Source organism: Coenobita brevimanus, chromosome 21, assembly GCF_032717465.1.
Source record: "Coenobita brevimanus isolate Jiangsu-jjx chromosome 21, ASM3271746v2, whole genome shotgun sequence".
In the NCBI taxonomy this organism is placed as follows: domain Eukaryota; kingdom Metazoa; phylum Arthropoda; class Malacostraca; order Decapoda; family Coenobitidae; genus Coenobita; species Coenobita brevimanus.
In genome coordinates this window covers 35,583,996-35,648,995 of record NC_136974.1, presented here as the reverse complement: position 1 = coordinate 35,648,995, position 65,000 = coordinate 35,583,996, and the positions used below count along the sequence as shown (strand labels likewise).

The following is a 65,000-nucleotide window of genomic DNA, read 5'->3' as shown; positions in this document are numbered from 1 at the left end:
GAAGATGGCCAGTGCTGTACCTGGGTCGGAGGGCTGTTTCCCGTGGTCTTAGGAGGCTCTTACTGTACCTACCAGTTTACAGCTTGTTTTTGTACTCCTATATGGCAAGATGTGTTATTCTTTTCTATTATTTTATTCGGAATGGAAATGCAGGAGTGGTGTTGCAAGAGCTTCAACTTGTTAGAGAGGAACAGCATGGTCGGATGTGGAATTAGAATGAACAATGGAAAAGTAATGAGTGGATATAAGAGAGGAGTTTCCATTAAGGGAAGCGATAATAATCATAAATCAAGAAGTGAGTAAGGAATCAATAAAAACTGGTCAGTGAAGAAATTGGAAGAAATAGGAATGCACACATTTTTCTGTAACCACATGGGCGGCTAAATATAGTGTTTGTCCCTAACTGTGTCACTCACACACTCCTACACTTACTCACTGAGTTACTGTATTTTCTTGAAGAATGGGGTTCAGGCCATGTGCGAGGAGTTTTAGGAAAATGAAATTTTCCTCAATGATAAACCTTCCCCCGGGCCAGGCTTTAGGCAAGGTGAGACCCCCATGGGCCGTCCACAGCGAGGACAGAAGCTCCGGCATCTCCCACAAAGGCCGTTAGGCAAGCCCCCATCCCCCTTTTTAAAATCTAAGAATACTGTTTTTGCACAATGGTATTGCGTCACTAGCATCACGTTATAAAGATGGTGGAACCCCTAAGGGCCTCCCCCTGGCCCCCAGTGGTCCTGGTCAAAGTCGTTATGCGCGGTCGAAATTGCTAACCGAAGCACATGAAATCTTGCATATTGATAGATGTTCACACCGCCCACGTTTTGGGAAAGATGGAAACACGGATGGTAGCCCCCCTCGGGGGAGGGGGCGGGTCCCGGCAAAGCTATAATGCACGGCCATAGTTTTTATCTTAGGAACACGATATTTTGCAGATTGGTAGACGTTTACCCAGGCCACGTTTTGGACATTGTGGAACCCCCGATGATCACCCCTCACTGGTGGGGAGGATGGCCCCTAAGGGGACAATGCCATAGTTTTTACCTAATATAACGAGATGTTGCACAATGGTAGATCTTTACTGGGACCACGTTTTAAGATGTGTCAAACCTCCGAAGGTTACCCCACGGGGCAGCTGCGGGGGCCCTGGTCAAACCTGTTGTGAAAGGCCATGGTTTTTAACCTTGGTATACGAAATTTTGCACACTGGTAGACGTTCAAACCGGCTACATTGTCAGCATGGTGACAAGCCCGATGGCCACCCTCAAGGGAACTACCCCAGAATGATGAATGCATAATTTTTACGTTCACACGAAATTTTGCTCCGTAGTAGACCTTCGCCCAGACCAGAGTTTATAGAAGCTGGGACCCCCTAGGCTCTTCCTTCCACCTTCCCCTAAACAATTATTTCTTCTCCGTTGCAATATTGCAGGGGTGGGTGTGACCATCAAAGGTGTTCTATGTCTAGCTTGAAAATAGGAAACTGTTCTGAAGAGAGCTGTGCACATGGGCAACAAGCGCAGGGAGAAATGTGAGGGTCAGTGTCCCCTCAACATTCAGCAGCTTTACCACCACATACAGCACCTATAGCTCGCTCCACAGCACACAAATACAAACACTGTCAAAAAACCATATGTATTTAGTATTTACCTTGTCGTACGTTTTTCTAGCTCCATAAAACTCACAGATACCTTGCAGTCCTTTTCACAAGCTGCCTTCGCTATCTGTCTCATTGTGAATATACGATCTACACATCCCCTACCACTCCTAATGCCTCTCTGTTAATTACACAGCAGACCTTCTGATATGCTCCATACTTCCACCATGATAATTTTCCCATATATGTTTCTTACTGCACTCAACAGATTTACACCACGATAATTTCTGCAGTTACTTCGATTGCCTTTATTTTTGTACAAGGGCACAATCACAGCCTTCTTCCTATCTGCAGGTACAGTTCCACTCGTCCAAGCTTTTTACATTCCCATATTCTCCGCTGCTCTTGATCATCTCAGCACATGCCTCATAAACACCTAATGCCTTCCCATTTTTCAGCCGTTTCCCAGTATTTTTCACGTCTGGAGAAAAAGGGACAATGATGATGACTGAGAAGAAGATGATGATGATGATGATGATGAAGAAGAAGAAAAGGATGATGATGATGATGATGATGAAGAAGAAGAAGAGGATGATGATGATGATGATGATGATGATGATGATGAAGACGATGATGATGATGATGATGATGATGATGATGATGATTCAGTGACCCGATATACACAGTTTTAAACTTCATGGTACCTTAGATGACCTGTGTAGCTCTGAGAGTCACTGTATATTTCCAGTTTATATTTGACTGAATAAGGGTTGACCACAGTCCATGGCATGGCGCTGGTCCCGAGGCTAATGTTAAATCAAGAATCCACCTGTATACGCTGAGTGACGAGCACGGGTTCCCAGAGTGGCAGGGACTTTTAACATGAAATACTGTAAGACGCACAGGGAGGAGGCATGCAAGATAATTTAGGCCTAAATGGACTGGGGAAAAAACTAATGGTGGAGTGAACAGTGGGGATGATTTAGAGTGTTATGTTTGTATGGTGCTGAAGAAAAATGCTGAGTTTTATCAAGAGTTTTTATGATGTAACGAAGTGCCTATGACAGCAGATAGGTGTTTGAGTGAGAAATTGATTATCAGCACAGGACTGAATGTAGAATGTAATTTCCTAATACTTATCCGTTATATACGTGGAGGGGATTCTGAGAGACGCAAAGGCAAGAGCTGCAACTCTCCGACACAAATTCTTCTCTCTGCTTCCGGTACCATCCCTAAAACCTGTCTAACAACTTTACTTCATCATCCTACCCTCCTGTTTTCTGCTCCGATGGGCCTGTAACTATTTCATCCACTGTAACAGCAGAACTCTTTTAAAAGGAGATGACATTCAGGGGTGGGTTGGTTACGTTGCCTTTTGTAGACCTTCTCGTTGTGGACAGCATTAGAACAAGCGTGATTAGACTTTTTTTTTTTAATTCGTTACAGGATAAGAAAGAGAATTTATGTCTCCATGCCCGAGTCACGTTGGCATCTAAAACACATTCGGTCAAGGAATAGTGATGCCTCTCCCACATAGAAGAAATGTATCTGGAGCTAGCATGAATAAAAAAAAAGAAATTACGCTATCGGAATAGGAGGACCAAAGTACTTAAAATCTGTTTGTATTTCTTCTTAGTTTACCAGTTGTCTCCTGTTTACAGTATTGATCAACACAGCGCATTTCAGGGAGAGCTTAAGTTATCCTTTTAACAAATGGTTTTCTTTGATCCCTTGACTTAAGAAAAAACGGATCAGAAAGGGTAAACTTCTCTCATCCGTAAGTACCCTAAGATACCGATTTTGTTTTCCTCATGCACCCCTCCCTGCTTGGCCTTCATAGACAGTGCTCCCCAGAGTGTTGGAGCTTGTACTGCATGTTAAACAAAGTACCTAAATAAAATAATAAAAAATCCCGTCCCATGCTACCAATGTATAATATCATAGTAACAAAACATGAGTGAAGATGGTTTTTCTAACGTAACCAGAAGAAATTATCTAAAAATTATCATTCGGAACTATACTAAAGTCTACCAGAAAAAGCTTATGCATTTCGTTAGCCATATTTTATCGGCGGAACAAACTTAAACACGTAAGACATACCCAGAAAACTTAACAGTACTACTTGTCACTCGGTAAATTAGTCTCTAGTGTTGCTTGTTTATATATTTTTTCACTATTGTAAAACGCTCGCAAATAGACTTAAAATCATCTCCATCTCGCAATTCCAATTTATCTGTGCAGAAAAAAAAAGAGAAATAGGAAGAATTAATACTCTCCTCTCCTATGTTAGTGGAAAGAGAGAGAGAGAGAGAGAGAGAGAGAGAGAGAGAGAGAGAGAGAGAGAGAGAGGGAGAGAATGAGGAAGAGAGGAGATGGAAAAGAATTATCTCTAACGGGGTGGAGGCAAATAGTCAAGAAGGAAGGATGAATTAACAAGGAGTATGAATAACAGAGGGACTGAAGGACAAAGACTTGGTAATACATCTCTCTCTCTCTCTCTCTCTCTCTCTCTCTCTCGGGCTATTCTTATTTCTTTCCTCTCCTTTCTTGTCCCTCCTTCCCTCCTTACCTCTCCCTCCCTTCAGTAATGTGTGTGTGTGTGTGTGTGTGTGTGTGTGTGTGTGTGTGTGTGTGTGTGTTTTATGGGTCAATCAGTCCTCTAATTTTCGCTATGGCATGCATGTGTGAATTTTCACACATTTTATTGCATTATCGATCATGTACTTATTAATATCCTTACAGTGTACGTCCGCATGCGTGTGTGTGTATGTAGGTCCTTATTTTTTATGGACGTGACGTGTGTGTGTGTGTGTGTGTGTGTGTGTGTGTGTGTGTGTGTGTGTGTGTATCCCAGAGCTCCCTGTGTTAAGGTGTGGAGCTCAACTAGTGTGGCCTTCATGTGTCACTCTCAAACAGCTCTACGTGAGGTGTAAGTTAGGAGAAGAGAGAGAGAGAGAGAGAGAGAGAGAGAGAGAGAGAGAGAGGTATTTACATATCACTATCTTAAACTGCTATCAGAGTTCTTATACCTACCTTCTTACATAACTTAACAGCCACAAAAAATCTTACAAGCACGTCCCGTCAGTCTGTCTATGAAATTCTTAAAAGTTTGGGAATTCTCTTGAAATACAAGGTGTTAGGGGTGTGTGAAAGGCATAACTACACCCGAAGCACCTCTCACTCTGTCACACTTCACACTGTCACACCACAAAAGTTTCTTAAGCACACCTCACACTACCACATTTCATACTGCCTTACCTCAAACCCATCTCACACTTCCACACTTCACCCTGCAGCACCTTAAGCGCGCCTCACACTGCCACACTTCGCACTGCTACACCTCAAATACATCTCACTGCCACATTTCACACTGTCACACCTCAAACACACCTCACACATCACAGCCTCACGTCACATTACTACACCTCACCTTGTCCCACATCTCTTACACGTCACACTGCCACACATCACTCACACCTCACACTATAATACCTCACACACAACCACAACTACTACATCAAACATCACCACACCACACATAAAGTTTTCTGCCTAATTTGGTGTAGTCAGATGTAGTCAGATAAGAACTTTACCAATTTAATTAAACTATAAATAAATAAATATATAAGTAAATAAGTAATTCGCGTGTTGGAAGATTTTACACCGTATAATTTCCGGTAAACTGCAAATAACAAATAACAAAATTAAAGTATTTCTGAGATATTCGTAAACTCCTTAAGGTGTTATACCCCCGGGCCCCTGTGCCTTATAAAATCTTTCTTTGTCAGTAACTCACACATAACATCTCATCCTGTAGAAATATTTTATATATCTATATCTATATCTATCTATCTATCTTTGATTTTACTGTTAAAGAAAGAGCTTTTTTATGGGAAGAATAAGAAGAGAAGAAGGAGGAGGAGGAGAAAGAGGAGGAGGGGGAGGAGGAGGAGAGGTTGAAGAGGAATAAGAGAGAAAGAAAATGAATGAACCAAGGACTAGAAATTGTACAAATCTGTTCCCTCCCAATAAAGATTTGAATATTAAGCTTCGTGTCCATTGCTCTTTAGTATTTCCTAGTTTACTGTATCTTCCCTACTTCTGATTTCTGCCTATCTCATGTACGGTAAAAATTAGGATGGGATGATAATGATGATGATGATGATGATGAGATGGAGGAGGAGGAGGAGGAGGAGGAAGATGAAAATAATGATAACTTATTAATTTGTTTGGCCTTCAGATGCATATGCTGACTATGCAAATTTTTCTAGCTTCAATATCCTGTCGTCATTTGTCACTGCATTCACCAGGACACTCGCTGTACCAAGTTACTTTGTCCTTCCTGGTTCCCCTTCATGCTTGTGGTAGTAAAGTTTTCCATTTAACTGCTTTCCCATTTAACTGTTTTCTCTTTAACTGTCCTCCATTTAATTGTTTTCTCTTTAACTGTTCTCTATTTAACTGTTTTCTCTTTAACCGTTCTCCATTTAACTGTGTCCCATTTAGCTGCTCTCTTTTTAACTGTTTTTCATTTAACTGCTTTCTCTTTAACTGCCTTCCATTTAACTGCTTTCCCTCTAACTGCCTTCCCTTTAACTGCTCTCCCTTTAACTGCTTTCCATTTAACTGCATTCCCTTTAACTGTTTCCATTTATCTGCTTTCCATTTAACTCCTTTCCCTTTAACTGCCTTCCATTTAACTGCTTTTCCTTTAACTGTTTTCGCTTAGGTGAGTCTTACTATGCTACGCAGAATACCGGCCTAATGTGACGCCATTATATACGTGAAAAGTGTCTCTCATGTGACCAAAACACAGGGTAGTCCACACATAGCGCTCCTCTAACCCTTTCTCGTATGATGTGGATACGTTTCAGTCAGCGTTATCAGTGTCTATCCAGCATGATTTATTTTTATTTCCACTGACACAACAACGCCCACACCAGTAGACTGAGCCGTCCACACAATTTGCAAGGTATCGCCAGGTGAGTTTCTAGCTGAGTGCGAATTGCGGGCCATGAAGTATATTGATATTAATCCCAAGAAAATATACAGGACATCATCATAATAAAGTTTTAGAGTCTCGTCCAAGGAATTTGTAAATATGTGGAGGTAAAAAGAAGATTACTCACACACACACACACACACACACACACACACACACACACACACACACACACAGGTGCATGGGGGTGAGGTGCTGGGGTCGAGAGGGTGAGTTTCCAAGGCCGGTCGACAGTCACCCCTACTCATCCTTTGCCTCACTCTTGCCTCACTCTTCTTGCTTCGTTTTCTTGCCTGAGTCTTCTTGTCCCTCCCTTTTGCCTCACCCTCTAGACTTCCTTCTGTGTGTGTGTGTGTGTGTGTGTGTGTGTGTGTGTGTGTGTGTGTGTGTGTGTGTGTGTGTGTCAGTAGGTCTAGATACCCGAGTTTGCCGAGCAGTAAACACCAGTGACACGTTTAGAGAGGATGGAGAGCGAGAGACTAACATGGAGAGTGTATGTGAGTGAAGTGGAGGGGGAGTAGAGGGAGGGGAAGACCAAGGATGAGATAGAGGGATGGAGTGGGGAGGTATAAGAGAGAGGGGTGTGTGAGCTGGGGGGAGGGCAGCGACATGGTGGGGGACAAGGCGACATGGAGGCGATTTTTTTTGTGGCCACCCCATACGGGATCAAGGCGTCTGACTATAGACAGATAGGGAGATAGACACAGAAGAAATAATAGATACCACACTGCGTCCAACAACAAATATAAACCTGACGTTAACAACTACGAACAGGTGGTCTAATTAACGTGGATTCAGGCCTGGTGTCTTAAAGGTGCTCAGAACTGACTCTGATGATGCCGTAATGAGTTATTTGTCGGAAATGCAATTAGAGTCCATTGAGAGTGTTATGAAAGCAATACTCCTACTCAGATGACCCCTTTCACTTTCGTAAAGTAATGATTATTAACAACTCCACATTCTGTGAAGTTCTTATTGATAGTGTTATATTTTGTGTGGGGGGGGGAGATCTAGAAGGCTGGCGTTCCAAGGCCGTTCGAGATAGAGACTTGAAATTTTCAGGAGTGATGTGTCTTAGTTGCAGGCTTCTTTTGGGAGAAAAGTTTTCCCCAAAAATTTTTTCCCAGAACTAGCGCCCTCTATGTTACTTTTTCAATTTTTGCTCTCCTGTGCAGCAAAAGCTACTGAATCGATTGCTTTGCGAATGTTCCAGTAGGAAGTCGTCAACATATACTAATGCACCTGGGTATTGATACTGAGTTCCAACAAATACCTTTTGAGATATTGAGGAAAATCAAAATGGCCGCCTCATGCCTGGGAGTGTTAAATCGGAGTGTATTTTGCCAGTTTTGACCAAACTCTGTGGAAATGCAGTGGGTCATGAGTGAACATGATCTGCATAGTATGAATGACCTTGACCTTGATCTCAAGGTCACAGGTCAAAATCCGTAAAAAATTTTGTGTCATACCGAAAGTCCCTTAATGATTGCATTGATAACAAAAGTATTTTCATCTGGAATGTGGAGTTCGTTGAATCAGCAGTTTTAGAAGTCTAGTTATGATTATTGTTATTATTATTATTATTGTTATTATTATTATTATTATTATTATTATTATTATTATTATTATTATTATTATTACTATTATTATTATTATTATTAGTATTATTATTATTATTATTATTATTGTGACTATGAACATTCTGAAGTAAAAAGACTCGTTAGACGTGATAAGAGGAGGCTATATGATGAAAAGGCAACAGAGACAAAAATTAAATTAAGTAAAAATGACGGTCAGAGCACAAGAGCAGCGTATCAGGCCATAAAGGAGTTAACTGGGACTGAAAAGAGAAGGAAGGAAATACCTGTACGAGATACAAATGGAAATTTGATGACTAAAGATTTGGATATAAAAGGAAGGTGGAAAGAGCACTTTGAATCTGTTCTAAATAGACCAATCCCAGCTGAAGAGGACATTTTGCCAGCCGAGAGAGATTTGCAGATAGAAACAGGAGATATAACCTTGGAAGAGGTAGCAAAATCTATAAAGGAGTTAAAGAATTTTAAGGCCCCAGGAGAGGATGGAATATTTCTTGAAATGCTTAAGGTGGAAAATGATGAGCTGATGAATGCGCTTTTGAAACTTTTTAATGTGGCTTGGGATAATGGTGGAATTCCAGAAGAGTGGAAAAATGGAGTGATTATAAAAATACTAAAAAAAGGAGATTTAAGTGTGTGTGGTAATTGGAGGGGGATAACTTTGACACCTGTAGTTGCAAAAGTCTTTTCCAAAATCTTGTTGAACAGAATAGGGCCAGTAACTGATAAAATTTAAAGGGAAGAACAAGCGGGTTTTAGAAAGGGTCGAGGTTGTAATGATTAGATTTTTATTGTAAGGCATCTAAGGCAACAAGCTAATGAGATGAAAATGTCACTTAGTATGTGTTTTGTGGATTTTGAAAGGAGTTTGATAGTGTTTCACGTGGAGCTATGCTGAAAATTATGAGATTCTATGGTATACCATAAAAGTTTGTAAATATTATTAGAAGCCTGCATGAAGGTACTTTTTGTAAGGTAATGGTGGGTGGTTCTTTGAGTGATCCATTTGAAGTTAGGTCAGGCGTGATTCAAGGAGTTCTTTCGCCATTGCTGTTTGTTTTGGTTATGGATAATGTTATCAGAAAGGTTGTAAGGAGAACAGGTGCGGGAATTAACTGGAACGAAAATAAGAAGCTGATGGATTTGGACTGTGCTGATGATATTGTACTGATTTGCGGAAGTATTTACGAGATGCAGAGGGTGCTTGATTGTCTGGTGGAGGAAGGAGAAAAAGTGGGATTAGTAATAAATTGTGGAAAGACTGAAATCATTAATATGAACTTGGAGAACCAAATCGATTGTGTAATTGGGAATAATGTGGTGAAGAATGTAGAAAACTTTAAATATCTGGGAACGATTGTATCATCTAATGGATCATTAAACAATGAAACTGAGGAGAGGATTAGACAGGCTTCGCGAGCTGCTGGAATGTTGAAATCTGTTTGGAATAATAATATGCTTTCGGTACATACTAAATTGAAAATTTACAAGTCCATGGTTAGACCAATTTTAATTTATGGGCATGAGTCATGGTACAGTACAATTGCAACAGATCAGAAAGTATTAGGATTTGAGAATAAAATACTGAGAAGGATTCTTGGGGTAAAGTGGCAAGACAGAGTTACAAATGAAAGATTAAGGGATATTACGAGTGGAAACAGTTAATGAATATGTGAGACTGTCTCGCTGGAAGTGGCTGGGGCACACATACAGTAAAGAAGGCAGCTTAATACAGGATGTGCCAGAGTGGACTGCTAGAGGAAGAAGAGGTAGAGATAGGCCGAGGGAAACCTGGTTGAGGACAATGAAAAAAGAAGCAGGAGAGGAGTGTTGGTTGGACCTGAAGGAGATGGCAAGAGACAGATATTGGTGGAGAGAGTTCATCGAGGCCCTATGCATCCCGTGGGGTGCCACAGGAAATGATTGATTGATGAACATAATATTATTATTATTATTATTATTATTATTATTATTTTTATTATTATTAATATTATTATGATGATGATGATGATAATGATGATATTGATGATTATAACTACTGCTATTACTGCAATTACTACTAATGGTGCTGCTGCTGCTATTACTGCTACTACTACTGTTACTGCCACTACTACCGCTGCTACTATTCCTTCTCCTCCCTTTCCTTCTCCTCCTCCTACTACTACTAGTACTACTACTACTACCACCACCACCACCACCCCCACACTACTTCCACATCATCAATTCCCAGGTGACTGAAAAGGTAGGTAGACGAGGTGATGGTGTTGGCTCCGGTTTATGGCATCAGTGCACCTGTGTCGTGTTTATGAGGTGGATATATTAAGCGGGTCGGGGCAGCCTGGGTCACCACTCCATCGCCTTCAGTACTTTCAGAAGCTTCCAAGAGCCGTGGACATGAAGCTGGCGTTGGTGAGTGGTGTGTGTGTGTGTGTGTGTGTGTGTGTGTGTGTGTGTGTGTGTGTGTGTGTGTGTGAGAGAGAGAGAGAGAGAGAGAGAATAAGTACTGAACACGACCTATGCTGTGTTCATTTCGAGAGAGAGAGAGAGAGAGAGAGAGAGAGAGAGAGAGAGAGAGAGAGAGAGAGAGAGAGAACAAGTACTGAACACGACCTATGCTGTGTTCATTTCGAGAGAGAGAGAGAGAGAGAGAGAGAGAGAGAGAACAAGTACTGAACACGACCTATGCTGTGTTCATTTCGAGAGAGAGAGAGAGAGAGAGAGAGAGAGAGAGAGAGAGAGAATAAGTACTGAACACGACCTATGCTGTGTTCATTTCGAGAGAGAGAGAGAGAGAGAGAGAGAAGAAAAACAACTGAATTAAGCTATTTTTCAACTGCATACAAGGGAAATTATGTACTTTTCTTTTTTTCTTTTTTTTTATATTTGAATAAACACGTAATCAAGAAGTGCCATTTTAAGCTTATAATAAAAATATAGATCCGTTCTTTAGGTACAGCACCGGAATGGAGTATGAGAGACTGACTAGAAGAGTATACAGTATGTGAGAGAGACTGAGGGGGAGAGAAGGAGAGGGAGACATGGATGAGGAAGTGACAGAGTGGAGAGATATATGAGAGAGGGTGTGTGTGAGCTGGAGTCAGGGCAGCAAGATGGCAGAGGATAGGGTGACGTGGAGGCGATTTGTTTGTGACCACCTCTTTCGGGATTAAGGCACCTGGAGATAGATTCACTGACCTGGGCTAGAGTTGTACTAAAGGATATGAATGGCCGCAGTATCTATCTGTCTATCTATCTCTCTATTGCCAGATGTCTTAATCCACAAAGGGGTGGCCACAAACAAATCGCCTCCAAGTTGCCCTGTCCTGTGTCATTTGGCTGCCCTTCCTCCAGCTTACATCCCCTTCTGTCATATATCTCTCCACTCCATCCCTTCATCACATCCTTCGTCTCAGTACTATTGTTGTATATTAAACTACAGTCTGTTCACTTTAACTAGGCGTAAAATTAACAGGAAGAATATGGTGATAGTCACGAAGAAGTGCCATGGAAAGAATGACGAACCGTAGTATTCTCTTATTCTGCCTATACTCTTTTTACTCTAACTTGGCCTAAAAGTACCATCTCTTCACACTGAACGCTGGGTTGTAACAATAAATCAACACTGGAGTATGATGATAGTCATGAAGAAGTGCTGTGGAAAGGATGTAAAGCCGTAGTTTGGTCTTGTTCCGTCCCTGGGCTTCGTGCAATAAGCTGCAAAAGGACGAAAATCCGAGCCAAATTGGAGTAAAAGAAAGTGTACTTAAAATTAATGGACTATAGAGACACATATAGTAGTAGAGTAGAATGTTGGCAATACTTCAGTGACAGGATGATGGTGTTATTTCTATTGGTGGCTTGCATGAGTAGTAAACAGTATCTATTTTCGTGTAATTTCCAACGTTCCTATAGAATGGCTTACCAGAAATTATTTTGCTCTCTCTCTCTCTCTCTCTCTCTCTCTCTCTCTCTCTCTCTCTCTCTCTCTCTCTCTCTCTCTCATTTTCTTACCTACTAATTTTTTTAAGCTAGGTAGAGAGGTGTGCATATAGAGAAAGAGCAATCATTTTTTTTTTTTTTGTAATATTCTTTAAGATTCATAATTTGGGATTAAGTCTTCCTTTTAACTATTAAGACCTGATTACGCCTTACACCCCGATAGATCTGTGTGGTCTCTGTATCCATGCAACTCTATGCAACATTTTCTCTCTCCCTGGACAGATTGCAGTGGGGCTGATCCTCGCACTGGCCTCAGTCGAAGGGTAATTATTTTCTTACCTTGTCACATATTCCACTAGTGTCATGTCAAAGTAACAAAACTAGCCTACATGTAACGTCTATTTCATTAAGGGAGTAGAATACGATAGAAAACGATATATCTATAACGAATACAACAATACCTCTCCTAACGAATGCCTTGAACACACGTCTCCTAACGAATACCTTGGAACCCCCTTCCTAATACACGCCTTTCAAAAACTTCCTAGGAAATGCTTTGAAAATATCTGCCCGAACGAATACATTCAGTGGTGTCAGTTATGAACCATTGCTATGACTAGAAATAATGCGATGATTCTTTGTAACCTTTCAACATGACTTCAATATATCATTTCTAAAAGTCCTGGATTGAAGTGGTAGGATTTTTGCAGTCCCTTGAGACCATGTTTACTTGAGGCAACAGTAGCAACAGTGAGGCAACAGTAACAACAATGAGGCAACAGTAGCAGCAGTAACTTACACTTTATATTCATCCTTGCCTCTTCTCCATTTTCCCAGTTCACAAAGTAGTTTTGTTGGCTTTTCATGAAAGAATATGATCACCATGTCTAAGTAATTCATTGGTTTATTTATGTATTCATTTATTTACATCCATAGCTCTTTTACACCTTCCTAAATCATTATATAATTGTTGCTGGTTATTCAAGAAACAATAACCACAATGCTCGATTTAAATGTTTGATTTTTTTTATTTATTCACTTTCTTATGCAGTTACCTATTATTTTATATTCGCTTTCTCTTTCAAAACCCATCCACCAGTACCACCGATACTTCCACCATCACCTCTCCAGCCTCCGCCACTGGTCCCACTGCCTCTGAATCCACTGCTCCTGTAACCACCACCACTGCTGCACCCACCACCACTGCTGCACCCACCACCACCACCCCTCCTCCTGTCTCGTGTGATCCACCTACATGCACTGCCGAAGGTGTGTTCGGCCACCAGTACTGCGACTGTCGGAAGCTCTACACCTGCAGCAAATCTGTTTTCAACGCAAACCGCTGGGAAATACGCCAGTACCGATGCACAGGGGGCAAAGTGTACGATAAGGATAACCAGAAGTGTACCAACGATAGGTCCGTGTGTGCCTACCTCAACGCCTAGTTCGTCTCACCGTCTGGCTTGGGTTAACTTCATTACAGTGTAGTTAACGCCCTGGAGATATTAGTGGAAGTACTTTCAGGCCTTCCGAGATCTTTTGAGGCTTATTATTTTTTGTTGTAATAATATGGCTTCTCTTTGGCACACAGTAAAAGCCAATATCCTCCCTGCTTTAGATATAGATCCTTGAGTTACCTGTTTACATACTGGTCTATAATAACTGATCATTAAGCTGGTTCGTAAAACTGGTATACAGTAATTCACCACACAGCCAAGGTCAGTAGCATACAGAGGTTTATATAGCTATCATTTATCATTTATCCCTTCAATGCTCAGGGCCATCTATAAGTTGAATGTAATTGTCTGTTAGCAGCAAGATTAAGCTAAAATGTACTCTACCTGGCTTCAAATGGTTAAGCATTTATTGGTCTTTTTTAACCTTTTATTTATACACGACCTTACTATCACATTCACTCGTACAAAAGACCTTACTCCCTCTGACACACAACAAGACATTGAACATTACTTAGGTTATAAACTGAAGGTCTCTTGTTGAATTGCAATGTTCGAGGAAATAATGCTTATATCTGGCACACAATGAGGTTCAAGAACACAGCTTTAGATATTCATGAGAGATCTTTTAAACCACGCTTTTTATGTTGAAGATATTTTGATGAATTACTAAGTTCATAGATATAAATTTGTTTTTATCTTTCAGACAGAAAAGACTGTTAACATCCTTTTTTATATGTACTTAGATGATCTTTCAGGACTTGATAATACTTGAATAATGTTTTTTTTTTTTTTAATCTTGTATTTGACACACAATAAAGATCCTTCACATCACAATGGTTATAAACTGAATATTTTTTAGTGACTCATTACGACTGGGGAAATAATTATGCTTGTGCCAGTATGTGACACACTATAAGCAGTAATACATCAGTTTAGATATTCACAGAAAATCACGTGAATTCTCAGTCACACTATTATATTTTTTAATGGCTTATTCATTTCCTTCTTAGCAGTATTACTTGGCACAAAGCAAAGACTAGTAACATCCCTTGAGACTTATGTACATCTTGTAAGAAAATAGTGGCATAGGATAAAGAAGAAATTTTGAATATATTTGACAGACAATGGCCACTAACATCACCTTAGTTACGGAGCGAAGATCCTTTTAATTATAAACCAAAGACCTTGTTGTGGGTTAATAAATAAATGCTAGAAACAGTAATATTAATTCCATATGACATTCCAAAAGACTATCATCAGTCCTATAGCCCTGCATAATTTTTCAAAGGTGTTATGATGTTTGAAGATTGATTTTTGACTGAGTTCATTCGTAAAATAGTGATGTTTAAAATTTTGTTTGAAGAATAAATGTCTTTGCAACACGACAAGGGCTACTGATAATCCCTTAGCAATATATGAGTTCTTATTATCTTTTCTGGGTAATTTTAGGTGAAGAATTAAGTTTTGTTTGTGTTTCGTGTACAGAATGAGACAATAATATTCCTTAAGTTATACGTGGTCCGTTTGTAAAAAGTAATAATGTATATTTTTGATTAGCACACAAAAAGGGTTATTCATATTCCTTTCTTTATACAGTACGTGAATGATCTTTTTCAGCAATATTATCTTTCAAGAGTTAATTTCTGTTTGTATTTGGCACACAGTAAGAATCATTGACATATCTTTAGCTATACGTGTGTGTGTGTGTGTGTGTGTGTGTGTGTGTGTGTGTGTGTGTGTGTTTAAGTTGTTAGTCCCTTGACCAGAGGAATTATTTTGCATTAGACTCTTGCTATCACCAGGCAATTATTTTTAGTCTGATTTTGAGTCTCTCCTAAACTGAATAAACATCGTCTTGAGATGGCGTGAATGGAGATACACAATAAGGAAAACGCAGACTTCTCACACTATCTGCCAATCTGAAAGTGATGAAAGATTCCATGACAGAACCTACTCAGCGTCTCAGAGCTTTGTGTGTGTGTGTGTGTGTGTGTGTGTGTGTGTGTGTGTGTGTGTGTGGCTCGTTCGGTATTGACGTCTTTTTCTATAGCAAGTGAAGAGAGAAGGAAAGTTATTTACAGACGAAAAATCACTCACAGAAGAAAAATATCAGTTATAGAGGAAAGTTAATTTACACTGACGAATATTAAAAACCCGAAGCCAAAATTCATCCCCATCTCCTGAGAGTGAGATTGTGAATTGAAACAGAAAATCAAAACACCACAGAAAACGCAGGCTTCCCACACTCCTTGCCAGTGTGGGAGGGGTGTGAGAGGAGGACCTGTCGGACAGAAGACGGGATGCAAGTCAGGTGGGACGGAAAATTGTTGACGGGGTGACGTTAGAATGAGGTACAACATGGGTGAAGAGCTGGGGGTGTTCAAGAGAGAGAGAGAGAGAGAGTGTGTGTGTGTGTGTGTGTGTGTGTGTGTGTGTGTGTGAAATGAGAGTGGCAGAACGGTACACCTGAGAGAGAGAGAGAGAGAGAGAGAGAGAGAGAGAGAGAGAGAGAGAGAGAGAGAGAGAGAGAGAGGGAGAGAGAGAGAGACAGACAGACAGACAGACAGATAGATAGATATACAGACAGAAAAAAAATATTCAGACAGGATGGTAAACACAGAAAGACTGACAGATAAACAGACAGACAGAAAGACAGAAAAAGACATAGAGAAATAGATGCAGACAGACGGACAGACAGACACAGACCGGAACTGCTGCTGTGTCGTCCAGTGTCTTCTTACAACAAGGGAAAAAATAAATGTCTTAAGAATTTATAATAATCTTTCAAAAAAAAAATCATCACCCCACACTCTCTCTCAGGAAATATCCGGCATTTCTTTAAGACGCTTTTCCGCCCTCAATATTTCGTTCATTGTTGGTGAAGTTATTATTATTATTATTATTATTATTATTATTATTATTATTATGACTACTATTGTTGCCGTTTTACTGTTACTACTACTACTATTACTACTACTACTACAACTACTACTACAGTACTACTATCATTACCACCATGATGATGTTGTTGATGATGATGATGATGATGGTTATTATTATCATTGTTATTATTATTATTATTATTATTATTATTATTATTATTATTATTGTACGGGACTATTTTTTGTGCTATCATTGCTAACTAAGTCGATATGAAGAGGATACGCAACATAAACAAACATCAAGGTCTACAAAACAAATATTTATCGTTCAGAAGACAAAACACGGCCACTAGGTCTGCCCGGATTCTCGTCAGTCAAGAAGGCACCCTAACACCTCTTCCTTAGCGATTTGTTTTGAGATATGGCTGGTTAATATCCTTCAGCACGTTATGTGTGTAAAGTGAGGCGATATGAGAAGAATTTACATAACACAGGGCAATAAGGTGTAATTAAGTAAAATAAATCGCTGAAGAGAAGGTGTTTAGGTCAGTTTGGCTACTGTCTTCGTTTATAATATTTGTACAAATCGCCTCAATACTGATAAAATCAATCATGTGTAAGCTAATAATAATAATAATAATAATAATAATAATAACAATAACGGAAGGAATACGCACTTTTTCTTTGATTTAACGAGGACGTCATAACAAAGAAAACGTTAAAAAATACGACTTATAAAGATGGCATTGTTTTTCTTTACAGTTCCCCTTGTTCAAAGTTGCTGATACTTAGCAAAAATATGTAAATATGGCAAAAACGAAAACTGCTGTGATAGAAATGCATCCCCTGTTTTTTGAAGTCATTTGGTGAAAGGGAAAAGAAATGGAGACGCAGCGGTTAGGAGAAATACATTTTAAAATCACGCGGTAATGAATGCTACGACCACCAAGGCGCCAAAACCGTCAGTGTCGCGGCAGTTTTGGCTGACGACGAGCGTGCGCTACTTTTTTCCATCAATTCTTCCAGTACTTCGCATGATTTCAACATAACAAGACTTAAAAACTGATATTAAGTGCATCTGGGAAATATTTAGCAAGAGAAAGCAGCGGCAAGTGCTACGAATGACTGAAAAATGGCGCGAAGTGAGCGACCGAACTGCGCGTTGCCAAATTCAAAAGGGGAATGTCATCAACTTGTCAACCACGAGTAAGTAAGCATATATTTTCTTTTTATTTATATTTCGTGCTGTTTTTACGTGCCATTTATCGCGCTGAGAGAATTATTAGTAAACACAGCGTAATTTTAATGTGTTCTTGCCGTGTTATTTTTATTACGTAAGATTAATCAGTTTTGAATTCAATGTAACAATTTAAATTCTGGTGTGAATATGTGAAAGGTAATTTTTATTGCTCATCTAAAATTAGGAACAACAACAATAACATTAATTACTACTATTACCCCTACTGCTGCTGCCACTACTACTACTGTTACTACTACTAGTGATGATGATGATGATGATGATGATGATAATAATAATAATAATAATAATAATAATAATAATAGGCTACTATATGAAAACTATGTAATTATAAGTCTATCATGCAAATAGTGGTAGTTGCAGTAGTAGTTGTAGTAGTAGTAGTAGTTGTTGTTGTAGCTGTTGTTGTTGTTGTTGTTGTTGTATGATCATCTGAAGCGTTGCCCCTCTCTAGCAGTCCACCAACCTCCTTTCGGGGGACAGGGAGGGAGTTGAGGGACATTTATTTAACAGGGCAGTGCATCCGACCGTCCATATTAGTGTCACCACGTGAAGGTGTCCCTCTCTAGCACTAAGATTGTGTTGTAAAGAAATTAGAACTGTATTTCCAGCCAAAAGCGCTTAATATTCCTCTTTTTGCTTTTCTATCTATCTATCCATCAGCCAATCGGTCTATCTGTCTACCTATCTATCTACCGTATATCTGTCTATCCATCTATCTATTAATCAGTCTATTTGTTTATCTATCTATCTAAATGTCAATCTATCTATCTATCTATCTATCTATCTACCTACCTACCTATCAGTCATCCAGTCAGTCAATCTAGCTATGTATTTATCTATCACTCAATAAATAATCAGTCAGTCTATCTATCTATCTATCTGTTCATATCTATCATAGGCAAGCATATAAAAATGAGTCCTTTCGTGATATACAGTATAATCTACAAGCATCACACATCGTAGCCAAAATATACTATGAATTATAACTTTAATATTAGGCACAAGATAAGAAAATATATGAAGGAGGGTGGTCTGGTGTGGGAGGAAGGATCGTTAATGAGTAGGGACAGATATACCAGGAGAAACCAATTATGTAGTCAATTAATACACGAGATACCATTTGAGGCGATAGGTAGGGTCTTAAAATATAGGTGTAATTATCAAAACTTTAGATATTTAGAGGGATTATTACCATCCACTCACACGATGCGGCGTCAGGCAATAAACACACACACACACACACACACACACACACACACACACACACACACACACATATATATATATATATATATATATATATATATATACAGGTATATATACTGTATATATGAGTGTTTATAAAAACAGGCTTTCTTTCTTTCTTTCTCGCTTTTTTTCTTTCCTTTTTTTTTTTTTTTTTTTTAGACCAAGCTCAGATCTCTAAAATTTATAAGAAAATGTGGTTCACCATTTGGCACGAACAGGACATAATTTGGTGTCCGCGGAGTGGTGACGAGGCAGCCAGTGTACATACCAGGGCGTCGGGAGGGTGGAAAGAAAAGTCATGGCGAGACATTTTTCCTTATTTTATTTCAGTTTTATTACACACAGTTTGGCGGCACACGACGCGGCCAAATATCACAGATTAGTACATGTTAGGCCAAGCTTGCCCGTGGGTGTACACGTGATAAAACTAACGGCGGTATTCTAGTTGGCATTGTAGGCTTCGTAGCACCGTTTTCTAAGCGATTTAATATGCTCATTAAACTTTGATGATCTCTTCTCTTTCATCTGTTTATTATTACAGCCAATATAGTTTGTCCCAGGAATCTCGAAATGGCGAATTTTGAATCAGGCTCTCTGTTCTTTTGTTTTTATTTTTCCTTTGAGGGAACATCTTGCCAGCTTCTGGCCTTTGGTTCCTTCTTCAGTGCATAAAAAGGTACAGGAGGATGAAAAAGGATAATATGCAAAATAAATCGCTAAGGAAGAGGTGTAGCGAATTCTCCAATGCCACTTATCACCTTTTACTAACACTAGGCTGGGCTATCGTGTCTTTGGCTTGCATCCGTCTGTACAGTCGACAAAAGTTTCGTTACTCATCAGGGCAGGATTTAGGCATAGGGTAAACAGGCTTCATCTGAGGGTCTTACAGTCTGAAGGGGCCTCTCGGAATCTTATTATATTTTTATTTGTTACATTTTTATTATGCTTTAGGTTTAAGTAAAGAGGTAGCCTAATTAACACACTCTAAACCCGGTTCTGTTACTCATACTTAGTATCAGGAAACAAGCGTAAAATTAAATGTGTGTTAGGCTACCATGAATCAGTTACAGGACGAAGGGCTTTAAGTATTTTGTTCGTCCTGTTTTAGTTATATTTTCTTTGCTATAATCATTCATTTAAGTACTATAGTAAGAAAAGAAAAAAACATTCCCTAATTTCCGAAAAGGTGTCTCTCTGGTATAGCTCCGTCGAACCTCTGGGTAGCGAAACGTCTTCTATCGACTGCACATTACATTACTAGCTAGTGAAGTTGTGTATAGATCATCATAGGCTTTACCATTACGTTTTGAAAGACGTAATGATGATTCTTAAAGGCATATCAGAAGAGAAAATTAACTGACATGGATTCTAATGATTTTGCATGAGGCACAGTAATGATTAATATAACAAAAATCGCAGCTACAGTGTTAGGTTTTGATTGTATGTGTAATGCATTATGTAGAATAAGGCACAATAATTATCAGTGAAAATTTGTCAGTGTATGTAGAAAAGGGCCATGCAAAAAGATAATAAAAGAAAAAAAGACAGTTAAAATTATCAAAGCATGCAAAATTAAGCACGGTAATAATATCAATGTATGGAGAATAAGACACGAAAATTATTAAACTAGAATAATTAGTGGACTCAAAATTATGGTGAAAGATTTTGATTGCTCGGTGTTAGGCCATGTATCAGAGTCAAAAAGCTTTCCATAATCTATAGTGATAATAACAGTGTAATCAAGGAATATATAGAGCTAAAAAGAAAGCATACAGTGCTGGCTACAGTTTGCTCAGTAATACAAAAAGATAATTAATATGTAAATGATCAGATGCGACAGATAATAATTATTTTGACTGAGTTCTTACGTGATTCTTCTGATTTGAGACTACGCTGGGAATACTAGGACAAGGAATGGGTTTAGTGTACATAAGGAAGAGGAGGTTCTCGTGGTAATTAACAGGTTTTTCTGTTTTTGAAGAGAGAGACAGAGAGACAGAGAGAGAGAGAAACCTAACAAAAATATAATCACTTTATTTTTATTTTTTTTTTGTATCAGATTTCGCGTTACATGAACCCAATTCGTTCGTGCGTGTAACCTCACCCACGCGTGTCATCTCCCTTCGTTTTGGTCACAGTTTTTTTCCTCCTTTTATTTTCTTTGTTTTCCTCATACACACACAGACACAATATAAGTCCTCTCCCTCTTTGGCAATGCGGTGAAAATGTACAGTCAGTTTCTAGTCTTTATTTAGAGCTATAATATTAGTTTTTATACACGGAGTTCCACAGGCATGAGTTAGTTTACTAGCGCCACTTTTTGCACTGGATAGATTTAGTGTGTATATAAGGAATAGATTTTTAGTAGGCTCGCTCATGTCTATTCCTTGCCATTTTTTTATTTTTATTTTTTTCATGACACACTGATATTCTCTTGTATTTTGTTTATTACAGTAGTGTCGATGATAAAAACTAATAATACAGTGTGGATGGTACTGGAGAGAGAGAGAGAGAGAGAGAGAGAGAGAGAGTGAGAGATAGAGAGAAATATCATCACGCTCTCCTGGTCATCATTATAAAGTCTTTAGAAAAATGACTCAATGAATTTTCAAAGTGGCGCTAGTAAACCAAATTCAGCACTTCCTTGCAAATATTCACTGAGGTACTATTCTTAAAAAAATCACGGAAGCCAAACAATCACATTAGTTATTTGTGTCAACCATGTAGTGAGGATAGTTGGAAAATATATCACACAGAAAATCGATCATGTAGTCCACGGAATCCTAGATACTTTGGTTTCTTTGGCACTCCAAGACGACAAAAACAAAAAGAAGAAAAGAAAAAAACTCAGTCCCTCGTCCACTGAACTTCGTAGAACAGGCAATGCAGTTTTGAAAATACTCTGCGGAATTTTTGGCTTACTATTTTTTTTTTCTATATTGTCACAGGAGGCGTGGAAGAAATCTTCAGATTACAGTATTATCTTATTTCGATTTTATTTTCCATTTTCGATATTCTAAAATGTTCCTGTAACGAGGAGATCAGCTTCGTTCCCAGATTTAGTTTTGGTTAGCATGGCACAGCACTGGTTTCATTCTCCCATGACATTATTTATCACAAGTACACTTGGAGTCGACATAGGTTGAAATTGGATGAGTTATACACGTACTTTTTCCTTTTTAAATTAGAGTACGTATTATAACTTCAATTCGCGTTAACTTGGCTAATTGTATCCTTTTCTTTTTATGTGGGTTTTCCTTCCCACGTCAGAATCCTTAACACAAATGCACTTCGTGTTGATTTGGCTGATTCTAACTTTTTCTCTTTACTGGCTTTTTTCCCCTAGATTTTTCTCTCTATATATTTTTCTTTTCACCTCAACACTGTATTTGGTTTGACGGATTCTTGCACATACCCTCTAGGGGGGGGGGGTCCTTCTCACGTCCTATACACTTAGAGTTGATTTGGGTGATTCTACTTTTTTCTTTCTAAAGGTTTTCTTGCTCCTGTCCAGTACCATCACACGTGCACTTAATCTAATTTGGTTGTCATTTATTTTCTCTCAACAGCCTTCTCTCCTCGCCCAAATTCTGTCGCAGATCCACTTCATATGATCTGTTTAGTTTATATTCTTACTATACCTTTTTTCTCATAATTGAACACTGTCTCTCTCACACCCACACACCCACCCACACACACACACACACACACACACACACACACTCACTTTCTTGGATTTGGTTGATCCTAGGGCTTGCGTTTTAGTCTGGGGAAAACGTTGAATGGGTAATTACTTTGTACAATTAGCCAAAAACAAGAGTAATACCGAAGCATCTTTCAAAATGAGCGTCACGCCTTCTCCTCTCAAAATGGTTGGTTGTGAGGCTGTATGGTGCATGATTATATTTCTTAATAGTATACGTTCCTGGTCCTTATGGTATTTTACAACTGAAATTTTAGACCTAATGCCAAGAAAAACTGTTGTGTCCTAATGTAACGCACTTAGAATGTCAGGATTTTTTTTTTAATGCTACCTGTTCTTTTGGAAATGCTTGTCACAGGTATATTACAACCTTATTTATTGCTAGACATGATTTGCTAGAAAAATGCATATGAGGCTTTGTCTTTTTTTTTTTTTTCTGCTACTACACTGAACTGCAGCTTGCTTTTTTTTTCTCTCTCTCTGTTATTTAGCTGCGTAAACTAATGATACGCTTGAATATATGGTTTAGTCGTATACCTAAAAAAATTAATGTCTAGAAAAGATGAGCACTTTGGGTCATAGATTATTGTAGTTTCGAGTGGCATATTAACTTTGAATGGATGTTTAGCTTGGAGTGGCACGTAGCTTAAAGTGGCACTTTAGCTGCAAGTGGCATTTTAGCTTCGTGATATTTTAGCTATGAGTGGCATATTAGCTAGTGGCACTTTAGCTTCGAGTGGCATTTTAGCTTCGAGTGTCATAGTAGCTTTGAGTGGCATTTTAGCTTGGAGTGGCTAGTGGTGATGAACAGGGGCGCAAAGTACTGAGGTCTGCGTTGTTTAAGTATTTGTACGTGACTATGGCGACAGGCTTAGGAAGTCAGACCTACTCCACCACACTCCTGATGGCGGCCTCTCACACCCACCCACCCGACCTCAGGCTCTCAATCGTGTGCACGTCGTTTAATTCGTTTATTCGTGTGACGCATTTTCATTCTTATTATTGCTACCAGACGATTTTATTCATCTTTGGAGTGACTTTTCAAATACGTGTTAGATGTAGCCTTCAATAATGTGTTCAGGTTAAGAGGCTTCCCCTTAGATGGATAAAGTCGAATGTAAGCTGGCAGGTCGTAGTGCTGAAGGGGTTAAGATGAGTGTAGTGTGGCATTGTGGGCGGCGAGGGCGTGGGTCCAGAGGGCGGTGAGGGTGGGGCGCCAGTCAGGGAGGGCGGGATCCAGGTGTACGAAAGTGTAGGGCGGGGGGGCTGTGGGGCGGGCACGGGCGACCCACGACACCATCTCCTCGTGGTCGAAGGAGTAGCGCAGGTTGAGGTAGTGTGGGCTGAGGCGGAGTGCGTCAGCCAGCAGCCCAGTCACCCACACGTCATCCACCCACACTCGAGGTGCAACTCCAGCCCGAGCCACTCCAACCAACTGACGGGCTAGGTGAGGTGTGGCTACGTAGGCTAGACCCGCGCAATATGAGGGGTATTCAGACCATGGGTAGTCTTTCTCATTCACGGCCCATTTCCCCTCCCGCTGCGGCTGCGTCCCCGCCGGTAGGAGATTGCAAGCCAGCGTATGACGAGGTGGCGGCACGCTGTACGTCCGCAGTAGCCGCGCCCGAAGCCCAAGCACGTCAATAAACGCGTCGTCATCCGCCTTGACTATGTAGGTGGCGTGTGGGCAGTGGTTGGCAGCCCAGGTGAGCGCCATGATGTGCTTGTAGGTGAGGTTGTGGTAGTGGTCGGTGAAGCTGCCCACCACCAAATCACCGTGCTTCACCGCCTCTTCTGCCACCCTGGCCTCCACACCGGCTCTATCCCTCACTTCCCCCTCCGTCCCTCCCCCTCCTGCACCCTCGCCAAGCATGAAGACGGTGACAGAAGACCATCCATCGCCAAGGTCCTTCAGGCCACCCCAGGTCGCCCTTATGGCCTCACGCTGGCGGAAATGGTCGGGGCGGGAGTGAACCAGAAACACGAAGAATAAATTGGAGGGGGAACACGCCCCCCTCGCCTCATGCAGGTAGTGGAAGTCGGGCAGGTCCAGAAGGGAGGATGAGCTGGGGTGCGGGAGGGTGTGTGGCGGGATGGAGGGTACGAGTGGCCGGGGTGGTGTGGTGAGGATAGGGGTGAGAGCTGCGATGATGACGTGTGTTGTGGCAGCGAGGAGTGCCAGTAGGAGTGCCACCTGTGCCACCCTCGCCACACACACACACCCGCACCACCGCCACCACCACCACCCACCACCTCCCTCACTCTCAGGGCACGGGCTGCTGCTCCTGCTGTTGCCCCTGCTACCGCTGCCTCTGCTGCTCTGTCCTCCCTGCCTCGCCTCCAGCAGCTCCGCCTGGGGAAGAAAAGCAAACAATTATACATAAGGAAGCAGACAGGAAAATAACACCGGAAAACGGCAAAGAAGAGTAAATGACCCTTTAATACCCTAACTCAAACAGGGGAAGGAAAAAAAGAAACAATAATGAACAAGGAAGCAGGGAGGCTAGCTGCAGTGAGTGGCTCTTTACTTACTATATATCATAAATCTCTCGAAAATGGGGAAGGGAAGCAAAACATTTAAAGACAAGGAAGCAGGTTAGGTGGAGTGTGACCCTTTATTACCTTAACCGGAAACTGGAAAAGGCAATAAATAACGAATGAGTAAATAGATAAATAAAAGATGCGTGGAAACAGGCAGGGTGGACTGGGTGACTCTATTAACCTAACTCAAATAAATGGGGAAGATAAACAAGACAATCGCACAAAGAAACAGGTTAGGGGGGAGTAGATTATCCAAATGTTTTAATCGGTAGGGTACAATGGCAGTAAAAAAATTACTTTATTCAGGAATGTCAAAACCTATTGTTAGTCTTGCTTGTGGCTGGATGAGTTTCTATATATCCAAAATTGTAAGTGAACCATTGGCTATGTATGTATAAAAATAAGTAAATAAATAATAACAAGTTTGCCTGTTAATTAAGGTGCATAAATGGTCGGGTCCTGTTTCCTAAAAATTTACCAAAACTTGTTCCCTGGATTTCGCCTTGGATCACTCGTTGAATTTTAGTTTATTATTTATCATTCATTATCCACACCGCCGGAATATTGCAAAAAAGGCAGAGCAGATCACAATTGACTCAAACAGCAGAGAAACAGCAGAGGAGAAAGGATGACAAGTGACTAAAACCCGACAAAATGAAAGATGAAGGAACATTTATGAGAAAAGTTCGGTTCAGTAGGCACGTTGAGGAGGCAGAAGAGTGACAAAAACTGACTGATTGATTTTAATGACGTATAAAATTTGGCAAGGTAATTTTTATAACTCTATCGGTCAGTCAACCAATCAGTTCCTCTCCACATCACTGATCTGACGGTACATTACGTGGAAGGCGCTGTGGTGTGTGCAGGGAGGGAAGTACAGTAACACGGGAGGGAGAGGAAAGTGATGCCGGTCACATGGCATGACACAGCAGAACAGGATGAGTTATGAGTGTTGCATAATGAGGGAACAGTTTCAAAAAGTTATGCTGGCGTAATAAAAACGGTATTATTATAGATTTCCAACTGCATTTAGTATTACTTTGAGAGTAATTTTTCCCATTGCGGTACAATATAATGCTGAGGTATGAAATTCAAGTTGCTCCTGTCATGGTCGTTCTTGAGAAAAACATTTTTCTCCAAGACTGCTTGTATTTTAGCTGACAGGAGCTTTGCATCATTATTGAAAATCATTCCTATTTAGTGAAGGACACCATGGTTTTTAGATTTTCGGATCATATAAACTTTTCCTTAGGACTTCCAAAACAAACTTCATAATCCACTACCGAAAATGGTGCTAAATAATGCTCTTATTTTTGATGTACCTTGTGGCCATTCCTTCTGTCATTATTTTTCCTGTTGGCACGGCAGCTAGTACGATGAGATAAAACTGCAGAGATAGAAATACATTGTTTATAGCTGCTACCCACGCACACAAACATCATTCCAAGGCACTTACGAACTGAATTATAAGCCTTTCCCAAACCCTCTTCCAGTCTACTTTCACGGCATTCCTTAGTCAGACTTCAAGATATTCCTAATCATAATGTAAATTCTTTGACTGGAATCTATCATCCTGTATATATAAGATTACTTCATACGGTCCGTTAATGAATCACTTACCCATTTTTAAGGGAATCTATACTCCTTTTCCTCTAACTTGCACAATTTTACCATCTCTTCATCTTCAGTCATGATCTGTAAAAATAGATTTGACACTAAAATATTGTGTCAGTTTAGATTACTCTACTGTGTTAGTCACGAGGAATTGCAGTGGGTTGGATGTGAAGCCTTAGCATTTTCTTAATCTCGTACTGGGCTACGGGAAAGAGGATGCAAATTGACGAAAATCTCAGCCAAGTTAAGGTGAATGGACTATATCTGATTACCAGGGTCTTACGAGGCTTTAACGCAGTTAAAGAGTGAAGAGGAATTGCTATGAACTGCTACCGGGTGTCGAGGGTTACAACACACCGATCTTTGCGAGAATCTTATAACTGAACACTACATCTCATACTGAACACTTAAGAACTGTTGTTCAGATATTCACGTTGGCATTAAGAGAAAGAGCCACATTTTTGTTTATATCTTTGAGTGGCCTTTGTGTTATGTTTCCTTGTAAGCTTAGTTCAGTACTTTGTCTTTGATCTTTTTTTTTTTTTTACTTAGTCTTCTCTCTCTCTCTCTCTCTCTCTCTCTCTCTCTCTCTCTTCTTATTCTCATTATTCTCAACCAGCTAACTCTAATCACACACTCAGGCTCCCCACAGCGTTTGTCGAGCGATTTAAGCATTCCCGCATGGCTAAACACACACACACACACACACACACACACACACACACACACACACACACACACACACACACACACACACACACGCACATCTCAAAACACAACTACTCGTTACACACCTCAAGCTCATAGGGTCATACTCTCATTCGCTTATTTTTCTCGTTACACACCTCAAGCTCATAGGGTCATACTCTCATTCGCTTATTTTTCTTAACACCCCTTCTATAGCGACTTATACTGTCTGTTGCCAGTTAACTTTTTCTTGTATGCTACAGAGGCACATTATTCCCATATTAAAATGCATATATAGCTTACAGGGTGGAATATGTAAAATAAGTCGCTTAGAAGAATGTGCTATGGTCTCCTTTACCTCTACAATTCTTTTATCTTAACATTACTCAGGTTTTCGTCCTTTTGCAGCTTTTTTCACGTGCCTCAGTAGCAGGAAAAAAAAAACATTACTGCGGCTCAATATTCTTTTCTTAGTGTGTGTGTGTGTGTGTGTGTGTGTGTGTGTGTGTGTGTGTGTGTGTGTGTGTGTGTTTGGTGACTGGTATCATATTCTACTACTGATTAACTGGTACAGATTAGCTTAAAAGATGGAGCAATGAAATTTTTGGCCAAGTTAAAGTGCGAAGAGTACAGAACACACACACACACACACACACACACACACACACACACACACACACACACACACACACACACACACACACACACACACACACACCACACCCCGACTGGACACTCAGAGATGGTCATCAGCAAAGTAGGAGGCAAGAGGCATGAAAAAGAGACGTGAGGTTTGGCTTGCAATTGGACGTCTTTGTGTGTAGTTGGGTGGGGGAGGGATTGCTTGAGGGTGATGACTGAAGGTACTGTGGCCGTAACTTTATGTGGAGAGAGAGAGAGAGAGAGAGAGAGAGAGAGAGAGAGAGAAAACACTGATATCGGCAGAGAGAGAATGAATATCAGGAATTACAGCTAAGAGTGCATGATACCGAAGCCTTAACCATGAGAGAAGCAGACATCAGTAAATCAGCAACGACCATGGCCATCATTTAATTACCCAAGCCCCGTAATTAAAGTAATGACCCTGTAGTAATAATGACGATACAGGGTCACGATAAACACAAGGATATGTAGTTAACGATACGACATTTTGCTCTCAGTGAACCGCTTTGTATTTTATTCTGGTTTACGTCAGACGGCTAGTTTTTATTTCTAGAGGAACATAGAGTACCTTTCCTGCTGCAAAAATAGATAACTAAATAGATAAATGGATGAATAAATAAACCTGCCTCTGTCAACATTGTGATCGAGGCTTCTGGACTATTTATTTCACCTCCGCTTACATATTTTTTTTAGAATTCCAGCTAGCATGAAAAATGATTATATTCATCACAGAGAAATCCCTAAGCAAGCACTGTAATTTAAGTAATGGCTCAGGGGTAACAATAGCCTGTGTTGGCGATACAGGGCCACGATAAACAGACATGCGGGTAGTTGGAGATACCACATTTTCTCTCAGTGTTCCGTTTGCCCGCGGGGAAAAAAAAGAAAATGCATTGTATTTGCCGACGTTGGACGATTACGTTCATCTGAAAATACTTACCAGATGTTATGACTGAAAATTTATATTGTATTTTACTGCAGCTAGGTAACACCAGTCGTGAATTTAAGACGTATAGTATTTTTGTAGCTAACACTAAGCGATTTTTGCTTTCATTACAGGAATACCCTACGCAGTAAATAGATTAATTTCAGTAATGATTCTACTGTATAGTAATAACCCACACTGGCTGTTCAAGGTCACGGAAAACAGAAATACCAATATACAGGCATGTGAAGTCTTATTGTCGTTAAGTCTTAGGCTTTTGTGTAATTTATTCCCGGTAACTTCGACGATTTTATTCAGTTCAAAGAAACTTACTACTGCAAAATGGTGAAAAGCAGTCCTGATTAAATTTGCCATCCAGAATTGATAATTCTGTAGTTTATTTCACTTAAAACTTAATCGAAAATTAGGGACTTTACATGGAGATGGAGGGATGGGGTGGTGAGGTATATTAGAGAAGGGGGTGTGAACCGGTGGGGAGAGCAGCTAAATGGCCGAGGAAAGGGCCACATGGAGGCTATTTGTTTGTGGCCACCCCTTACAGGATTACACATAGAAGGATAGAGAGACAAAATGAAGGATGGGTCTGTCTTGGGTAGGAATACAGATAAGGTTAGATAAGATGGGGTCAGTATATGAAAGAGCGGTTTGTGGCGAAAGGATGGGTCGTTCATGAGCAGGTACAAGGAAATGGAGAGAGAGAGAGAGAGAGAGAGAGAGAGAGAGCAGTTGCATTGGTCACTAACTGTTCCTTCGATTATTTCTGGTGGAGTGGAGCGTGAGAATTGGGAAGGGATGAGTCAACGGAGGTGTGGTGGCCCATTTTCCCTCAGAACCTTCATGATAATTTTCCTTCTTTTTTTAGTTTTTTTCCTTTTATTAATTCTCTGACGCACCGGCCACATTAATAACAGAGGGAAGAGGGTGATGATGCTGATGCTGATGATGATGATGATGGTCCATTTTCCCTCAGAACTTCCATTATAATTTTCCTTCTTTTGAGCTTTTGCATTTTTTTTTTATTCTGAATCCTAGCGCCCCTGTTAATAACTGAGGAATGATGACGATGATGACTGAACGGGGATGTGGCCTTTTTTTTCTTCGCTTTCTTGTGATAGTTCTCCAGCCATTGTATTTTCCTTTTCCCTGTATTCTTCTCAACCTCAGCTGCACTAGTTGGAGTATGAAGGTGATGTTGACATTCTCCTCCATTAGTAGGTTTCTGTTTCCTTGTTTCTAAATCCTGTCTGGCCCATTTTTAATAGTGGAAGACTGATTGAGGTTGCTGATGCTGATGTTGATTTCCTGCTGTTTGAATACTTTCTCCCATAACCCATCCCGAGCTGCAAAGGCAAACCCAAACTCCTTCCCATCCCTTCATAATACTGAAAATACGATGATGATGATGATGATGACGATGATGAAACTACTTTGATGTTGCTAGCACACTTCGTCACAATCGATCACCTCATCCCTCACTGCAGATGTCTACTTACTCCCTCATAGCAGTGGAAGTAAGATGCTCTATCTATCTATCTATCTATTGCCAGACGCCTCAATCCCGTTTGGGGTGGCCACAAACAAATCGCCTCCAAGTCGCCCTGTCCCCCGCCATTTCACTGCCCTGCTCCCAACTCACACCCTCCTCTCATATACCTCTCCACCCCATCCCTCCATCTCATCCTTGGCCTCCCCCTCCCTCTTCCCCCCTCCACCTCACTCACATACACTCTCTTCGTCAGTCTTTCACCCTCCATTCTCTCCACATGACCAAACCACCTCAGTGTGTTCCTCATAAGATGATGAAGATGATAACCTTACTACTACTTTCGTGTTCCTTGTACACTTTCCCGTAAGCCGCCACCACCTCTTCCCTCGCGCAGAAGTGATTTCGCTGAAGGCACCGTCACGCAGGTATGGCCACTTTCCCATGACGAGTGGTGCCCCTCCCGCTACCTGCCTCCTTTGATGAACGTCCCCACACATCCCCACAAAGACACGATGCTTTAACACTCGTACCGCAGTATAAAGCTCGATTCCACGTGTATATATTAGGACTGATGATTATAAAGCTCGACTTCACGTATATATTAAGACTGATAGTTATAAAGATCTGTTCCAAGTACGAATATGATACTGTGTTGTTGAGTGAAGACGAAGGGGAGCTGCAAGGCTTGGTGGTTGAGTTTGAGAGAGTGTGTAAGAAACGGAATCTAAAGGTGAATGTAGGGAAGAATAAAGTGATGGTCTTTGAGAGAGGTGAAGTTAGTGAATGTACAGCGAGGTTGGATGGTGAGGAATTGGAAAATGTGAGTACGTTTAAGTACTTGGGTAGTGTGATGAGTAAGGATGGAGGTTTGGAGGGTGAAGTGCTTGAAAGGGTACAGCAGGGAAGAAAGGTTGCTGGTTCTTTGAAAGCAGTGATAAGAAACAGGGAAGTGAGCATGGAAGTGAAAAAGTTACTACATGACAGTATTGTGATACCAACTCTAACGTACGGAAGTGAAGCTTGGACATTGTTGGAAGGACACAAGTCAAGAGTGAGAGCAGTGGAAATGAGTTATTTAAGAGGAGCCTGTGGAGTCACGTGGAGAGACAGGCTGACGAATGAGGATATAAAGGAGCGTTGTGGTGTGGATGTGGATGTGATAGGAAGCGTTATGAGGAACACACTGGGGTGGTTTGGCCATGTGGAGAGGATGGAGGGTGAAAGACTGACGAAGAGAGTGTATGTGAGTGAGGTGGAGGGGGGAAGAGGGAGGGGGAGGCCGAGGATGAGATGGAGGGATGGGGTGGAGAGGTATATGAGAGAGGGGGGTGTGAGCTGGGAGCAGGGCAGTGAAATGGCGGGGGACAGGGCGACTTGGAGGCGATTTGTTTGTGGCCACCCCAAACGGGATTGAGGCGTCTGGCAATAGATAGATAGATAGAAATAATAAGCTCCCCACACATCCCCACAAGACACGATGCTTTAACACTCGCAGCGCAGTATAAACTCTATTCCACGTATATATTGAGACTGATAATTATAAAGCTCTATTCCACGTACGTATATATGAGGACTGGTAAATGTAAAGCTCTATTCTACTTATAACATTAGGGCTGCTAATCATAAACCTCGATTCCACGTATATATTAGGACTGATAAAGCAGTATAAAGCTAAATGCTATTATGCCGAGTGTACTTTTCCTCATACAGCACAGTACTCAAGACCTACAACGCAATATAAAGCTAAAGAGTACATGCTGACAGTACGCGGCGACATTGTACATGTTTTTTACTCCAGTGTTAACGTAATTATCACTGTGGTTACGCAATATGGTACACATAAGGACACACAGAACACGATGCTTTACACTCGTAGCGCATTATAAATCAACAATGAACACGATCCTTCTCACTGGCAGCACAATAAAAAGCTCTTCTAATTGCTAGCAGTAAAAGGCAACGCTAAGGCTGAGAAAAACAGTGACTGACAATTAAAAAAAGGAAAAAGTACAGTGTAGAGAGGCAGCATATGCTAACTAAAGACTGACAACACGTTAGGGCAGTATTACAGACTGACTATGGAATCTGACATCAAGAATCTGACGCCAAAACTGACTACTGACAACACAAACTGACAACACTAAAGACTAAAATGAACAGCACAACCTGGGCCCTGAAATTTACAGCCACAGTTGATATTCACAATACTTGGACGGAAAATGACACTGGTACTTAACATTTACCATTGACCCCGTAGCCTAATTAGAGATGGCATTCAGCAACCAGTCAATAGGCACAGGGAATGAAAGGATGAGCTTAGATCCGGTAGTAGCGGTGGTGTGAGGAGGTGAACTAAATAGAGATTATTTTTATTAACACCAGAACGAAGCTTTTTTCTTTATTTTTTCCCTTGTCTATTATGAAATGAAAACAGATACAGGGAAAAGGAATATACTTAAAGCTAAATAAAAATGGTCTGGTAGTAGCAATAATAAACTGATATATTCGTCATCATACTGAAAAGGAAGTCAGGACTGTGAGTGGCTGAAGTAGCAAGTGACAGCACAACTACCAATCAGAGAGAGAGAAGTAACGGAAGTAGCCGGAACCCGTGGTGATGATTGATGATAGTGGTGATCACTGACTATCATATCCGATTACGAGTATATGATTATCCCCTTGTGATCGAGGACCTTTTTATATTATTGCTACAACCGGTACAAAAGTATAATTTGCTATGAGGAGGGTTCAAGATATTAATGGACACTTTTACAACGCCCTACTGCAGGAGGTAGCCTGAATGAGTTGCAATAATTGTAGTTATGGAATTAATAATACTTATAGGTTCAGTACGTACTAGTTTACCTATCAACACAGACTAGGGATAAGAAAGCTATCTCGACAGAACGTAATTAAAAGATAAAGTTAGGAGATAAAAGATATGGAACTGGAGGACACATTCCTTATTTTACTAAAGATGAAAGAAATAGGAGAAAAAGACCCACAAACTTTTCTAGACTGGAATGGAAAACAACCAGCAGCCAAACAGGTCGGGTTGGGAAAAAGGTGTATTTATTCGTGAAAATAATTAAATAAATCCTAATCGAGGTCATGTCCTTGGTTCTTGTTTGCATACATTCCTTTTGTCTAAGTGTTTGTGGTTTCCCGGGAGAGTTTTGTGAGGGTGGTCTTTCTGTCTGCCTCTGTTTGTTCACCCGGGTGTTTGTTTAGCTTCTGTGTGTTTGTTGAAGGGGATGGGAGGGTCAGAGTGCAATAGTATACATAGACAAGAGGGAGGGTGGCTTGGCGTGGCGGGACGGTATGGAAGAGTAGAAAAGTACCTATATGAGTAAATAGCATAGATCAGCCGGAGACTAAGAGGAACGAGGAGGGTGAAGGACAGAATATAAAGAATTAGGCATCAGCTTTAGATATATAAGAACATAGTATACTGTTCATTGGTTTGGTTTGTCAGTATACCTGCTTTACACGTGCAGCAAACTAAAGAAGTAGCCTCAAGGTTGGATGGAACTAGGCGTGAGTTACATTTTTCCAGGTGTCTTTCGGTACATCTAGTGATCTGAGTAACTGGAAATTCATGATAACGCGAGAGAGTTTGTTGCTTCAATGGCAATGGAATAATGGAAAATACCAGAACATTCAGTTGTGATGAAATGCAGCATTTAAAATAGATGTTTTCTAAGACGTAAATTAAAGTCGGTGTTATGCTATTTTTTTACATCACCTATCCATTTATTGATCTGTCTGTCTATCTAAAACTAATTTCGAGATCCGATTCAGATTGTATGGTACAACGAAATTTAGATTATTTTTATTACTAATTGTCCAACGAAACCTCAACAGACTGATGCCCTTTTCTTTTACCTTTAGGTCTAACATAACAGTAAGTATTTCATGATAATGATGATAATGTACAGAATAGCATTTAAAACTCTCTGTATCCTGTTTCAAAATGGAAGGTGTAGCAAAAGTAACAAGTATTAACATTTACGGCAACTTGTAAAGAACCTGGGAGACTAACAGGATTGCTATCAGTCCTGTGGCTTAAAATCATGTCTTCATATAACTGTTCGTTCCTCGGTCAGTTCCGTCACAGAATTATATTATTGTTCTTCCTCTAGCTGTCTGTCTGTCTGTCTATCTGCATACCTGGCTGGCTGGTTCTCTGTCTGCCTCTCTGTTTGTCTGTCTCTTTGTCTGTCTGTTTATATCTGTCTATCTATTTATCTCTCTCTCTCTCTCTCTCTCTCTCTCTGCACACCGAAGACACTTCACTTTTTCCTCAAACTGAAAACCACATGAATCTCTCTCTCTCTCTCTCTCTCTCTCAAGCCTCCTCACCCCGGATACCACCTGCAACCTCTCGTGCACCTTTCCTTCACTCTTATTTACATACACACACACACACACACACACACACACACACACACACACACACACACACACACACACACACACACACACACACACACACATACATGCACACATACCCACACACGTACACACAAATACTCGTACATACACACAGACGCACACGTTCTCTCTCGCTCTCTCTCTCTCTCTCTCTCTCTCTCTCTCTCTCTCACCTGTCTTTTACCTGGAGAAGAAAGGTAACATAACAACCAACGACAACAAGCATAATGAAGTAAAAGATGCAACAGGAATATACTGAGATGACACAGGTGTAAGAGGGACATGGATAAGGTATAGGTGAGCCAGGAGAGTGTATAGAAGTGGAGCTGAAGAGGAACATATGAAGATAAAAACTGAAAAAGTAGAGGAAGGATAGGATGAAGGACATACTAGAGAGGAGAGAATTGTGGCAGGGAGGAAAAGAGAACATAGTGGAAGGATGAGTGAAAATAGATTGGTGACAGAGAAGAAATGAGAAGATAGTGGAAGGGTATTATCAGATAGAATATATTTGTGATACAGAACAGGGAACGCGGTGGAAGGATAATATGAGTGAGAAAAGATCTGTGGCAGAGAAAAACTGAGAAAGAATCTGATACTGGAAGGATAATATGGAGAATCTCATGCTATAGAGGAAAAAAAAAAAGAGTTGTGATACAGAAATATGGTGACATTTTTTTCATTATCCTTACTGAACTCTAGCATTAGGTGATTGGCAACTGATATTTACCACAGGTCCAAATCAATCTAGGTGTTTATTTGGGAGCGATCCACTGGCCTCATATTTGATGCTTTGGAGAGAGAGAGAGAGAGAGAGAGAGAGAGAGAGAGAGAGAGAGAGAGGATGGGTCTGCGTGAATGCATGTTGATACATTGATATATTATGTAACTATCTGCATGTCCCTCTTGGTGTGTGTGTGTTTGTGTGTGTGTGTGTGTGTGTGTGTGTGTGTGTGTGTGTGTTGATGGACGTGTGAATTGTTTGCACTAGTCACTGAGGACACAGCAACACTCCTGGTCCATTCCTGGTATTGGTGAAGGTGGGGAGGGTTTACACAGTGTCATGTCAGGCAGGGATACTTGCCACTCCCACATCAAGGTCTGCAGGATAGCACACAACTTGCAAATGTACCCATTGCTTTCTCTTTCTATCTCTGTCTTCGTGTCTCTCTGTCAATTTGTACGTCAGTGTCTCATCATGTCGAATGCCACCTACACTGCTGGGGTAGGCAAAAACTGACGAAAAGTTAAACAGGTGCATATACTCGTATATATATAGATATATAGACAGACAGATAGATTATCCCTTTTATTGAGCAAGTGATCACTTACACAGTGTGTTGTGACTGACGCCAAATACTATTCTTATATTTTGGGGATAACTCTACTCAATAGAGTTAACTCTTTCAGTCAGGCGGATCATTCCTTAGCTGAAGAGAAACTTACGAGTATATGGCGTTATCCAGAATAAAACGCAGAATGCGTTTTCTCTAAAAAGGGGTGAATGCTTAATGGATATTACTGCCAACACCTTCATCCCGGAAGGTTTACATTGGCCAAATAAAATCGTCTGGCGTTAGCCATAATATGGTATAAACTGAATACTCTCGCTGTGTGTGTGTGTGTGTGTGTGTGTGTGTGTTTTATACATACAGTAGACACGTCACATCCACTCCTCACTCTCACTAACAGAGTACTAAGAGTATTCGTGTACTCTCTCCCATGACCACTCTCCCTCCTTACCCTCACTCTCTCCCTCACTCATACTGCTCTCTCTCTTTCTCTCTCTCTCTCTCTCTCTCTCTCTCTCTCATCCAGGAATCGTGCCAGTCATCAGATATTCAACTGTGTCTCCCCTACAGTTACTTTCTCACATTAGTACATCCAGCGGTGCTTTCGGCCTGGACACAAGAATTTAAAGCCTGCCTTATAATTTTATCGAATTTTCCCTTCGTACATTGATTTTTTTGACACCTCTAGTTCTCTCTCTCTCTCTCTCTCTCTCTCTCTCTCCCTCCCTCCCTCCCTCCCTCCCTCCCCCCTCGTGATATTCAGAATTACGATTCAGTCAGTCTCTTCTTAAACATTAATTCTCCCCCTCACTCTCTGTTTGACTGTCTGCCCCACTGTTACTCTCTCACATGTACCTTCTCATCGTTCTTGTAACCCAGACACGCTGTATTTTAGAAACTATATCATTCTTGACGGAAAATGAGTATAAAAGAATCTGTATTGAAAGTAAACATATATTTTATAGATTTATGCCCCAATAGTGGACGGTAGAGATGATCCAGGTTGTATGTTTGTGTATAATTGGGGGTTGTGATTTTGCGTGTAGGGGAAGGGTTGTGTTTATATGTGTTTGTGCTGCAGTGTGTGTGTGTGTGTTTGTTGTTGTATGATTTTCACTGTATTGGGGGATTTATTTTTATGTGCTTGTGTGTTACAGTTTATCACATTACCTCTCCTCTTCTTCCCACCCCCTTCAACACACAATTTCTTTTCGTACCCCTTCCTCACTCCACCTCCCTCCACCACCCACGCCACACACACACACACACACACACACACACACACACACACACACACACACACACACACACACACACACACACACACACACACACATACACACACACACGCATGCTACACACACGCCTCGGCCATAAGAGTGTAATTAATTCAAGCTGATGGGGTTGTTTGATAAGAACAAGACACTCATTAGCACACCTGTTACAGCTTACCTGCCCGTTATACCTGTGCTTCGTAATAGGGCAATTGGCTTCTCTCTCTCTCTCTCTCTCTCTCTCTGTGGAGGGGGGGGGGGAATGGCTTAAGAGAGGATGTGAGATTTATATATACATAATTATGAACAAATGCGTCTTAGTTTAGCCTGAACATAGTCCCAAGATTAATAAAAACAAACGAGGATTTTAATTTTTTTTTTTTCTTATCCATTGACTGCTAGGGTTTGTCTCTGCTGTATAAAATCATATGGTTTTTGGCATGAATATTTTTGCAGTTTTTTTTTTATATTTTTTGTTATATTTCGTGTGCATTTTTCAACTAATGGTATATATTTTTCCATCTTTAGTAGGTCTCTTCAGTTCTCTTTCGTGATAATTTTCTTTTGACTAATTTGCTTCCATGCCCACTTAGATTTGAATGTTAGAAAATATAAAGATGGCAAAATATGTGACCTTGAAACCTGGAATCAATAGGATCCAGAATATGACAATTATTGGGACAGGAACATCTTTTTTTTCACTTTTGGTTTGCGTTTTTGTGTTATCAGTTATATAAGACTTTACATTTTGGTACAACTTTATTTATCTTTATGTAAATATATAGATTTTTTTTTTTTTGTGGCGATTTATTTCTTCACCTCGTCTTTTCTGTAGGTTTCTTTATATCTTTTCTGTCTTTCTGTCATCCTCTTTCCATTTTCGATATGTCTTTATTTCCATTTTTGCAACAGCCTTTATTGACTTAGCTTCATATATATTTTTCTTTCTTTCTTTCTTTATCCTTGTCCATTCTCGATACGTCTTTATTTCCATATTTGCAACAGTCTTTATTGATTTTCTGCTGTGTTGTTTTTCCACGTCCAATGGGGAAAAAAAATACACCCTCACCTTTAAGTGCCAATTTCCTGGTGTTTGCCGGGAAATGAGTATCCTGCCTGGCGGTGGGCGCGTGGGGGCTTGATTAGGGAAGGTGTGTGTGTGTGTGTGTGTGTGTGTGTGTGTGTGTGTGTGTGTGTGTGTGTGTGTGTGTGTGTGTGTGTGTGTGTGTGTACAAGAGGCTGACGTATATATATCTTTCAACCTATCTATGTATTTGTCTATGTATGTCTTTCTATTGTACTGTCTGTCTGTCTTTATGTCTATTTACCTACCTACCTATCTATCTATTAATGTGTGTGTGTGTGTGTGTGTGTGTGTGTGTGTGTGTGTGTGTGTGTGTGTGTGTGTGTGTGTGTGTGTGTGTGTGTGTGTGTGTGTGCGCTAGTCTTCAAAGCGAGTGTAATGTGTGTGCAGGTAACTGATGTGTGTGTCTCCTTGCGTGTATGCTCGTGTGTGTATGTACGTAACTGTGTGCATGTGAGGGTAATTTCACTTCAGACTGTGGCGAATGCAAGTGATTATATGCAGGTGTGCTTGTGTTGTGACTTTGTGTGTGTGTGTGTGTGTGTGTGTGTGTGTGTGTGTGTGTGTGTGTGTGTGTGTGTGTGTGTGTGTGTGTGTGTGTGTGTGTGTGTGTGTGTGCGTGCGTGCGCGCGCGCGCACGTTTGTATTTGTGTGTATTTTCGTCTGTGTTTGTGTGTTTTTGTGTGTGTGCGTTTGTGTTTTTGTATGTTTTCGTGTGTTTGATTTTGCGCTTTTGTGTTCATTTATGTGTTTGTGTTTGTGAAGGCGGTTCTGTTTTTGACTGGACCGTGGCTTATGTTGAAATATATGTGTCAAATAATTTATGGTTGTTTTGACCAATTCCATACCACTTATCATCTGCATGTGGCACGCTGATATCTCTTTTATACTGATACAAGAAGCTCAATATTACAAAACTAACATAACATGGAAGATAATATGACCCGGTTTAATACGAGAGGTGTTCCGTAAGCTGAATAGAATCGATCGGTGGGAGCAGGAATATATGAAATACGTCACAATATTAATGGAGTTCCGTTAAACCAGGCAATAAATCACTGAGTAGGCGGTGCTAGGAAATTTTTCAAAGTACACGAGAATATACTGTATTTCCGTGTACAGCTGATATATATTGTGTTATCCTCCATACATATGCATTCAACCTAAAATTTCCACCTGTCCACCTTGAGTGCCAATTTCTTACAATGTGTTTACAAGGTTGTATTGTGATAGTCTAACGTTGAGGAAGAATTCAACAAGAAAAACATACATCGTTGTGAGGGACGGAAGGGAAAGTCAAGCCTTCAAATATTTAGTGATCATTTTATCTGTAAAAACCCGGGGATAAAATGTGCTTTGCCTGTCTACTTCCTTGCTGACTAGGTTTTGTAAAGTGGTATGCAGGTTAAACGCATCTTAAAGGAGCTACATAAGTGGCTTCCAGAGTTTCATGGCTTTCTTACGTCTTTCTTATCTCGCTTTTGACCCTTTGACAGCGGTGGTTTTCTCTGGGGTCTTCTGAGATGGGTAAAGTTGCCTGGTGTTAGAACTGGAGTAAAGTACTGTACTAAGCTCTTATTTATTCAGTTATTTTTTTCCCTAACGTTAATTAAGACAGTATTTAACCATTATGCAGCAAGGGTTTATCTCAGCTACACAGAATCGTCTGACGTTAGCAATAGAACCGCTTGGCTGTGGTGAGCTCATTGGTATATTATTCTTGCTACTTCCAGACGATTTTACGCAGCTTGGAGATATTTTTCAGCGTGGACGGGTTAGCTGTAGCTATTCTTACCCTCGTTACAAGAGATCTTCATTAACCAGAGTTCATTCTTCTGACGGTATGAAGAATACTAGAAAGCACCCAGAGAGCGTATACCTCCGCCGCCCCCAAATTTAATAAATTCTTTCTTAGCCAATGGCTCACCCTTCCACAAAATTTCGTTGAAATTCATCGAGAAGTTTTGGAGTTATCTTGTGGACAAGCAAACAAAAAATCCCTGGATCCGAATGACTCTCCGGATCAAAAACAGACAAACAAACCAACGCCGCAAAAGCATAACCTCCTTGGCGGAGGTAATAATAAAAATGACTTCATCGTTTTGGCAAGGTTAAGATTTCCGTAAGGCTCACATTTACATCTTATTAGTCAAAAAAGCTTGATGGGTTTTATTCAATGAGATGTATTTTACCTTACACATCATTCCTCCTCTCCAATAATTCCTCCTCTCTGCCTCTCTAATCCCTAAACACAGCAAGCCCCGTGAACTCTGAAAGGGGCGTACAAATTATTACCCTCATAAATCATCACCTACGCAGCGTGAAAGGAACCCCACGTCGCCCAAAAAAAAAAAAAAAAAAAAAAATTAATAGGCCTAAGTTGGAGAGTCTCATTTTTAACCCCATCACTAGGAAAAGCTGATTTATCCTAAGCCGAGTATAATTGTTTGTTTGTAGCAAAATATAAATAAATTGATATATAAATAAATAAATAAAAAGCGTCATTGTAGTGAGGGGATTAATAGAGATTTTGCATCCTATCCAAGAGAGGTTTCTATCAAGCTGAGAAAAAAAAACCCGACTTGCAGTAACAGTAAAAAAATGTTATAATAATAATCGTAGCTCCTTCAATAGTAGGAATCTATATATATAAAAGGATGGCGTGGTAGTGAGAGGATTAATGGAGATCCTGTAACCCAACTTGAATGAAACTGCGTAGTGACTGAAGAATAATAATAGACAAAATAAAAGACGTTCTCGGGCTGAAGGGAGAGTGGTAAATTTGGTGTGTCCCGGTGAAGAAAAAGGAGTACCATTTTTTTTCCTTCATTTTTTTCAGTTTTTCAGCGACTTTCACTTTTTTCTCGTGTTGTTTTTCAGCTGCGTGTCAGTCAGTCAGCGAGGCAGTGAAGCGGAGCCCGGGATATAACCTCACGCACACACCTGACTCGCGACAGGTAACACTGACATAACGAGTTCTCACCTGGTTACAAGGGCGTGGTGAACAGGTTAGCTTTGTCTTTCTTTTTGTTCCCCTTCATGTCTCCCTGGTTATCTGTCTGTCTGCTCGTCTGTCTGTCTGTTCGTCTCTTTGTCTGTCTGTTTCTCGTTGTGTGTGTGTGTGTGTGTGTGTGTGTGTGTGTGTGTAGTATGTATGTATGTATGTCTCGCTCACATATACACCCCCTCCCTCCCCATCTCCCCCCCCTTCTCTCTCCCTCTCTCTCTCTCTCTCTCTCTCTCTGCTTTAACATCCTCTTCCTCAGTGCATAATCGTTAACACTGGGAATTGAAAGATGATAATAATGATGATGATGATGATGATGATGGTGATGAAAAAACAGATCTCCACCCCGCCCACTTTCTTCAGCTGGTTCTCCACCCACTTAACTTGTACCCACCCTGCCCTGTCCCACCCACTTCTTGTATTTCCTATCCCGTTCTTCCACGCCCTGTCATTTTATTTATTTACCGTACACCTCTCTCTCTCTCTCCCTCTCTCTTCTTTGTAATAATTTTCTTTAGACTGCATACTTCTAGCAGGGAATAAGCTGAGGATGAAGTTGATGATGATGATGATAAAGATGATGATGATAATGACGATGATAATGATGATGATGATGATGATGATGATGAAAGACAGAAAAAAGCCACAATGACGAAAGCACATGTCAGGAATGAAGGAAATCATTGGCCAAGGAACTCAAGAAGACTTGTAAGAAAGCCCACAAAGCAACAGAATGTGCAATGAAGCAAATAATGAAGAAAACCATATTGCAATCTTTGTTTAGAATTCCACTGTCATTGAATGCACCGTCTGTTTATTTATTTATTTATTTATTTTTTTAAGTGAAATGTGCTAGACTTCTTTTATCTTAACCTGGCTCCGATTTTTTTTTACTCCTGTAACCTAGTTCACCATCTTAGGCCTCGAGACATAGTTTTGAATTCGAGTTTCATAATGTCTATATCGGATTCTGGAGGTGGTAGTGGGGGGGATAGGCATTTTTTTTTTTTTTAATGCAAGGAAGATGGAACAGAAGGACAGGAGATATTTTGCTGGGATGAAATACAATCGTTTGACGTTACTCAGAGTATATTGCTTAGGTTGCGTTCTGTCCACCTATTAAAGGAGTTAAAGTCTAAGCAGTATGACTCTTTAGCTAAGTAACCCTCCTGCATAGATTCCAGCTCCTCAGTCGCATATACTTCCCCTCCTAGATGCCACAAGGGAGTTAGGAAGAGGGTAGGCCAGAGACAAGGCAAAGACAGTGACACAGCAGACAGTTGAAGTAGACAGTGGCGTGGGGTAGGTTTGGTAATTTTTGATTGATGTGAACAGGCGTTTACTTGTGAGCCACTCCACAAACTCAGTGGTAATCGGTAGGACTTGAACCCACCACTCAGGGAGTCCTTCAAACGTGGGACCAGCACTAAACCGACCGAACCACCGAGTCTCCCTCCCCTCACAATCTAACTCTCATCCCGCCCCTTCTTCTCCCCTCCCAGACTAACTCTTCTCCTCCCGCCCTCTCTCCTCCCCTCACAATCCAGTCCTTCCCCTCCCGCCCCTTCTGCTCCCCTCACACTCTAACCCTTCCCCTCCCGCCCCTCCCCTCCCCTCCCCTGCTCGGCCCATACTTAGTGGTGGCCCTGGGCATGGTGGGGGCGGGGAATTTACGGCCTTGATCCCACCTGCAGCTGCTGCCTGGTCGGATTTCGCACGTCCAAGAGGTGACGGGCTTTGTGTAATCCTGGTGACGCAGCTGTGGTTATAGGGACAAACACACACACACACACACACACACACACACACACACACACACACACACACTGGTACATGCACGTGTACGCACGCACACGCTGAAGATTACGGAGAGAGAGAGAGAGAGAGAGAGAGAGAGAGAGAGAGAGAATTTAAAGGAATTATATTTTTCAGTGAACGCTACTGTACTTTTCTTATCGCGAGAGTGATTTATTCAGTTTTCGTTGCTGCGTATTGACTGTTATGAGCATACGCATACTCATCAGATTTACCTATAAGCCAACAGTTATTATATATTTCCAAATGCTGAAATTTTGTTTCCTAGAAGAGTTATGAAGTTTGCCTCTAAGTCTTTCATTCCCAGAGGTCTCTCGTAATTTTCTTCAAATCCAGGAATCTCACATTATCGTCATCAAGAACCACATAGGACATCTCAATGCAGGACTAAGGTCTCTCCCACCTTTCTGCACTTTCTTTTGTTGGCTCTTAACCTGTCCCACTCAGTCCTAACAAAAATGTAGTCTCTTCATTATCATCCCTTCGTTTTGTCCATTTGTCTTTCTTTCCCTTCCACTTTAGCTCTGTCTTGCCACTTCAGTTATGCCTATGGTCCAACTGTAATCTGTTCTCGAAAAGCGTGACCTTCCCATGATCCATTTCGTTTTCGCCTTTCCAAAGCAGAATTGATCGTCTAGCGTTATTATGAATGAGAAATACATCCTCGGGCTCCAGGGACTGATTAGTGTTCCGAACCCAATCAACGCGAAGGATCTCCTAATATTGAATTCAATCTTCTGGCTCTTGTATCAAATAAATATATAAAAAAAATACGTAATAAAACTAAATAGGGTAAAAAAAAAGTCCTGAGAGCGAAGGGGTAATGATAACTTGGTGTTTGTGGCAGGGGCTGGTATAATATATAAAAAAAAAAGTGTGGTGGAGATTGTACCAGTGTGATATTACCTTGATACCATCGCTATGAGACCTATAATCCTCACCTGCACTCTCGTCGACTTCATAACTGTGATAATCCATAATACAACATTTTACTTTAACTTACGTTCACTAATGCCAAAATTATTGTCTAAAGGTTACAAAAAATTTTCATGAACACCAAAAGGAGTACAGCGACATATGCTAATACCGTTTACAGACACTTATTGTACAAGAAATGATTTGAACACCGTAATTCTTCGAAGTCTTTGGTCTTCTTTATGCAACATTATTTTTGGATTCCCTTGGCATAATCTAATTTTATTCTCCTCTTTTTATGCATTTTTCCACCGAGGCCCGTGGAGAGGGAGGAGAAGTAGGGGTGGAGAGGGGAAGAGCAAAGGATGCAGGAGGAGACAAAGAAGTGGTGAGGAAGAAAGATAAGGGTGGCGAGGGAGGGAGTGGGGAAGAGGGTGGAGGGATAATGTCAAGACGAGTGAGAGCAAAAAAGCTTGATGGTAAGACCAGTTACACGTCGGTTGAGGACCCGTAGCCTGCAGCAGACATCAGGCCTTCAACTATACTTTGCTTTGTCGTGCTCCACCCAGCCCTACTCCACCCTGCTCCACCCCACCCTTATCTGCCCTTGCCTCTAGTGTTCTCCTCTTCTTTGATTAGCTTTGTGTTCTCTCTGTCCTGTACCGCCCTTATCATTTACAGCACTTCCCTGCCCTGTCCTCAACTCTCCCTTACCCTGCACCCCCACCAGTGCCAACAACCTGGTCTTATCTATGGCAGCACCTAGACCTGCCGCCACTACTTTGCGACTACCACTGCCCACGCCTTCGCACTACCTCACCTCATCCTCGCCCACATAAACACCACGGCACCCAGTTCAACGGAACACACGCCCACATGTTTTAACTCACCGTGCCTTAACCAGCATTTTCTGCCATCTCACTGTTTTCTCTTCTTGCACTTCCACATCCAGTTTCGACGAATTCTATGTTACCCTACCCTGTCTTACCCTGCCCCGCCTTACTTTACTTTATCTTACCTTACCCTGCCTTGTCCTACCCTACTCTACCTCACCCAACCCCAACCTATCTCACCCAACCCTACCCTACCGTATCCATCCCTACCCTGCCCTTTTTTACTCCATTCCTCCCTGTCCCATACCCTACCCAACCACCAGTGTCAACCCAGCCTTATCGGTGACAGTATCTTAACCTGCCACCTCCACTTTGAGACCACAGCTCACGCTTTCACACTACCTAACTTCACCCTTGCCCACATCACACGCACCCAAACCAACAGAACACACACCCACACATTATTCCTTTCTTTACTTTACCCTGCCTTTTCCTACACCTCCCTTGTCCTCTTCTCTCACCCTTTCACACCCTGTCTTGCCTTAACTTACCATCTCCTACCTTTAGATACTCTGTTTTTAATCATTTTTTTTTCCCTTCTTGTTTCTTTCCCTGCCCGTCCCTACACCTCACTGTCCTTTTTTCTAACCCTCGCACAACCAAGTCTGCCTTACCTTACATCACCTCACCTTGCCCTATTCTATTCTTTCCTGTTCTGCCTTTGACTTATACTCTACTCCCTCTTCCTATTCCCTACTCTCGCCCTACCCTGCCACACCACCAGTACCAACAACCGGGCACCACTTCGTCGAGATCACTACCCACGCCTTCACACTGCCTCACCCTCGCCCACACCACACCACATTACACGCACCCAAGCCAACGGAACACACGCCTACACGCCCTTCCCTTAAGTTTTTGCCTCTCACTGAATCACATTATAACTCAGGTCAAGGACTGGGTGTGGACTTAGTAGCATAACCTTTTCAGTGCGAGATGTAACTCCTCGAAGACGGTGATCTTTTTTTATTCTGTAGTCTTGTCACCACCAGATTTTTTCACTCAGCTTAGAAAGGATCACTCTTACTGGAGAGATCTAAAACTATCTCCTTTTACCCTCTTTAAAGCAAGAAAGTGTTTGATGTTAGCAAAAAAGGAACTGAAATGCAGCCACCGTAGTGAAAGGATGAAGATGATTTGAAGCTCGTTAAGCAGTAGTAAGGGCAAATATGAAAAAAAAAAAAAAAAAAAAAGTCATCATACTCAAAGGGTTTGGAGATGTTTTTTAACCTCTTCAGAGCAGGGTGTCTTCTTAGATGAGTTAAATCGTCCATCATAAACCAGAAGAAAATAAAACACACTCTTTGGGTTGAAAGGGTTTACACAGTTCTTCCCCCATAACCTGGCCCAGATTTTCGTCCTTTTGTAGCTTATTTCATGTAGCTCAGTGGCAGAATCAGGCAAGGTATTATTTTTGTAGCACTTCCGCGTGACAAGCATCATATTCTAGTGTTGATTTATTATTAGAGCTTTTTTAGGGCAAGTAAAACGGGTGTAATGGTATCGTGTAGTATTAATAAGATGTAAATATAGTAACGTATTTATTCACTACATAACTTATTTAGAGTAATTTACGTGGAGCTGCGGTACTCATCTCACAACGCTTGTTATTTATTTATTTATTTATTTATTTATTTTACAGAAGATAAACAGAGGAAGGAAAAACTAATTAAATAAGAAAAAATCTGGTCTACCGTTCGAAACATAAACCATGGTGAACATTGAAAGTGTGGGCTGGTAGTATGTCCTTTCACTTGCTTGTATATGTTTGCACCTTGTCTGTTTCAGCGGAGTAACTGGAGAGGTGGCTGGAGTGCAAATTACATTCCTGTATACAATTTTTTTTCCACTACTCGCTCTTACTCTCTACATACAACTCTCTCTTCCGTCTCCCAACTTCTTCCATGCCCCTGTTTCTCATCCACTCACTATATGCTTTCTTCTTTTGTGCCACAGCCTGTCTCACCTCTTCATTCCGCCATGCTGTTTGATTTTCCAAGGACGATCATTTTTCCATTTTTTTTCCTAGCCTAACTTAATCCAACCTGTCCTAACCTAACCTAAACAAACAGAATAATGTGACTGGCTAACAAACTAACCTAACCTGGTGCTAAGAAACCAAACCTAACCATCCTAGACTTTCCTGGATAAGAAAAAAGGGACAAAATGGTGCACAGAACGGAAATCAGTGACTGGGGTGGCATTGGCAGTTCTTCAAATGTCTGGCCACTCCATTAGCCACCCCAAATACCCATGGGAAATACCCCAAAATACCCATGGGAAATACCCCAATCCCCCCGTAAAGTGTTCTCCTCTAGCAACCTCTTGGCCACCCAGGTTTTTACATCTTAGCTACGTCCCTGGTCGGCTTTACTAGACATACAGTACACAGACTCTTGACACATACAGACAGTAAACGCGAGTATACCTTGCCTCATGTCCTCGTCGGGTAAGGAGATTCCCGTACACCACTTCCTTAGCTATTTATTTTGGTTATTGGTGGTTAATATTCGTTTGTACTTTACTTATACAGAATATGGAGATATGAGATGGATTTGTGCAACACAGAGGAAGATAGTAAAGTGAAACAAGCAAAATGAATCACTTAGGAAAACGTGTTAGGGAGTTTCCTTACGCGACAAGAATACCGGCCCTTGACTTTACCATTCATGACTCTCCCAATAGTTACCTTTACCTTATTCATACTTCCCCAGTTAACTTTGGCTACCACTCTTCCTTCCGGGAGATGGCCCGAGCTTGCATAGACTTAATCTGACAGGTTACAGTTATTTATATAGAGGAGGCATATACTGAGAATGAAATATCAGAGTATGTATCAGAATATTCATGATCAGTTTACCGATAAGAATTAAAAGACGAGCTTGACTGGCCATATTAGGCAATGGTGTACGGTAAGACAATGTGAGGGGAGGGGGAGGAGGGGAGGGGGTGAAGGGGAGGGGGCGACTAGTAAACACCCACACTGTATTAAATATTCCGGTGGCTGCAGATTGGAGAGGGGGGGTGGAGTGGGGGAGTATGAGGTAAGGGGAAGTGAGATGAGGTGAGAGGGGGTTGAGTGGGAGGGGTACACAGCTGTAAACACCTACACTATAACCCAGACTCTAGAGCGATGGAGAAGGTGGGGACGGGAAAGGGACATGGGGGTGAGAGGGAGGGCGGTGGGATGAGCGAAGGCTAAGTGGGAGGGAGATGAGTTGAGCGGTGGGGGAGAGGGGTGACTGGGAGGGGTACACAACTGTCAACACCCACACTATAACCTTCAAGGCGGGGATGAAGTTCGGGGGTGGAGGAGGAGGGTGATAAAAGGATATGGGGTGACGAGGAAGTGAGAGGTACAGGCAATGACCAACACCCACACAAGCACTGGTAAGCGATGGGGAGCTGAGAAAGAGGAGAGGATTTGAGGGGTATAAGAAAATGGGGTTCGGGGTGAATCTATGCAAGTGAGAGAATTATCGAGATAGTGTTTTGGCTTCACACTGTCAAAATTTCCCTCAGCCAAATAAAATCGTCTGGAAGTAGCCTACAAGTACCTAATCAGACCATTCCAGTAAAAAGATTAATAAAATACGAACACAAAGCTATGAATCGCCTCCTACAATGAGGTTTTTCTTTCCCAGGGTTCTTCCAAAATAATAAACAGCCGCTCAGTAAAACACATACCTCCACCATAAGAAGTGTAAACAGAGTCACATGATACCCTCAGCTGAATAAAATCGTCTTCCGGTAAATGGAGTGGATACTACAGTTGCCCCGACCATGAAAAGGTTAACGGTTCCAATATAAACACTTTCGGGCATCTGTGACTCATTTACAGATGAATAAAACCCTCTGGTGTTAACCGGAACAAAATACTAAAGTCCTTCCGATCATGACAGAATTTATCCTTTCAGCCAGAGAACGTCATTTCTGTTTTGTTTTCGCTGTTATAAGACGACTAAAGGAAGGATCTCCGGTAATAAAAATGTTGTTGAAAGGTGCATCTAATCCCTTCAGTTCGGAAGCTGAATAAAATCGTCTAGGGATAGCAGGAATTTTATAAACACAACCGTGGATCCTCTAACTGAACGCCATAATCATACAATTTGTTATTAGTCAGTCTATAATTCTTTAAGGAAGCCAGTCTCCATACTGAGTCACAGTATCGCAGTACCGTCAATTGTTCAAATGGAAGAAATTATATCACCATACTAAATCTGTATTCACTGAGAAGGTTTAACAGCTCTACCCTACTTGGACCGTCGTTTGATAGGTAAATAAAAAAATGGGGTGTATTTCTTCCAGTCTTCCAATGTACGCATTTTTCAGAGCGTGTAGGCATGAATCCTGTTGCTCTGAGTGTGCGTAAGGTGATGTGGGTGAGGGTGAGGTGAGGTGGTTTGTACGGTTGCACTGATTTTTCCAGTCTTCCAGTCTCCATGTATCTCTGGACGTGTAGGTGAGTGTTCCGTTGTTCTGGGTGTATGCTGGTGTAGGCGAGGGTGAGATGAGGTGGCACACAGTTTCAGGAAGCAGGTTTAAGTTTTCCCCTCCTCCAGTGTCCATATTTCTTTGGCACTGTAGGCGTGTGTTCCGTTGTGCTTGAAAGTTGGTGTGGGCGAGGGCTAGACCAGGGTGAGATGGTCTTTGCAGGGGATGACAAAGGGTGGGGGTGTATATGAGGGTGAATCGCTTCCATTCTTCCAATTTCTTTATTTCTCAGGGCATGTGGGAGTGTGTTCTGTTCCTCTGGGTGGGTGCATATACACTGATGTGGGCGAGGGTGATTTGAGGTGGTGTACAGTTTCAATGGACTGATATAATTTTTCCTCGCGTCCAGTCTCCATCGTCCTCAGAGGTTGTAGGCGTGTGTTCCGTTGCTTTTGGTGCGTGTGACCCAGTGTAGGCGAGGGTAAGGTGAAGGGAGGTGGGATGAGGAAGTGTGAAGGTGTGGATTTTGATCGTAAGGTGTACCTGTAGTGGTAGGAAATGTTATAGCAATCTAGGTCTGGTTTGTCGGGACATTCTATAGGTATATATAAAACATAGAACATATAAACACATCATCGTAGAAGTACATAATAAAATATTATGAATGGATAAAAATAAACCAGTAAAAACGTAAAGAATAATTCAAGTCGGTACAGGATATAACAACATGTAAACACAAACAAAAAGCTAACATACACAGTTAAATTAATGAATCTTTTCGCAAACAGAAAATAAGTAGACAAATGAATACCAGTAAATAATAGCTAAAAACAACTACCCTCTTGCCATAACAGTCCACAAGTCAGGTTTGTCCCGTTCCCTCCACACCAAGAGAAACTAGAAACAGTGAGTGGGATTCTGGCAGGTATACGAGAGGGCTTGGGGCTGCGGCTGCTTTATGAGGCTTGTTTATGAGTCTTGTTTACGAGCACAAGAGGCGACGTGAACTCGTATTCTGGTCGTTTAAGGAAGCTTCCTAACACCGTTTCCCATGTGCTTTATCTTGCTTATTGCACCTTTCTCAAGTGATTTATTTTGATTATTACACCTACCAGATTATCCTATTCTGTGTTACATAAATCCCTCCAATATCGCCATACTCCGCATTAGTAACATACAAAAGAATATCAACCAGCCATATCCAAAAATAAATCTCTAAGGCAGAGGTGTTAGGGAGCTGCCTTAATGACAATACAAGCCCTGGATGCTGTGGCGAGATAGAGCCTGGCGTGGGAATCAGGGCTGGGGGAAAAGAAAGCAGGAAAAAAGAGAGAGGACGTAAACGTGTGGCATATATATATTTTCTTCTGTCTCACTGCTTGTCTGGTTTATGGGATCTGTTTGCGTGTTGGCCTTAGATGCTGTGTCTTCATTTGGGTGTGGCTAGTGTGGTGTGGGAAACAGGGCTTCGGGGTGTTGTGTGTGTGTGTGTGTGTGTGTGTGTGTGTGTGTGTGTGTGTGTGTGTGTGTGTGTGTGTGTGTGTGTGTGTGTGTGCGCGTGTGTGTGTGTGTGTGTATAAGGAAAACGGAAAAAGAGTCTTTGAGGGTACCGGTATGAACACGCACACACACACACACACACACACACACACACACACACACACACACACACACACACACACACACACACACACACACACACACACACACACACACACACACACACACACACACAGATACAGACTCTCCCTCTATAAGAGCTCGTAGACGCGCGCGCGCTCGCACCTATGGGTAGAAAGGTAAAAAAAAAAGAATATGCAGTATGTATGAGAGAGAGAGAGAGAGAGAGAGAGAGAGAGAGTATTCTCATGACTAGCTTCTTCCTCTTCGTCCATTCTTAGCCCGCTTCTAGTTTCATTCATTCTTTCCAAGGTTTATCTTCCCTCGCCACTTAATCTTGATGTCAGTTAAACCCTTTTATTTCTCCTTCTTAACTCGTCCTAAATTGGGTCAGTCATCTTCAGTTCGTAATTTTTTTTTTCTTTCTATTACCAGACGATTTTATTCACAATAGATTTGCTTTTTTCGAATTTTAGGGGTTTGATGCAGCCTTCACTGACCCCTTTCACTGCTAGATATCCTTCCTAAATTTTAATATCTTGTGCTGGTGGGCTGATTAAGACGAACAGTGCGTCATGGGATTGCAGGGGTGATAGAGAGAAGAGGATGTGAAGGTGATGAGTGTGAGAGACGAGGAACCTAAGGGCAGGGAAAGGAACACCCACATACACCTACATACGCTTCCTACACTAGGGTTGTGGTTGGTTGCCCTTCCTCTTGCCCTCTCTGTACCGTTTTCCACTCTCTCCCAGTCCTTTTTTTTACTGGTTTCTAGCCTCTTCTAATATTATCCAGTTCTTTCTTCTTCCTGCCCTCTCTGTACCATTTCCTCTCTCCCCAAATCTTTTTTTCTTTTTTTACTATTTACTAACCTTCTCTAATATTATCCAGTCCTCTCTGATAGGTGCCAATCCTGTTACTCTCTTTTTGCTCCTTCATAACGCCTCTTCTTGCAACTTCATTTTTTTCCTACCAACCTTCATTTTTTTTTAGTTGCTCTTGTTACCTTTATTAATTCCATTCTTAGCCCGCTTCAGCTACTTTCTCCAATCTTTACTACTGCTCACTAGCCTGTTTTGTTATCTGTTAAATATGGTGCTAGTCACGAAAAAGTGCTATGGAAAAAATGTAGAGCTCTATTATTGCCCTATTCTGTCACTAAGCCACTAGAAATAGGCTGGAAAGTGACAAGAATCTCAGCCAAGTCATGGTGAACGGACTATACTCGTACGTGTAAATAGCTATACTTTCTTGATAAATAATGTTTACTGAATATAGATAATGAATAGACAAAGATAGATAAACAGAGGGACAAAAGGACAGCCAGATAGACAAGTAGATGCACAGAATATTACAGTCTGTCTGGCGGCCTTTTCCTGTCTGTCTGTCTGTTTATCTATCTATCAATCTGTCTATCTATTTATCTATCTATCTGTCTATCTTACCTGGCAGCGCAGCGTTGCAACCGGATGTTCAACAAGACACTCACCTGAGGATGAAAAATGTTTAGGTTAATTACAAGTAAAAGTATAGGAGCTTGAAACAGAAATACGTAAATATGAGTTAATATGAAAACGATGAATGAAGAGAGAGAGAGAGAGAGAGAGAGAGAGAGAGAGAGAGAGAGAGAGAGAGAGAGAGAGAGAGAGAGAGAGAGAGAGAGAGAGGAAGGGGGGGAATTTTTTGGCGCTTTATATTTATTCAGAAACATGGCTCCGTTACGCAAGCAGAACTGCAGAGAAAAAAAAAAACACTCCTTTGCATTCCCAGGCGCCATACACATGTGCTAATGACTCTATGTACTTATAATCGTGCATTCTAACATTTACTCCAACAAACTCTCGGTATTTACTATATATATGTACAGGGTGTCACTAGAAAAAGGGGGGCAAAATTTCAAGATATTTTTCGGCTAATTTTGGGTAGTAATTACAAGACCATGAATATTGTTTTGTATCGTTTATGCAGCTACAATTACTGATCATCTTATGGGTTAATATTCTCTCTTATTTTTCCCCATAAGGTCGTCAGTAATTGTAATTCTGTAACGCTTCAGAATTAGACCCAAGTTGTCGGAGTATTTTTTCTTTTAACTCAGAATTAGTCCAAGAATAACCACCTGAACTTAGCACACTTTTCCCTGGACACATTGTACATAGGTTCTAATACACCTAGCAAATGTCCTTCAGGTGTTTCTGTCCTTACTCATTAACGACCCTTCCACCCAAGACACACCACCTCTCTTGCATACTCTCCCGTCTTATCTCTCCGCCTTAACATCCTTCTCCTATTCCTAATCTTTTATCGAGAAAAGGTTGAATTTACAAGTACCAGTAAGTAGGACTAAAATACAGTTTGTCATCATCATCATCACCATCATCATCATCACATCATCATCAGTCAGGTTCATATAAACAAAGGAAGTAAAATAAGTAGAGCATAGATGAACCCTTTGTATTTACTCTTCGTATCCCTATTGTAGATTGAAATATTAATGCAGATAAAAATCGCAGTATTGGAAAATAATTTGGCCTCTCAAAAATATGATACTACTTTTGTTAATATGTCGAGTGATTTATATTTCTATTATCTGAAAATCGTGGATGTTAAAATATTCTAGCGTAACTTTATCATAGCGTTTTATGAAGTGCTTGTAATCATCTGCCTAATATGGTGAGAGGTAATTGTGAGTCGGGTATAAAGATGTGTTTTTATATGCACAGTGGGGTCTGGGGATGAGAGGGATGCCTTCACGTGGTGGCATTTATACTGCTAGGTAACTCCACTGATCAGTTATACAAACATCCCTCACCTCCCTTTCTTTCCCCCTGGATGGAGGATGGTGGGCCTGAAGGAAGAGGGCAGCGTCAGCCTTCAGTCCACCGAGTTAACGTTCAGATGAGCATGGGGTTGCAATTACAATACTACTACTGCTACTACTCATATTACTACTACTGCAAGAGAGGTGTCAGTGTTATAGACTATGTAAATGTTCGTGTGAGAGCAGTTGATAGTGTTAAGCAAGCCAGTACCGGTATGTGATAGTGTGCATGTGAATAGTTTTGCGTGCTGAATACTTTCTTTAATACGGCACTCAGACTAAACTCATCTCTTCTATAAACAGGCGTCAGGAACTGTAAAAGCCTGTTCGTGCTGACGTAGATGTGTGTGTGTGTGTGTGTGTGTGTGTGTGTGTGTGTGTGTGTGTGTGTGTGTGTGTGTGTGTGTGCGTGTGTGTGTGTGTGTGTGTGTGTGCATATAAGGGTGTGGGTAAGCGTGGTGACTGCGGTGTTGGTATTCATTTCCTCACGTCCTCAGGCGGGTTCTTAGTCATAAGCATAGCGGTATTCCTTCAAGGCGCTGCGTATTTTTTTCTTTTTTGTTCATTATCATGCCTCTTTATAATTACTGTATGTCTGACTGTGTCTCACTCTCTGTCTCACTGTCTGTCTGTCTATCGGTCTGTCAGTATGTCATTTTCTGTCTGTCTGTCGGTCGGTCGGTCTGTCGGTGTGCCATTGTCTGTCTGTCTGTCTTCCTGCCTGCCCTTCTCTCTCTCTCTCTCTCTCTCTCTCTCTCTCTCTCTCTCTCTCTCTCTCTCTCTCTCTCTCTCTCTCTCTCTCTCTCTCTCTCTCTCTCTCTCTCTCTCTCTCTCTCTCTACCTGTGACCTGTTTCCCTATCTACCTTGATCACCTTTATATTTCATCAGCATTCGCTCTATCAGTATGTCACAAAACGTATACACTAAGCACCAGTCCGAATCATATACTTATCTATCTATCAGTGTGTCTATCTATCTGCTTGTTTGTTTATCTATTAGTGTGTGGTACTGATCCCTTCATATTTGGCTGTCTGTCTGCAAGGTATTTCTTCCCATGCTCTAAGTAACTCCATCTTTCCTACCATTTTCATTTATTTCATTGTCTGTCTCCTTGTCTCGAAAAAGGGAGAGAGAGGGAAGGAGGTAGAAGGGAGGGAGGGAAGAGTGGGAGGGAGGTGAGAGTGGGAGAGGGAAGGTAGATTGAGAAGGAGGGAACGATGAGTTGGTGAGAAGGGAAGGGAAGGAGGAGAAGTAGGAGGAGGAGGAGGAGGAAGAGTTGGCGAGAGGGAAAAGGAGGGGTAGGAGGAGGAGGAGGAGGAGGAGGTGGAAGAAGGAGTTTAGGTAAATATGGAAATGAGTGAAAAAAGAGAGGCCGGGGAGAATAGAAAGTTTAAGAGTACCAAAATGCAAACTCTTCCTCACATTATCAAACACAAAGAAAATTTACATAAAGATCGGTATACAATATTTTCACTATTAACCACAATACTGACAGTAATATTTTCCATAATTTTTAGTGTGTGGATGAAATTGAGAACTGGTCTTATATAACGGAGAAGAGAGTCAATCCTCATGTGACAAGGAAAAAGTATCGTGTTAGATTTTCCAGGTACTAAAAGGGTTAAGTTGACTTAACGTGAACTCCATTACATATACTGTATAGAGAGAGAGAGAGAGAGAGAGAGAGAGAGAGAGAGAATCAGTACTGACCCCTTACCTCCCTCCCTGACCCCTTGAACTCCCAGAATACTGAGTCCATGTGGTACGCTCTCTCTCTCTCTCTCTCTCTCTCTCTCTCTCTCTCTACTGAGGAAGTAAGTACATTTTAACATCTTCACAACCAGGGATCTCTTATAAGATTAATAAGGTTATGTGAAGGTAGCAGCAAAAAATAAGTAATCATACTGAAGAGGTTAACAGTACTTCCCTCGACATCATAAGCTGAATAATGAATCTGGAGACAAGAGGGGTATATCTAAGAAGACGAAATCGGTCTGAAGGGGTTAATGGAGTGGATCTAACCCCTTCAGTACGAGGCTTTTCTCATAGGACACAAAATCGTCTGGAGGTAAAGAACTCAAATAGAAAAAAATAATAGGCAACGTCCATAAATTTCAATGGATATGTTTTTACGAATATATCCTCAGTTTGGGTTATCTATTAAGCTGAAAGAAATCGTCTGGAAATAGTATGAAGCGCATAATAAAGGAGGTAGTTGTGGTGAAGGGGTTGGAGAAAAAATAATGACATTGTTTCACGAGCTTCTCCTTCACAACTTGGGGTCCCATAGGCTGAAAGAAATCGTCTGGAGAGAGAGAGAGAGAGAGAGAGAGAGAGAGAGAGGTGTAGAGAAGGGATTGATGACCTTGCTTGCTAATGCTGGGAGGGGTCATGATGCTGGTCACGGGGTTAATGGTGCGTGATTTGTCTTTGGCGTCATGGAGTGGGGTGTGTGTGTGTGTGTGTGTGTGAGAGAGAGAGAGAGAGAGAGAGAGAGAGAGAGAGAGAGAGAGAGAGAGGGTGGATAATAAAGAATGAGGGAAGTAAGATGGAAAGGTAGGGCGAACTATTTTGAATAGTTAGAGAAGGTTTGGAAAGTAATTGTGAGATAAATGAAGGAAGAAGGACGGGAGATATAAGAAGAAGAAGGAGAAGAGGAAGAAAAGAAAGGAGGAGGGGAAAAGGACGAGGAGAGGAGGAAAAAATAAAAGCTGGGAGGAGGAGGAGGAGGAGGAGGAGAGGAGGAAGAGGAGGAGGAAGTGTATACTGAGAGTGGAAAAAAAAGACAGAGAAGGGTGGATGAAACGAGAAAAAATGGAGATAAAAATATAGAAAGGTGAAGGAAGGGCGGGGGTTGAAGGGAGGGTGGGTATGTGTGACAGGGAGAGGTTTGGGAGGGAGGGAGGGAGGGAATATAGAAGAGAGAGAGAGAGGTTAGGACGGGGTAAAGGGAAGGGTGGAACGTGGGGGGAGGAGGGAAGGAGGGAGGAAGAGGGGGAGGGGGAATATTTGAGAGAGAATATAGGGACGTATGTGAGAGAGATGTATTGTGGAGAAGGGGTTTATATGAGACTGGGAACTGGAGAGAGGAAATTTATATGTTAAGGTATATCTGAGGAAGGGTATAATATGGAGAGAATATATGAGGAAGGGTATATGTAAGGGAAGATGTATGTGGAGGAGGATATAATGTGAGGGAGTTCATAGGTGATGATGAATATATGTGAAGGAGTGTATATGTGATGAAAGATATATATGAAGGAGTATACATATATATGAGGAAGGACATAATGGAGGGTGTATGTGAGGAAGGAGATATATGAAGCAGAGTGTATGTGAGGAAGGACATATGTGAAGGAGGGTATACGTGAGGAAGGATTTATATGAGGGAGGATATATGTGAGGCAGGATATATGAGAGGAAGGGTAAATAAGAGAGAGACAGAGGTTAAGAAAGGGGTTAAGGAAAGGCGAGGCAAGGTGAGCAAGTCTACTTACCTTGGCACCCTCCACCCTGCCTCTAGGCCACGCTTCACCCACACGCCCTCCCTCACATACAAACAGGTCTCGATCGCTAAAAGTAGATGAATATATAATGCCCTCCCATCAAAAAAAAAAAAAAAAGGAAAAGTAAAAAAAGAAAAAATCCCTCTCTCTTCCACTCTATCTTGCAATTATTTCTGAAAGACAGAGATAAAGGAAGAGTAAGTTTAGTGACCAGTAAAATGCGTGCAATAAATAAATACATAAATAAATAAATAAATAAAGTAATTCTGCCAGTGCTTAATAACTTCAAAACCAGTCAAAAGAAGAAGAACAACAACTATTCAATATAAATCGACTCTCCCTACCATCGCATCTTGCAGCTCTCCTTATCATGCTACAAAAATTACAGACTAAACCCTTCATCGCTAAGACGTCTTCATCTTATTTAGAGAACGTCCTCGGGCTGAAAAAGATTAAATTAAGTGCCAATAAGTGTGAGCTGGGACCGGAGCAATGAAATGGCGGGGAACAGGGCGACATGGGGAAGATTTGTTTGTGGCCACCCCTTACGGGATTAAGGCGTCTGGCAATAGATTGATAGATAGAACTCACCCTGAATTTTAGAGTGCGTATTCTATTGTCAAAGTCGATTTCTGTTTTTTCTCATAATTTTCTTTGTATCACGTACGGTACCTCTCTCTACCTTAATTAGTTGTCATGATTAACCACTCCAGTTCGATGATGTCTTATTTAATTCTTGTCGCCTCCATACGGCCTTAATGAGCTCAGATTATTTTTCAGACTGGAGGGGTTATAATTGTAGTCTTCATTATCCCCCTCAGTACAGCAAGAACAGGATATATATGATTAAGTAGTGAAAGGTTTAATGGAGTGTGTGTCTAACCTTTCATTTTCTTAATCACGAGATGGCTTACCTTTACAGAATCGTCTGGCCGTAACAAGAAGAAGAACAACAACAACTACAACACACACACACACACACACACACACACACACACACACGAACCCTAATTCACACTCCACCCCCAGCTCCCTTCCACACACCCTATACTCTCTCACCCAAACCTCCCCTTCCCACACCTCTTGATCCTTAAGCGTGACCGAGTGGGTTTGATCGCTGGCAAAAACTATGGGTCAGTTTTAGAAGGGTTAAGAAAAAGGGGCGAGGGAGGTAGGGACGAGAGAGAGAGGGAGGGAGGAAAGTGTGGGGAGTTATGGAAGGGTGGAAGAGGAGGAGAGGGAGGAGTGGAAGAGGGAGATGAGAGGAGGGGAGATGGAAGCAGTGCAGTCTAGTTATGTTGCTAACTGCTAAAACAACAACAACAATTATAATAATAATGATAATAATAATAATAACAATAATAATAATAATAATAATAATAATAATAATCCATCCATCCATCCATCATCCAATCCTACAGTGCCCCATGAGGAGCGTAGGAGCCCGAGGCTAGGCAGTTGGTCCCGACATTTAAGATGAGTGACCAGCCTCACTCATCCCTGAGTGGCATTACATGAGCAATCAACCCCAACCATCCCTTGGATATAAACCTTCACCGGCTCAATCCGATTGAAGCGCAATAATTACCCACTAAGCCACCAGGCGCCAAAATTTGGTTATATGCTTACCACCCAGCGTAGTAAATGGTTTCCTGGTGCACAGGAAACCATTTGGCTTATCACTCAGTGTAGAGTCACCCACAGGCTGAAGGAAGTGGAAAGAATGAAGGAAAGAAAGACAGAAGAGGGAGTGCAAAGTCACCCGTAGGCAGAAGGACAAGGAAAGAATGAAGGAAAGGAAGACAGAAGAGGATGGAGGGAAAGAAGGATGGAGAGGAAAGGGCAGACACCCGAGAGCAGCACTACATCGAGTGAGTGGATGGTGGGCGCCCCCACCTGCCATTAAATAATAATAATAATAATAATAATAATAATAATAACAATACTACTACTACAACTACTACTACTACTACTGATGATGATGATGAACAAGAAAAACGCCTTCAGCAACAAAAATATTGTATTCAAAGTCTGGTCAACACACTTATTTTCCTAGGAATTCAATGCTGGACCAACGCCAGTCACAAGCAGGCCCGCATCTAGAAGGGTAGGGGGTGGTGGGGGAAGGGGGAAGGTGGCAGACTGTGGGGGAAGGCGGGGGGTGAGGGGGGAGGGGGGAAATGGTTGCTAGTGGGAGAGAGGAGGGTGAGGGGTATGTTGGCGTCAGGGAGATGAGGGGGGTAACTGCGTGTGTATCCCGTCGAAGGAGTGAGGGGGCTCCACTCCAGACATTTTTCCTCATTAAACTACAATAAAATATCACCACATTAGATCTGTTCATTATTAGGAAGTCATGTTCATCATGCAAAAACAGTGTCACACATTCTTTAAGTTATCTTCACAAAATATACCTGGTTAAAGAACGTAACTCGCTTTTTTTTTTTTTTTTTTCCTTCTTACTGCTCCCCTTCTCCTCCTCCCCTCCTTCCCTCCCGCCACATAGCCTACACAAAGGCTGCCTCCCGTCTCTACACCATAGCCAGACGTCCAATGCCTAAGCTCTTCTAGGATATATTGGATGTGTCAGCTATAACGATTCATTGTCAGATATCAACCTTAGATATAAACATGACTTGAAATACAGCCCAAATTACTTGTTATCAACCTCTTTTCTGTGTTGTTAAAAAAAATAACATAAAAGTAGGTGAATGTCTCTGGCCAAGTCCCCTCCCCCCTTCGCCCCCCATGCTACTGCTCTTCCTTAGATCTTCACATCTTCCAAATATCGTCTCAAATTTAATCAAAAACAATAATTAGCACGGACCAAAAATACTCTGATGTTTGCACGTACCGCAGTCGATTAACATACCACGTGGAAAGCCTTGCAAAGACACTAAAGGGGCGAGAAAATCCTATACGTACACGATCCCGTCACACACACACACACACACACACACACAAGTCATCACCATCATGTTCCAGTAATGCCGTCTTTCGTGATCCGGCCAGATGCGCTTGCTAATCATTCGAAATACTCTGAGGGAGGGCTAAGTATACTGACATAAATTTGTCGAGTCTTTTCCCTGCATATCCCCACTCAGATTCCACTCTGCTTGGCCTGGCCAGTCGCCGCTATGCCCGAGCCGACCGAGACACCTGCTTCACCTGCTCACGCCTTCGACCCGTTGAGGGGGGCACCCAGTAGCAGATCCGAGCCGTCAGGAGCCTCTACCATCCGGGGAACCGTGAAGTGGTACAACGTGAGAGCGTGTTACGGGTTCATCAGGCGCCAGGATACTGGCTCTGATGTATTCGTCCACGTCTCTGGGATCGCTGTACCTAATCCACGGTTTTTCCAGCGCTCTCTTGGCGATGGGGAGACAGTGGAGTTTCGTATCGTTCAGGCTGCCAAGGGTCCCGAGGCTACGGATGTCACTGGACCGGGTGGTGTTGCCGTGCAGGGCTCTGCTCATGCACGGCGCCGCCCCCCGGCCCCGAGACGCCAGCCTAGGGGTCCTGGGAGTTCTGGCGATACTAACACACTCGTTGCGATGTGTATCGCGACGGCTGAAGCTTTTAGTGGGGGTAGTAAGGCGGTTCTGGCTGTTCTCCTTCCTCAAATCTTTAAGGAGAACGGCCTTCCACGCCTTACTATTCCCCGGAGCTTCACCCGCGATCCTCGTCACCCCCCTCGTCAGGAGCGTCAGGCCCGGCGGCCGCAGCCTCCACCTCCCCGCACAACACCGCGGAAACGGCTGAGGCTGGATGCCCCTCTCAACAGGGCGACTGGCACCATCACTACCGAACCACTCCTTACCGACCCGGAACCGATACAGGCCATGGAACTAGAGCATGGAGAGACAGTCGTGGAGGTTCACCTCCCTTCGTCAGGAGCTGAGGGGGAGCGTGTCTCTTCTCCCGTCCCTTCCGTCCATCTGGACGAAGCAGAGCCGCCCTCCTTGACTTCTCCATCTGCTCCTGACGAAGAGGAGGTGCCGCTTCCTCTTCCTCCTCCACCACCGCCTGCTGCCATTGCTCGCCCCTCTTCTCCCCCTCCACCTAAGGAGAAGAGGAAAAAATCGAAGAAGAAAGGGGGGAAGGACAAGGCTGACCCCTCCACTGTCGCACGCCGCCTCGAGGCTCTTCTACCGCCCCTTTCTGACATCGCTACACTCGACATCCGCACGGATACGGACTTAGAAGAACTTCTGTACGACCTCACGGATCCTATTAACGACCAGGACACATTGCCACATGTCTATCGGCAATTGTACAAGGATTTCCGTGAGGCGTATCTTTCCAACTCCCTTTCTCCATCTCAGGAAGCCGTGATCCGTGAGGGCGTCGAGTTTGATCCACCTAGAGCTGCATTGGTCCACTACATCGCAGTCAGACTGCTTTCGTAATCCTGCTGCTTTCCATCAGTCACTGCCCACTTCCATCCTCTGCAGTTGCCCCTTGCCTGTTTGCCGCCCTTGCCTCGTCTTTATTCTGGCTGCCGTCTCTGCTTTACTTTTTTTTTTTTTTCGTCGTTTTGTCTGCTTTTTTATTTGCTTTTTCCCGTGACGGGCTCTTTGTTTGCCCGTTCCCCACCATGTTGTGGGGAGAATATTACACAAACAAAACAACAACCTGCATATCCTCGAGGTTGTTAGGATTGGTGCAGTTGCTTTGAAATTCGTTCACGCAACCTGTAAATGCGCTCAGAAATAAATCTCTTCATTGGCTCTCTCTGTCTCGTGTCGGGATAAATGAACCTTTGAGATATATTGAATTTTCTCTTCAGTTGCACTGCAGGAATATTCCACTGAAAATGCAACAGTTTATTAAATTTAGGCAATTTTCCCAGGTTGAACGAATATAAACTCAATATGCGATCGAGGCTTTTGACAGAATACATTACCCTGTGAAATCCTACACGATTCCAAGCAGTTTCAAGTCTAGGCTTCGGTGCTTCGTTCTAGTGATGCTGTCTTGTCTCGGGAACCCAACACTCCCTCCCCTCCCTCCCCCCCTCTGTCAGTCTAATGTTTATTGTTCCTTTGTTTGCCAGCCTCGCGCTCATCAAGGGAAAGTCTACATCTCTGAAAAATGGAAGGCCCGTATGATAGAGTGTTTATTGGTTTATGTGGGTGGTGAAAATATTGCACTTTTATTTACCAAGTCTCTACTGGGAGTTAGTGAGACTGAGTTTTTGTTTTGTGCTAATTATTGGAAGATCTGCGTAGACATAAGTGCCTGTTGGTGTTTGGGATTTATAGCTTGTGATACACGGTAATTAATGAGTTCTGAGCGAAATTTAGGAATATGAGTAATTTCAAGCTTGCTAGAGGTTACCACATGCCTCACATTAGTAATAAGAGGTTATTTGAAGGAGGAGGTTACTGATAGCGTGTTTATAGAGACAGGGTGATGGTACACCTGGTACAGCGTATGCGTGGTAGCAAATAGGGTGTGAGGAGCGAGGTGGGCCCACGTGAGTTATTTACTGTCTCGGATGCCCAGAAAAAAAATAGTAATCAGTGTGACGTGGACAGTGGCGGAGATGTGACGCGTTTTTTCAGTTTCTCTGGAATATGCTGACAACCTAGAAGCTCGCCCAAGTGAACTTTATTGATATTTTGTCATTCGTGAAGTGAGAGCTCGAGGAAAGCGCATCTGTGGAAAATACAATAGATGGCAGTGTTCTTTATGCGTCTCTTCTTCGTTCGTGACTGACACTGTGTGAGTATTAGCAGTTATTTTAAGGTAATCATTCTACTGTTTCTGTTAATGATGTTATATTTCTCTGGTGCAGGCATAATTGTAATGTTATAGATTTTGTATAATATTCAGCACTGGACCTCGTCTTCCCCTACTGCTCTCATATCCCCGCCTTCCCACACCATCCCTCTCACCATCCCAACCCAACCACCTCTCTCTCCTCCCCTTCATCCTACCACAGCCCCCCCCCCTCACTCCTCCAACTCTCCCACTCCGTCATCCTCCCCATACGTCCTCCCACTCCTTCCTCACTCTCACACCTTCTCCTCTTCACCTTATCACAGCCACATCCCTCACTCCCCCTTCCATATTCCCTCTCTTCACACTCACCCTCTCATTCCCCCATCCCTTTACCCCCTCACTCCCTCATTCACCTTACCATAACCACCACCCCTCTCACCCTCTTACCTTTTCACATCATCATCCCACACTTGCTCCCACAACTTCTCAACACCTCCCATATTACCTCTTCCCCCCCCCCTCTTACCCTCTCCCTCCTCCTCTCTTACCCCTTCCCTCCCTCTGCCCCTTCCTCCTCTTCTCACCCTCACTCTCATCTCCCTCACTTCCACCTCGCCTCTCCCACCCGCTTCTTCAGCTTCTCTCCCCTTCTCTCACCCTCTAATCCCTTCCTTTCACACTACCACAATCATCACTCCTGTACACCCTCCTACACTCCCTCTCTTCACTTCTCAGCCTCTCCACGCACCCTCCCATTCCTTGGCCATTGCTGTTTTGCATGTACAGTACTCTTGGGTATTATTATTCAGATTAACACCGATCGACATTATTCAAAACCTAAAAGAAAAATAAATATTAGATTACCCAACAGGAAATGAGTCATCCCGCCATTCATCCACAGTCCATTAATTATTTACATGTTCATTTGTATATATGAGAATGATAATGATGATGATGATGATGCCATTGCTGGTTTCTCTTTCGCATTTACATAATAGTACCACCTGCCTTTCAAGTTTTTTTTTTTTTTAACAACATTTTTTCCTTACATTTTTTCTCCTCTCACTCTCTCTCTCTCTCTCTCTCTCTCTCTCCCTTCATTGCAAGTATGGGTCATGTTCCAAAAAAAAATTCGTCTCATTTTTTCCCCTCTGTACTGCGTCTACCTGCGCTGCGATTGTGGTTCACGTTTCAGTATTTTTCCGTAGCGTTTTTCTGTGTCTGGGGTTTACCTGAGTTGCTACGGACTTGTATTGCCCTACCTCAGCAACCTTACACCTGTTCCCTTCTCCCTGTTACTACCTTTACACTCCTACGGCTTCACAACAAAAGGCGATTTCAAGGCAATTTTTTTTTTCAACGCTGCTGGTGGATAGTTTTAGCTCATTCAATACAGTGGCTTTTTTTTTTCTTTATGCTCTTGCTCATGGATATTTTCAGCTCATTCAATACACGGGCCTTTTTTTTCTTTCATTAGGCTCTTGCTTTTGGATATTTTTAGCTTATTCTATACAGGGGCATTTTTTTTCGTTATGCTCCTGCTCATGGATATTTTT

General features: G+C 41.8%; 1 pseudogene; it reads right to left on the bottom strand.

Moving 5' to 3' along the window:
• Window positions 1-23,834: 23,834 nt before the first annotated feature.
• LOC145392150 (uncharacterized) lies at window positions 23,835-54,732 on the bottom strand (annotated as a pseudogene).
• Window positions 54,733-65,000: the final 10,268 nt, after the last annotated feature.